General features: G+C 36.3%; 2 protein-coding genes across 2 annotated transcripts in view; both read right to left on the minus strand.

Annotated features, from left to right (window-relative positions):
- Positions 1-27,877: 27,877 nt before the first annotated feature.
- ANKRD7 (ankyrin repeat domain 7) lies at positions 27,878-52,062 on the minus strand. Its single transcript, XM_027102776.1, is given in 8 exon segments — positions 27,878-27,882; positions 41,789-41,834; positions 41,836-41,926; positions 42,605-42,711; positions 43,644-43,817; positions 43,978-44,092; positions 51,830-51,965; positions 52,017-52,062. Coding segments are annotated over 8 exon segments (720 nt in total).
- A 13,150-nt stretch (positions 52,063-65,212) lies between these two features.
- LSM8 (LSM8 homolog, U6 small nuclear RNA associated) overlaps positions 65,213-72,089 on the minus strand; it is an 8,079-nt gene continuing 1,202 nt past the window's right edge. The window contains exons 2-5 of the mRNA XM_027102777.1: positions 71,949-72,089; positions 70,727-70,767; positions 68,102-68,229; positions 65,213-65,973 (exon numbers count right to left, since the gene is read on the minus strand). The exon at positions 71,949-72,089 is cut by the window's right edge and continues 15 nt beyond it. Of these exons, the coding sequence (XP_026958578.1) occupies positions 65,883-65,973; positions 68,102-68,229; positions 70,727-70,767; positions 71,949-72,089 (401 nt within the window). The 3' untranslated portion in view covers positions 65,213-65,882. The remainder of the gene's footprint in view (positions 65,974-68,101; positions 68,230-70,726; positions 70,768-71,948) is intronic.

A 72,089-nucleotide genomic window follows, 5' to 3' on the forward strand; every position in this document is an offset into this window, starting at 1 on the left:
TAACTCAGCTATTATAAGTATGCTTAATGTGACACTTGCTTAATGTACTCATAACAAAAGGAAGTGTAGAAAATCTCAGCAGAAAAATAGAAAATGTAAAAAAAAAACCCTAAATGGATAAAATTGATAAAATAAAATACATAAAATAAGTAATTCATTGGATGGTATTAAGAGTAGAATAGAGATGACAGAGGGAAGAGTCAGTGAACCTGAAGATAGATCAATAAAGATTGTCCAATCTGAATATCAAAGAAGAAAAAGTGAAAAAAAAAGTTAATAGAGTCTCATGTACCTGTGGGAAAAGATCAAAGTCTAGCATACGTGTAATGTGAGCCCCAGAAAAAGAAGACAGAGAATGGGACAGTAAAATATTTGAAAAAATAATGGCTAAAATTCCCCCAAGTTAGTGAGAGACATATATTTATAGATTCAAGAAATTTAAAAGTATAAAAACAAATAAAACTATGACCAGCCACATCTCAGTCAAACTGCTAAAACCAAAGATAAAATGAAAATATTGAAAGCTTCCAGGGATGAACAACACATTACACACAAGGGAACAACAATTAGAATTTTTACTGACTTCTCATCAGAAACTGTGGAGATCAGAATATAGAAGAAAAAAATCTTTAACGTACTAAAAGAAAAATACCATCAATCCAGACGTCTAAGACATCAAAAATATTCTTTAAGAATGAAGGCAAAATAAAGACATTTTTAGATAAAAGAGGACTAGGAAAATTTGCCACCAGCAGACCCTTACTATAAGATATGCTAAAGGAAATTCTTCAAGATGCTGAGAAATGATTCCAGACAGAAAACTGGATGCTCAGGAAAGATTGAAAAGTATCAGAAATGGTAAATATTTGAGTAAATATAAAATAATATTTGATTTGCATTTCCTTAAAGCACATATGATTGGCTTAAGCAAAAATTATAAATTATCTTGTGGACTTTATAATGACCATAGAGGTAAAACATGACAAAAGGACAGGAGGTAGCTAAACAGACATTTAAAGTGTGGCAAATTTTCTCCTCTCCATTTTATGTGAATTGGTATAATATTGACTTTAAGCAAATAGTATTCTGTGGAAAGGGAAGGAAGTTATTATTCAGCATGACACAGTGACAGACACAATACCAGGCACTCCATGTGTAAACTGTATGGTAGAACAATATCTTTGAAAAACTTTTTTTTTCTTCAATTTCCTTATATACGTAGGCTATTCATTCCCTTGTTTACTTAGCCAGTGTCTCAGAGAAGGAATGACACAGAGGAAAGGACAGAAATAAAATAGTATTTTTATTTTAAAATTTTAGGCTTTATAAGACAAGCTTCACACACACACACACACACACACACACACGTACACAATGGAATATTACTCAGCTGTAAAAAAAAAAAAAGAATGAAATTTTGCTATCTGCAACAGCATGGATGGACCTGGAGGGTATTATGGTTAGTGACGTAAGTCAGACAGAGAAAGACAAATACTGTGTGTTTTCACTTACATGTGGAATCTAAAAAATAAACGAATTGAATATAGCAAAACAGAAACAGACTCAGATCGGAGAAAGACCAGTAGTTACCAGCGGGAAGAGGAGTGGAGGAAGGGGCAAGATAAGGAAGGGGATTGGGAGGTACAAACTATTAGGTATAAAATAAATAAGATATAAGAATGTAATGTGAAACACAAGGAATATAGCCAATAACTTTAAATGGAGTATAATCTGTAAAAATACTGAATCACTATGTCGTACACCTGAAACTAATGTAACATTGTAAATCAAATATACTTCAATAAAAAAATTAAGTCTATGCAAACTTCAGTTGGATCCAGCTGCACAAATAAACAATGTATGTGTGTGTCGGTGCTGGGCTATGTTATATTGACTGTATGGTAGAAATATGGTAGCAATTCTAAGATACATATCAGATGATAATGAGATGCTTCATAGAGAAAGTGTCTTTGATCAGGGATCTGAAGATGAGATAAAACATGGAGAGATGGAAGGAAGGGAAGGCCTTCTAGGTGAACTCAACAAGGAGACTAACGCCTCAGAGGCATGAATGGCAGGTTCACAGGACACTAATGCCTTTCTCTGAGTTCCAAATCTTCTGTGTCTTGAAATGAGTGATTTTCAATGGGGTGGGAATGGGAGGCGTTTTGTGGGCTCTCCCTCTGAAAGAGTTTCTCTTAATTTGTGAAGGATGGGTAGTTTGAAGAAACACATCTGCCAAAGACCCCAATTAAAATTTAAAACTATGGGTTCAGGTGATTTATAAGATGGTTCTGTGAATGGAAATATAAAGTTAGAACATTTAGTTTCCAAGGTAAAGAAGGAATGCATCAGTTGTTTAGCAAGAAGGAATGCATCAATTGGTACTACCAGTCCAGGGAAGGAACAGCATCTGCGATTTTCCAAGAAACTACTATGTATGAGACACTCTCCTAGCCTCTTTACACGGTTGTGCGTTTAGTGCTCTGGAACAAATTAGAAAGTAGGTATTTTCACCCTAATTTTACAGATGAGAAAATTGAGTCTCTGTAAGATTGTATAACTGATTCAAAAAGATCTGCCTGATGCTGTTTTAAACAACTAATGATTTTTCCACCAGCCCTTTTTGTCTTAACAGACCTTAATTCAACGTCTTTTCCTTCTGTTTTGCTTTGAAATATATATATGCATATATATATACATGTGTATATATATACATACATATATATGTATAATTGAATGATAGAGATGTGTATTGATAAAGATAAGTAGATAAAAATTAATTTGCAATTCATATTTTTTAAAGTTAAGTGATCTGTAGCCTAAAGTACAGAGGATTGTGGATCACCACTTCCTTCTACCATAACGTCTAGTGGGACATATTTTACTATTCTAAATAATAACTGGAGTTTACAAAGCACTTAGATCCATAACAGCATATAACAGTTGGTTATGAAATCTCATTATCTATTGCTTCCTATTATTTTGTTACTACTACATATTGTTTGTCACACACGAGTTATTTGAAATCACTAATTATAACAGATCCTCAGGGAGAAATGCTATTCTCTTTAGAAGTCTTTGCTTCACTTTGTGGTTTCCAGGAGTATATCAGAGTAAAATCAAACAAACAAAAACAAAAAAGCAGAGAATGAACATAGTTTAATTTCAGAAAACATCTGGAAAAAAATGTGATAACCAGCATTCAATTTCCCCAAAACCGTTCATTCTGTAAGTCATTTTATTTCTATATGCTCAGCTGCTGCTATCCCTGCAGTATATATCTTTGTCCTTAGGTGAGCACTCAGAAATGGAACTGCCATCTCTAGAACACCCACAGCCACAAGCTGCCACTTGTGCATTTTTCTTTTTTACGACCTAGCTGTCCTTTCTTTCCACCTCCTTCATAAATGCCTTCTCATTCACTGTTCTCCCTATAGATCCTTTTATGCTTGTTTTGCAAAGCCTTTAACATCACCTGCCCTTACAAGCTCCAGGTGATTTATGATTTAATTCTGCTCAAATTTCCATTCCATTCTCTGGTCTCCATTAATACGTTCAGCCTTAAGACAACCAGGAAATCACATGCCCCTTCTTCCCACATATTTTGTGAATAATGGCATTTTGGTTTATCACTTCTGTGACCTGGCTTGCCAAATCTAAGCTCTCCAAATGCCAGGGCTCATGCTCAGAAGCTCTCATATTTTAAATATGTGCTACAGCCCTGTAAGTGCAATGACCTCTTTCTTCCCCTGTTAAAATTTTGCACTACGTATCTTATTTGTTTTTCATTTTTTCAAAGATATACATCTACTAAAATCTAGCCTTCCTGCATTTAGGCATCCTTCCAGTCTCCATATTATTTTACATTACTGTTATAGCCACATTGTAATACTCCTATTATTGTTTCATTTCAGAATGAAATGTAATCCTGGCTGGCTTAACAACATTACCATTCAATTTCTCTAACATTGTCTTCCTTATTTCAGGGCAAACCCTTTCTAATATAATTCAAGAGTCATCTTTCTATGTTCTGGATATGATTTTTCAAATATTTTCTCCTAGTCTGTGGCTTGTCCTTCCATTCTCTTACCTGTTCTTTTCATAGCAAACATTTTTAATTCCAACATGTACATGAATGTATATATCAGCATTATTTACAATTTCCCCAAATTGGAAATAACCCAAATATACTTCAATGAGTGATGAATAAACAAACTGTGGTATATCCATACAGAGCAATTCTATTCATCAACAAAAACGGATGAAGTACTACTATACACAACAACTTGAACCTCAAATGATTTGCTAAGTGAAAAAAATAAGTCTCAAAGGTTACATACCATATGATTCCATTAATATGACATTCTGGAAAAAAAATATTGGAATAGGGAACAAATCAGTGGTTACCAGGGGTAAGGGTAGGGGAGAGGGTCTGATTAAAAGAGTCAACAATAGAGAATTATCTAGCATGTTGCTATTGTGCAATAACCAGATGAGACGGTAGTTACAAAAATCTATGCATGAGTTAAAATTTATAGAACTTAATGCCAAAAATAGTGAATACTACAGTATGTAATTTTTTAAAAGAGTAAGATACTAAAAGCTGAAAGGAAATCAGCTTTGACTCTACTCACAGGCATCCATCAGCCATACCTCATAATTTCCTCCAAATGGTAATAAGCCCCCAAGAAAGGGTGTACTGCCCTATACACCAGCTAAACAATTTATGCTGACTATCGCAATTCTGCTTATATTAATTACCTGAAGTCATTCCAACTGAAAAACAAATGCTCAGAATAATTATCATAATACTATAATAATAATCATCATATAATATTCAGATTAGAAACAATACGACTAATTTAGGATGGTGTCCACATGAATCATCCTTTTTTTCCTAAAGTCTTTGGCCCTCCACCTGCAGACTTTCAGCTGTGTATCTTTTACTAACTTCTCTTACTCAGCCTGTCACCTGGATTTATTATTATTTCCCATGTGCATATTGCAAAATTCAATCATTTTTATTTATTTATTTCCACTAAATTGCGAACCCATTCAGAGGATAAATGACATCTTAAATTCCTCTTATATCTACCACATTACCTAATTCAGTGATGGGCACAAAGAAAGAGCTCAGTAAACACTTGCCACTTGATCTTTTATTGTATATTTCTTCTGTCACCAGCTGACCCAGGGCACTTCTGGACCGCACGCATCACCACACTGGATCCTGGTTCTCCTCAAAACATAGGTTACAGGGCTCTTATTTTTTAGCTTTGTTTTGTTTTTGCATTTCCCCATTATGTAAACTCAAATGCATCCCAGATATCTCACATCTTTTAATGTTTTTATTTATTTTTTTCTTGTATGAGAGAAAGAAAGAGCACATCAAGTTAATGAATAGAGTGGAGGTCAGTCCTTATTTATAAACAATGATTTTTGTCAAATGTTTATTGAAACATTTAAGTATCTAGCAACTGATGAACATCTAACAATGGTTAGTAAATTAGTAGATTGTTTTGTATGGCTTATCAGTTTCTAACCTACTTATTCATTTAGCAAAAACTAGTGTCATAATGAAGGGATACTGGAACATAAAAATAGTTGCTGGAACTTGAAAATATCTTGGAAAAGTCAAGAATTAGACAATAGCTATGTATCAGCTGAACTTCGTGACATAGAAAAAGTGGAATTTTCAGCTAGGAACATGAAAGTCTGGAACGGGTGCTAATAGAGTAGCCACTAACAATATGTAATTATTTAAATTTTAATTAATTAAAATTAAACATAATTTTAAAATTCAGTTCCCCATTCACACTATCCACATGGCAAGCACTCAGTAGCTACATGTGGCTAGTGGCTACCATATTGGGGAACACAGATATAGAATATTTCTATCACTGCCGAAAGTTCTATTGGAGCAACAATAGATGGTGGGCATGAGAATGCATAGATGAAGAGAAAAATGTTCTCTGGAGTAAACCTGTAAATTAATAAATTAAGTTTAAAATTATTAAATTTGGAATTCTGTTAAAAAATTTTGGTTAACTGAATAATAATTATACTAAAAATTGTGCAGAATTACTAAAATCAAAATTAACTATTATAGTCCCTAAACGTATATTGAGTACCTTGTGACTAAAATATTTTCAAGGAAAAACATTAAAAACTCAAGTTTCCAAGACTTCTAAAACTTTTTACTAATGTAAAAAAATATAAATCTTTTAAATTATGTAAAAATGCCATTTTTCACCATAAAAAAGGATACTTAAAAGTGACAGGAGGAACCACACATTTTTATTTTGGCTAAAAACAATACTTTCTTACTGTGAAATTATCTTTAACTGTAAGTTAAATTCTTCTTTGTTGATATAGTGAATTTTCCATGTCAAGAATTAAAATATATATATATATATATATATTCATAAGCCCTTAACAAAATCATATATTTGCTGTATTTGAATCTTGAGTAGTGCAGCATAATCTTGGACAGTTAATCATTCAAATGGAGTTGGACTGAAAAGTACCATTGCACTCTCTTATAATGAATGGGTTTGCTAAATAAATTGAATAATTTCCCCAATTGACAAAATATCTCCAAAGTCATTTTTAGCATTAAAATTCTAAAATAAATTTGAGGAAAATAAATTTTTGTGTATTGACCTTTAGAAGACAATACTTAAACCAAAGTAGATGCAACTATCTACAAATGCAGTTCATCAAACTGTTTATTAGAGCAAATCCACTGAGTTTTCTACCTAGAATCATATTAGCAATTCAGAGTTACTGCATGTGCTTAAAACTAAAAATGTTCCTTTTTGTATGATTCCTTAATTTGCATATTTAATTTCATTCTAAAAAGTGAATCTTTCCAGCCACACCCCAAAATAATGAGTTTTTACTGTAGTAGTATCTAAAATTAGGGTAAGTACTAGGGCAGTTGGCCATACCTAGGAGTATCTAATATATCATCTTAACAAAAAATATGAAGTAATTTTGTCCAGATACGGCAAGCCGCAGAGTTCTCAGAAAACTGGTAGCTACTTTTAAAATGATTTTTTTCCCCCAATTCGGGTCTTGACATAACCTATACTTTTCCTGTTGAGAATGATGATTATAGCAAAAGGGAACAAAGTTTTAGGATATGATTTTAAAAGTGAGGGCTGGATGTTAATGTTACAAACTTTAGAAAAAAAAATGAATGTGATTTCAAAGTCAGAAAATGGATGTTGATAATAACTTTATATAATTATTTATCTTCTCTGTATTAGATTATTTCTCAAGTAGCATCATTTGTCTGTTATTTATTTGATATCCATTACTTCTGTCAACTGTAAGGAATTATCTTTATAACAGAAACGTTTAGCATTCATTTTTGGTTCTTTCTTAGGATTTCCATCTCTCTGCTTACATTGCTCATCTGTTCTTGCATGCTGTCTACTTTATTCATTAGAGCCCTTAGCATATTCATCATAGTTATTTTAAATTTCCAGTCTGATAATTCTAACTTCTCTGCCATGTTGTTCTGATGCTTGCTCTGTTTCTTCAAATTGTGTCTTTTGCCTTTTGGTATGCCTTCTAATTTTTTCCTGATGGCTGGACAGGATGTACCAGGTGAAAGGATGTGCTGTATATAGGCCTTCAGTAGTGCGATGGTAAGATGGGGGCCGGGGCGGGAGGGAGTGTTCTATAGTCCTGTGCTTAGATATCAGTCTTTTAGTGAGCCTATGCCCCTGGACTGCAGACTTCACAAGTGTGCCTTAGTTTTCTTCTCCTCCCTTAGGTGGGGCAGGATGATTAGAGTGGGCTGGAGTTGGGTATTTCCCTTCCCCCAGGTCAGTTAGGCTCTGATAATACCCCAGCAGGTTAGGCTCATGTTAATTAGTTTACCCCGAGGCAGGCCTTGTTAAGAACACAGTGCTCTGGCGTATTTCAAAATCGATCCTTTTCCCTTCCCTCTGGCAGAAACAGAAGGGGGTTCTTCTCCACTATTTACTGTGGGAACCTGGTTGAGATCCTGGAGATAAATTTCACAATATTGTGGGTGGTCCCCCATGACTGGGTCCCCATGGAGTTTTTAACTCTCAGACTCAGTCCACCCGCGGAGCCTCCAGCAATTCATCAATTACCGCTCAGATTATCCTACCCTGGCACTGTTTCCTATGGCAGTTTCTGCTTTTGAGTCTCTGCTCTGGTAAGTTGTGACTCCCTGAATTTGCCTGTCTCCGCAGTCTTTTTTACTTGTTAGGACAGTGTGATGACTTCCAAGCTCCTTACATGCCAAACTGGAAACTGGAAGTCAGCAGTTTATTCTTGATACCTGAAAAACTAGAACCTGCTCAGGTGTCAATTGATAGGAAAATGGATAAACAAAATGTGGCATATTCTATAATGGAATACTATTCAGTAAGAAAAGGAAAAAAGTGGTAATACATGCAATAACATTGATGAATCTCTAAACAGCATGCTGAATGAAAGACGCTTAATCCCAAAAAAGTTTTTATATAAAGTTTTAATATAAATGACTCTATAAATTTCTAGAATAAGCAAAACTAATGTATGGTAGAGAAAATCAAAATAATTTTGATATGGAGGAAGGGGGTTTATTGGGAAGAGACATGAGGGACTTTTCTTAAGTAATGTTCTGTATCTTGATAGGCGTTTTGGTTGCACAGATATATGCATTTGTGGATACATATCCCGTTGTATACTTGAGATTTGAGCACTTCATTGTATATAAATGTTATCTTGAAATATAAATAACTGTTGAACTCTGATAATATGCATGCTGAAGTATTTGGGGAGAAGTGTACTGATATCTATGACTTAATTTGAAATGCAGCAATTAAAAAAATGGATTGATGGATGGATAGAGGATTGGATGGACAGATATGTGATAATGCAAGTATAGAACATAAGAATTTAGATAGAGAGTATATATAAATTCTCTCAAATTTTCTCAGTGTTTGAAAATTTCTTTCAAAAGTGTTAGGGTAAGAAAGGGGAATTATATAAATGTGATTAAGCAGACAGAGGTATGGCCTTAAATTAAGAGGAACTGAGGTTTAAAAGCAGGCTCAACTACTTCCATCTGTGAACTCATGAGCAAATTACTTTGCCTTCCTCAGCTAAGATTTTATATTCTACAAAATGAAAATACTGACACTTAGGCAACAGGATTGTAAAAATGTTTAACCAGGAGAGGATACTAGCTTTTAGATGGATTTAAATTCCTCATCATTCCTTGAAGTTTCTCATCAGGTATTATTCCAGGGATCACCATGCTTTTGGAAGAGATTTTTTGCAGTGAGTTAGAATATTTGAACTTGGAGACTTCTGCTGGTCTCTTTAAACTCTAGGATTTCATGTTGGGATGAGTCAGTGATTCCTAATTGAAATTTTTACATTTTTGTCAAAGGCCTCTATGTTTATTTTTCTTTATATATGTGCACAACTTATTCATCAGAACATTACTGAACTTAATGCTGTACCCCTTCTACTCTCTAATAATATAACATGCTACACACTACTTTGAAAATTCACAGCAAAATTGTAGCAGCCCTCAAAAGAACATAGGAAGTATATTTTCTAATCTTATACTTAATTGATAAATTTTCTTCTAAAGGTTATATAAGTTATCATAAGCACTTTGAAGAAGTCACTGATAGAATGAAGGAAACTCAAGCTCTGGAAAATCATCCACTTTGAAAGCTCCAAAACAAGGAAAGAACTTTGAGACTTATGGGCCAGCAAAAAACAACAACAACAAAAAATCCAAAACATTGTAAGGTTCAAAATAGAGAGCTTTTTAAGATAATTTTATTAATTCACTATAAAAACTTAAAAGACTCAGACATGGAAGTGGTTTCAGAAAACTTGAATGAGCTTACATTAGAAATTCCCACTTCATGCTTTGTCATCATCATTGCTGCCATCAGTTGTAGCTCATTACACTGACTGCAGTGAGAAAGAGCCTGCCTTGAAACCCCAGCACAGCTGGGAAACACTGAGGATTTGGCATGCAGAACACAGATTTAATTTTTGCTGCTTTCTATCAGAAGAGATTTTATAGCAAAAAGTACTGTAATAGATGTACTTAACACAGTCATAAAGAAGGTTTAAATTTGAGCTAGCTTATCTTTTGGAATGGAGCCTTTGGGGAAATAACTGAGCATTTTTTTTATAGTATGGCTTTCAGGAACTTCTTAAGAATGAATAGTTTTTATTAGCTAATTAAATGTGTTGAATATAAAGTTTATTGTCTTAAAACACAGGAAAATTCTGTTTGGGTACCTCTTTTAAAATATTACCTTTTGAGGAAATCTGATTTCTCTGTATCTAAAACAGCTAATTCAAAATGTTGTCGTTTTTAATCTTACTACAATTTTTAATCTCATTCCCCCTTTTTGGTGTTGAAAAACTAAAACACCATTTCTCCAATTTTTTTCTTTAAGCTAAGATCCACTATTCATTTGAATTTCTTTTCTCAGATATAATAGAATAATAAATTTATATATGAACCTATTCACATTAAAAAAATATAAGAATAAGCTACATTTGTATGCATTTCTGCTTAATCTAAAGGTTACCCTCATAAAAGATCCTGCCCCCAAGATTTATATTTGTAAAGCTAAGAGAAATTTCAGTAATACAGAGCAGTCAATGCATTTTTTCTAAGCTAAATGACTCTTCATATAAACAAAAGAAAGAAAAAAGGGAACATAAAACTTTCAGTATATGTTGTGCATATTAACAACATATCCAAAAAGAGTATTTAACAATGAGTTATCATACAAGCTTCTTCTAAAACAGCAGTTCTCTACTAAAGGTGGTTTTGCACCTCCATGGGACATTTGGCAATGTCTAGAGACAGTTTTTGTTGTCATGATGTGGGGAGAGGCTTACTGGCATATAGTGGATAGAGGCCCAGGATGCTGTTGGACATCCTACAATGTCCAGGATAGTCTCACAAAACAAAGAATTATCCATCCCAAAGTGTCAACACTGTCACAGTTGAGAAACTCTGTTCTAGCAGAAGACAGTAAGTCGAATTCCAAAACCCATATAATTCATTAAAAATAGAAAATAAAACAGTTGATGAAGGCGGTAATATACATAACAATACAGATTCAAATCGTGTTGATAGAGGGCCGCAATAAACCTCCCCAGTCTCTATTTACAATAGCCAGGACATGGAAGCAACCTAAGCGTCCATTGACAGATGAATGGATAAAGAAGATGTGGCACATATATACAATGGAATATTACTCAGCCATAAAAAGAAACGACATTGAGTTATTTATAGTGAGGTGGATGGACCTAGGGTCTGTCATACAAAGGGAAGTAAGTCAGAAAGAGAAAAACAAATACCATATGCTAACACATATATATGGAATCTAAAAAAAAAGCGTTCTGATGAACCTAGGAGCAGGACAGGAATAAAGACACAGACGTAGAGAATGGACTTGAGGACACGGGGAAGGGGGAGGGGAAGCTGGGACGACGTGAGAGAGTAGCATGGACATATATACACTACCAAATGTAAAATAGATAGCTAGTGGGAAGCAGCCGCATAGCACAGGGAGATCAGCTCGGTGCTTTGTGACCACCTAGAGGGGTGGGATAGGGTGGGAGGGAGGGAGATGTAAGAGGGAGGAGATATGGGGATATATGTATACATATAGCTAATTCACTTTGTTATACAGCAGAAACTAACACAAAATTGTAAAGCAATTATACTCCAATAAAGATGTAAAAAAGAAAAACCTCCCCAGTCTCACTTCGATTTGTAGGTTTCCCTACAAATCAACAAGCAAGGAACTGAGTCATGTTGTTTACAGAAAATATTAGTCCCCCTTCTTTGCCATAAAGACAGAGCATCGTCTTATGAAAACAGGATGCCATAACAAAAAGGACAAACAGGGCTGCTATTGCTCAGTCCCAAATTAGGAATTAACTTTTCTCACCTAAGGATGAGGTAGAGTTTAGTACAAAATCACCTGACTAAGAGTAAGTAGTGACAAAAAAACGCAGCCCAGGCTCCATTTGCAGAGCTGTATCCAGATAGAACAAAGGCCATACTGTGGGGCTCTGTACACCCAGATGGCAAGACTTTTTTGGTTCATCTCCTTAGAGATTCCATATAGGCTACCAGTGGTCATGATGGTTCACCCACTCACTGCATAAACACAGAATGCTAAGTGAAGCAGAGAAGAGGAACATTAGACAACACTCAAAAATAAAAAACTTTCCCTGTGTTCACAAACCTTCTCCGGATTAGGTAAGGGGCTGAGGTACTTGGGGAGAACAAATAGATAATAATGGTATCAAAGTGATCTAAGCTGTGTGACATCAAGTGCTTTGTTATGAAGCCTGGGGTAATTCCCTTTGTATCTTTTCTTCGCCAGCTTTAATCCAGTATAATTGACAAATAGATTGTAATTACTTAAAATGTACAATGTGATATGATGTATATATACATTGTGAAAGGATTCAAGTTAACACATCCATCACCTCACTTAATTACCTTTTTATTGGGGGGTGGGGATGAGAGTGCCTAAGATCTATTCTCTTAGCAAATTTCAATTATACAATACAGTATTATCAACTATAGTTACCACGCTATACATTAGATACTCAGAACTTATTCATCTTACAGAACGTTTGTACCCTTTGACCAACCATTACTCATTTTCCCCACCCACTATTCCCTAGCAACCACCAGTCTACTCTCTGTTTCAATGAGCTAAACTGTCTTTTTCTTTTTAAGATTCCACACATATAAGTGATACCAAGCCGTATTTGTCTTTCTCTGTCTGACTTACTTCACTTAGCAAAATGCCCTCAGATTCATTCATGTTGTTGCAAATGGCAGGATTTCTTTTTTTTATAGGGCTAAATAATATTCCATTGTGTATACAGGCATATCTTATTTTATTGCACTTCACAGATACTGTGTTTTTGCAAATTAAAAGTCTGTGGCAGCCCTGTGTTGTCAGATGATGGTTAGTATTTTTTAGCAATAAAAAATTTTTAATTAAGGTAGGTAAATTACATTTTCAGACATGCTATTGCACATGTAATAGACTACATATAGTATAAACATTTCTTTTATATGCGCTGGGAAACCAAAAACTTAGCGTGACTTGTTTTATTGTGACATTCTCTTTATTGCAGTGGTCTGGAACCAAACCACAATATCTCTGAGGTATGCCTCTATATGTATCACATTTTCTTTATCCATTCATCTGTTGACAGATACTTAGGTTGTTTCCATACATTAGCTATTGTTAATAATGCTGCAATGAACACAAGAATATAGACATCTCTTTGAAACAATGATTTCATCTTTTGGGGATATATATATATATACCCAGAAGTGGGACTCCTGGATCATATGGTGATTCTATTTTTAATTTCTTGAGGAACAGCCATACTGTCTTCCATAGTGGCTTTTCCAGTTTACATTCCCACAAACAGTATACAAGGATTCCCTTTTGGAGAAAGCACCAGCATCTGTTTTCTCTTGTCTTTTTGTTAATAGCCATCCTAACAGATGTGAGGTGATTTTGATCATTATGAATTTGATTTACATTTCCCTGATGATTAGTAATGTTGAGCATCTTTTCATGTACCTGTTGGCCATTTGTATGTCTTCTTTGGAAAAATGTCTATTCCATTCCTTTGCCCATTTTTAAATCGGGTTAGTTGTTTTCTTGCTATTGAGTTGTATGAGTTCCTTATATATTTTGGATTTTAACCCTTTATCAAATATGTGGTTTGCAAATATTTTCTCCCATTCCATAGCTTGCCTTTTCATTTTGTTGATGGTTTCCTTTGCTGTGCTGAACATTTTTAGTCTAATGTAGTCCTGCTTGTTTATTGTTACTTTTGTTGTTTGTGCTTTTGATGCCAAATCCAAAACATCATTGCCAAGACCAATGTCAAGGAGATTATCCCCAATATTTTATTCTAGGAGTTTTATAGTTTCAGCTCTTACATTCAAGTCTTTACTCCATTTTGAGTTGGTTTTGTGTATGCTGCAAGATAGGGGTCCGATTTCATTCTTTTGCATGTGGATATCCAGTTTTCCCAGCACTATTGGTTGAAAGTACTATCATTTTCCCATTGTGTATTGTTGGTGCCCTTGTTGTAAATAACCTTATATACATGGGTTTCTAGGGTCTCTTTTGTTCCATTGATTTTTGTGTCTTATGCCAATACCATACTGTTTTGATTACTATAGTTTTGTATTATAGTTTGAGATCAGGTTCCATTATATCTTGCATCTCAGAAAAACAAGTCTAGAATTGTATTTCCAAATGCAAATAAGTGAATAATGAGAAAATTCAAACAAAATGCAAAGCAAACATAGTTAAGAATCATGGAAAGGATGGGTTAGCAATGGTAGGAGAGGTGTGGAGTACAAGGTGGAATGAGGATTCCCCTGAGCCAAAGAAAATGTGGCTTTAATGACTTTTTACGTGGTTGAGCAGCCACAGGAGGAGACATTTCTTAAGGACTTTCAGATATAGACTGGGATTGGACACCAAGTAAACAAGTAGAGCAGATACCCTGCATTTTTCTAGAGCATACTAAGTAGGCAAGATTTCATAGGAATCACTAGATAAAGGCTTTAATTAGAGATAGCTTTGTGCAGGTGCATATGTAGAAATTGAGAGCAGAGGTCCTAAACAATGACATGAGGCATCCTGTAACCCGAGGCTGAAAGATAAGAGGAATCCAACTTGGACAAGAACAAAGAAGATTGACTCCCCTGGCCACACTGGCTAAAACTTTTAACCAGATTCTAATCCAAAAGATTTGTAGGAAATTGGTAGAAAACCCCCCCTTGTAATAGGAATCATTGGTAAGGTTAAGGAATCTCAGTCCACACACTCAACACTGCAAAAACTATTTCAACATTTTTATGTAAAATATTGACCGTGGTGATAAGAAATTCAACCCAATTATACGTGGTGCTCTTCCTTACCGCAAGGTTGTGCAGAGGTCCAAGTAGGCCCTTTGTCATTTAGTAATCAATCAGTACTGGCCTGCTCCTCTGGCTTCTGCTTCACCACACCACATTTGGGATATGGGAATCTTCAGGGATGATGGGAACCCTGGTCATAAGGGCCTGATGCCTCTCTACAGCGCCCACAGACATCTGTCTCTTACCAATCGCTGGGAAGCATTCCTATCTCTCTGTGTTCAATATCCTTCTCCCTCTAATATTTCCTCTTCAGAAGATTTAGGTTTTTGTCAAAGAAGAGAATAGGCTTTGCATTCGGACCCTCTGCTTTCCAACTTCCCCATTTCCTGAGGCATGATATCACCAAGCTTAGTAACCTACTTACACTGGGAAGAAAGGAAAAACCATAGGGAGAACACATTTTAGTAGATTGTCCTTTTTATACATAGTTTATTTATTTATATCAGTAAGAGCTATAACTTCAGTATGAGAGCTCCACCAGGTGGTAAATGAAGATATAGTCACATCAACATTCAAATCTCATTGTTTCAATTACCCATCTGAGTGGCTATGGGAAGTTCAGTCTTTGTCATGGAACCCCAGTCTTGTGTGTCCCTGTGTTAACAAATCAGAACTAATTTCACTGTCCCACAATAGTGATAACTGAGCTCCAGAGTGGAATCTGGAATTCCACTGTCCTTTTCTTTGCTGCCACACTTCAGAAACTGTTGCCAAGTACAGCTGGAAATCCACTGTATCAAAGTTGACAAGATTAGCACTGCATTTGAGATCACTGGGACTGTAGCTAATAAGTAGGAAATCTGCATTATTGCTCTTTAGAGGTAAGAAGAATGAATCTTACGTGTTACATTCATTAGAGGTAGGGAAGGTGTCCTGTTGTTTGAGATATGAAATATTCTGGTGGCTGGTGATACAGTTTTTCCCTTGGTCACCAAGGCAAACTAAGCTGAGATTTCAAAGCTCAGGATAGGATAATCCTGGGGAGAGGCACTGCCCCTGTATAGCAGACTACTTCCTCTGGATCCAGCACTACCACCAACACAATACTGTGTCGGCAAATATTCCCCAGGTAATGAGGTGAGAAGTGGGAAAATTGACCCAAATAAGCCATATAGTTGTAAGAAGAACCTATACTTCCCTGAGGCTCTACTGCTAGATCACCAGACTCCAGTTTTCCTTTTTCTTTGCAAGCTAGCATTTGTTAGAGCTCCCTAACCATCAGAACATCTGAATCTCATTGATCAAAAGAGGTCAAGACTTTTTCTTCCTGGTCTCTGTGACCTCTAAGTGCATTAGGAGACGCAAATGAATATTTGAAATGGGGTACCACCAGAAGACACTGAGCCACAGCACATTAAGTTCTGATTTAAAGAAACTCTCTGAGTATTGCTAAATTGAGATGCCTTACAGTTAAGGCTGTAATTGAAACCAAAACCGAAAAATGCATATGAAAAGTAGCCATTATAGAAGGTTATTTTAATATTTTTGTCTGTTATTCACCTTTTGTCCACCTACCTTGCCCCAGATTCTTTTTTTTTTTTAATTTAGTTATTTATTATTGGCTGCATTGGGTCTTCATTGCTGCATGGGCTTTCTCTAGTTATGGAGATCTGGGGTTACTCTTTGTTGTGGTGCGCAGGCTTCTCATTGCGATGGCTTCTCTTGTTGCAGAGCAGGGGCTCTAGGTGCACGGGCTTCAGTAGTTGTGGCATGTGGGCTCAGTAGTTGTGGCTTGCGGGTTCTAGAGCACAGGCTCAGTAGTTGTGGCACACGGGCTTAGTTGCTCCGTGCCATGTGGGATCTTCCCGGACCAGGGCTCGAACCTGTGTCCCCTGCATTGGCAGGATTCTTAACCACTGTGCCACCAGGGAAGTCCCCCAGATTCATTCTTAGCCCTTCTTTGTGCCCTGCTATATACTCCAAGATGCTGAACCCTATGGACTGCATCTTGCCAACTGGCTCCCATTTGTATTCAGCCAGTTGGAGACACTGGTAGATAAGAAGGTGCGAGAAGAAAGAGGTGTGTGTATTACCCATTCCCTATCTTCTCTAAGATGTGTTTCTGGCAGTGTTTTGAATTCCTCCACAGCTACAGTTTCTTTCCTGCACTCCTTGTCTACAAACACCAGTTTCATTGGTCTAATAATGCCATCTCTATATTGCTAATCCCTAAATTCCTCAACTTCTTTGCCATAATTCCTTAAATTCTATATTCAGTAAAGTCTCTTACGTAATCTGAGTTTGATCTTTCTAGGACTCTGATTGTAACAATGGATGTTCTACATGTTACACATATTACATGTGTTGTTTTTTAAAATCACTCCAGGGGCTTCCCTGGTGGCGCAGTGGTTGAGAGTCCGCCTGCCGATGCAGGGGACAAGGGTTCGTGCCCCAGTCCGGGAAGATCCCACATGCCGTGAAGTGGCTAGGCCCGTGAGCCATGGCCGCTGAGCCTGCACGTCCGGAGCCTGTGCTCCGCAACGGGAGAGGCCACAACAGTGAGAGGCCCACGTACCGCAAAAAAAAAAGAAAAAATCACTTCTATCATTTCTTTTCAAGCTATGATAGTAAATGAAATCCTATATAAACAGCACTTATCAGAAGAGGACCAATAAGGGAGGTAACTCACTGCCACCTACCTCAAAAACATTGCAGTAGCTACAATTTAGCAGTTAAAGGATTAGCTTCCATATCACTAAGATTAATAGGGAACACGAATAACAAGGTCTCCTTAAAACTTTCTACAATATAGAATGTTCACTAATGCCAGTAAAATTAAACTAATCTTAGCACTAGATCATTTTGTATGAACAGTCATTTCCACTCCCAAAGTGTCTGTCATATCACTGTGTTATTTTCAGTAGATAGCAGGGTCGGAGATTTATTACACAGTTTACTGCACCAGCAGGTTATGCTGATCTCAGCAGTGTTACCAAGCAAAAAGAATTATATAAGGGCAGATTTTGTTCTACACAAAAACATCTTAAGCATATTTCTCACTTATTTAAATTTGCTCATGTAAACCATTTTCCTCAGATAAGTGAACAGTAAATGTGTCTGCAATGTGTTACTGCATTCCTACCCACTGCAGACAAGATGGGAACCATGTTTCCATAAATAAAAAGCGACAAACCATGTCATTGCCCTCCTCTTTAACTCCTCTCCCCATGAGCATATGTATGGTGGAGGAAGGCTCTGCGTCACACAAGGCAGGGGAACTGAATATTGATAGAATTTGCTGTCAGCAAGTTTGTGTATGCACACTTCAGCACAGAACACAAAGGTCATGTTCCCTCTAAATTCAGCAGGTTTAATTTGATTTGGTTAATTATAAATATAGTGCTTGCAAAAGTAAGTCAAGAAAAAAGAACCACATTACAAGGAATCCATATACTATTTAAGTTTCACCCATGTTCTCTCCAGAGTGGAGTTTGTTATAGCCTTTGGGCACCAGAAGAGTTATACAACCCCTTTGGTATGGAATCCAAATTTAAAATAAGTTAATGTAGCTTACTTTTTTAAAAGTCTGCATATGTTATTAAATCATTTGTAAATGTCTTTGATAATATAGACTGCATAAACTTTAGGAATAAAATAAAAATGTTGTTGAGACATGATTCCTTATGGAACCTAAAATTTATCCTCGGTATCTTACATAAGTCAAATTCATAGTAAATTCTGAGAGACTGCTCAAAAAAATGAGTATATTACCTCCACTGCTATAGGATTTTTCTTCACTTATATGCTAATTATATGCAAGATCTTAGGCAAAATATTCACTTCATTATCTAGATCTGGCATCTACAAATATATTTTAAAGATACCAGCCATCTCAAATAGAAAATATAGTTAAGGACCTCCTTCTCTTTCTATTATACTGCACTGAATTTATAGAAAATAAATAACTCGATAAAAGAGATTTCGTGACAATAAAGTCTTGAAGAGCATACAATTAAAAGCTGAAATAAAAAATGACTTCAGAGTTAAATAAAAACCATTTTGTAATCCAGATGCATAGTTTTAGAATTTATTTTTACAGATGGGAAGGCTAATTTAAGTCATTATTTATTTTCTATTATAGAATCAGATTATATATTATAGTGCTAGACACTCTAAGAGACACAAAAATATAAAGCATCACTACTCAAAAAGTTGTCCTTACAGAGATAAGATGTATTCATATAGTCCCACAAAAATGATTAACTAACTGACAGTATATGACTATGAGATGACAGTATATTGCTGTGAGATGATGTCTTAGTTTAAATTTTTAAGCCACGTGTTCACATCCTTGATTCAGTATTGATTACCCCCTCCCCCAACACACTTGCCAGAGTGCCAAAGCCCTTCCAGCGCTGCTCATCTCTCCTGAAGTCTATCCTCACCTTCTCTAGTGTAAATAAGCCCTCTTCATGACAGCTTCTGCTCTTCCCCAACTCCCAGCTCAAAGATATTATGGCAATATTTTGATCAAGCAGGGTGAGGCTGTGGCAATACAGAACATTTTCTACCCTGAGCACTAACTTCTAAAGTGGAAAAAATATTTTTCTCCCACATTTTCGTGTCTTTCCTTTTCTTTTTAAATTTCCTGTAATTGACAACTGCTAGCTAGATATTACTGGAAATTTATATTTAATACTTTTCTAACAATAGCTTGAATTTATAAGTTGAATTCATTTTTTAAAATTTTATTTTCTAATGAACATCAAAAACATGAATAAAGCTCCTGTTGTAAAAGAGCTTACATATATATTATTTGACTTTAATTCTTACAACAGATTTTGTTGTAGATGAAACTGAGTCTTAGGTTTGAAGACCGAATCATGGTTTCAGAGCTCAAAGAGTGGCCCCCGCTCGTCGCAACTAGAGAAAGCCCACACACAGCAACGAAGACCCAACGCAGCCAAAAATAAATAAACAAAATAAATAAATTTATTTTTAAAAAATGGCAGGGCATGGGTTCAAATCCAATCTCTCAGTGGAAAACCTGGGATTGCGTCAGGGTTTAGGCTTTTATCCCGTTAGGCTGAAGGCTGAAGGCCAGGACCCAGATACTCATGGCAAGACTGAAAGGTGACTTTCTCCGTGGCCTCCCATGAAGGGTTATGTGCTAACTGGCACCATGAAAGAATGACAACATAAAATACAAATATATTCAGAACAATATAGGCTGGTGGTTCTTAGGAAAGAATAGTCAACAGCCCTGAATATGTATGTGAGTTTTTGACTAAGAAATAACAGACTCCAGGCTTTTTTTTTTTTAAACTGGGGTATAAGTAGCCCATAAATACGAACACCTGAAGGCTATAGGAAGTGATTAGTCTCACCTACCGGTGGCTCCTCAGGCTTAAAGTAGCCCCCAAATAAGTTTCCAATCCTAAGGGAGGAGAACAAGAAAATATTTGGTGCCTAAGATAAAAAAAGCAGTCAAGGTGCATAGAGTTAGAAGGCTGATATTTCCAAATAATGTAAATTTTATTAGGAAATAAAGTGATGTATTTTCACATACTGAATACTTGCTTTAGATTTTCTACACACCTGAATAACATTAACTAAAATTAGAAAAGAACGTTTGATATGTATTAGAATTTACTAGATTTTAGTTAAAACTTCCAGTATGATTCTGAGAGAAAGAGTGTTCTCATACAGGGTATAAATTATAACATGCTTAAAGGAACATAAAATTGCATTAGGAAATCTACAAGTTATTTTCATATTTTTCCCCAAAGAAGTAGCAAAATTCCCAGTGTCAATTTTAGAAAAATATGTGTACTCTTTCAGTCAGTTAACCAACACTTTTAAATGTATTATAAACTATGAGGAGAACTATGTACTGGCATACCTCTTTTATTGCATTTTGCAGATAATGCACTTTTACAAGTGAAAGGCTTGCAGCAACCTTCAGTAAAATCTATTGGAGCCATTTTTCCAACAGCATTTGCTCACTTCACGTCTCTGCATCACATCATCACATTTGGTAATTCTCACAATATTTTAAGCTCTTTCATTATTATTTTGTTCGTTAGGGTGACCTGTGATCAGTGATCTTTGATGTTACTACTACCACTCACTGAAGGCCCAGATGATGGTTAGCATTTTTTTTAGCAATAAAGTATTTTTTAATTAAGTTAGGTACATTGTTTTTTTAGACATAATGCTATTGCACACTTCATAGACTACAGTATAGTGTAAACATGACTTTTATATGCACTGGGAAACTAAAACAGTTGTGTGATTTGCTTAATTGCAATATCTGCTTTATTGTTGTGGTCTGGAACTGAACCCCCAATATCTCCAAGGTGTGCCTGTGTGTAAATTAAATTAGTTTGAAAAATACAATTACATTTCCTGATACAAGAGTATAATCATCAGTTTTATTTGTGAAACTCATATGCCACCTATTGTTTAGAAAAATAAATAACATCATCTTTGTTAGAATTCTATTTTTATTAACAATTTGCATGTCTGTGGAGAAATATGAACATTGTACACATAGAAAAGGGCCTGACTCTCCAACTGTGTAGAATACTTAGAGGTTTCAAGGACATAAAAACTTTAATGAAGCTCTCTGAAATTTATATGAAGTGGGAAGAAATAAACAGTCCTTAAGTACTCATACCTTCAGAGGAGTGCATTTTGCCCTAGGTATTATTTTTATATGTATATATTTTTAATTAAACTTTTAATGTTCAGATCATTGTCATTTCACATGCAGTTGTAAGAAATAATAGGCCTTATTTATCCTTTCTTTTTTTTTTTTTGAGAGGACTTATTTATTCTTTACCCTGGTTTCCCACATGCAAAACTATACTTCAATAACCAAGATATTGACATTGATAGGGTCAAGATAGAAAACATTTTCATCATCACAGGGATACATTGTGTGGCCTTTTTATAGCCACACCCACTTTCTTCACACCTCCCAGCACCTCCTTAACCCTTTGCAACCACAAATCTGGTCTTCATTTGTATAATTTTGCATTTAAACAATGTTATATAAAGGGAACCATACAGTATGTAAACTTTGAGGACTGGCTTTTACACTCATCATAATTCTCTGGAAATTCACCCAGATTGTGGTATATATCAACAATTCATTCTGTTTTACCGTTGAGTAGTATCCCATGATGTGGATGTATCACAATTTATTTAACCGTTAACCCAGTCCTTGAAGGATACCTAGGTTGTTTCCAGTTTGGAGCTATCACACATAAAGCTGCTATGAACTTTTGTGTGAATATCAGTTTTTGTTTCTCTGGGATAAATGCCCAGGCGTGCTATTGCAGGTTTTATAGTAGTTACATGTTTAGTATTTAAAGAAACAGCTAAATTATTTTCCAGAGTGTCTCTTCCATTCTACATTCCCAGCAGCAATGTATGAGTGATCCCATTTCTCTGTATCCTAACCAGCACTTGACATTGACTCAATTTTATTTTAGCCATTCTGATAGGTGTGTAGTGGTATCCCATTGTAGTTTTAGTTTGCATTTCCCTAATGATGTTGGAAATCTTTTCATGTACTTATTTGCCATCTGTATCTCCTCTTTGGTGATATGTCTTTTCATGTATTTTGTCCTTTTTCTGGCTGAAGTACTTTTTTTTTTTTAACTGTTGAGTTATGAGAGTTCTGAATATATTCTAGATACTAATAGTGTTTTGTCAGATATGTAATTTGCAAATATTTTCTTCCAGATTGTAGCTTACTTTTATCCTTAACAGAGATTAAAGCAGGGTCTTTCACAGAGCAAAAGTTTTAAATTTTTCGAAGTCTAATTTATCAATTTTTCCTTTTATACACCATGCTTTTAGTGTCAGGTCTAAGAACTCTAGCCCTAGAGTACAAAGATTTTCTCCCTTTTTTTTTTCTCCTAAAATTTTTATGTTTTACATCTTACATTTAAGTCCATGATCTATTTTTTAGTTTATTTCCATATAAGGTGTGAAACTTAGGGCAATATTTATTTTTTTGCCTATGGATGTCCAGTTGCTCCAGCACCATTTTTTAAAAAGTTTATCTTTCCTCCATTGAATGATTTTACACCTTTGTCAAAAATCAGGCATATTTATGTGCGTCTATTTCTCTGCTCTCTCTTCTATTACACTGTTCTATGTCTATCTCTCCAGCAGTACCACAGAGTCTTGATTACTGTAGCTATATAAAAGTCTTTAAATCAGGTAGAATGATTCTTCCCACTTTATTCTTTTTGCAAAATTGTTTTAGCTGTTCTAATTCCTTTGCCTTTCCATATAAATTTTAGAATCTTGTCTATATCTATAAGAAATATTGCTGTTATGTTGATGAGATTGCACTAAACCTGTATCTACTTCATGAGAACTGTCATCTTTACTATGTTGAGTCTTTCAATCTACAAACATGTCTCTGCATTTATTGAGATTTTCTTTGATTTCTCTCATCAGCATTTTGTAGTTTTCAATATACGAGTTCTGTAGATGTTTTGTTAAGTATTTTATTTATAAAATAGTATTTTTAGTTTTTAGTGAAGTATAGTAGATGTACAATATTATATGTTATAGGTGCACATATAGTACTTCATAATTTTTTAAGGTTATACTTCATTTATAGATATTATAAAATATTGGCTATATTCCCTGTGTTGTACAATATATCCATGTAGCTTATTTTATACATAATAGTTTATACCTCTTAATCCCCTACCCTTATATTGCCCCTCCCCCTTCCCTCTCCCCACTGGTATCCACTAGTTTGTCCTCTATATGTATGAGTCTGCTTCTTTTGTGTTGTGTTCACTAGTTTGTTGTATTTTTTAGATTCCACATATAAGTAATATCATACAGTATTTGTCTTTCTCTGAATTATTTCACTTAGCATAATACTCTCCACATCCATCCATGTTACTGCAAATAGCAAAATTTCATTCTTTTTTATGGCTGAGGAGTATTCCAGTGTGTGTGTGTTTGTGTGACTTCTTCTTTATCCATTCATCTATTGATGGACACTTAGGTTGCTTCCACATCTTGGCAATTGTAAGTAACACTGCTATGAACATTGTGGTGCATGTATCTTTTCAAATTATTGTTTTTACTTTTTCAGCTATATACCCAGGAGTGAAATTGCTGGGTCATATGGTAGTTCTATTTTCAGTTTTTTGAGAAACCTCCATACTGTTTCCTACAGTGGCTACACCAATTTACATTCCCACCAACAGTGTACAAGGGTTCCCTTTTCTCTACATCCTTGCCAATATTTGTTATTTGTGTTCTTTTTGATGATAGCCATTCAGATGTGAGGTGACTGTTCACTGTGGTTTTGCTTTGCATTGCCATGATGATTAACAATGTTGAGCATCTTTTCATGTGCCTTTTCGCCATCTGCATTTAGTATTTTTAATTTTCATGTCCACATGTTCATTGCTAGTGTATAGACATACTATTGATTTTTGTATGTTATTTTATATCTTGCAAACTTGACAAACTCACTTATTAGTTCTAGTAGTTTTTGTGTACATTTCCTTAGGTTTTGTATGTATGTGATCATATCATCTACAAATAGGGACAATTTTATATTTTCCTTTCTAATTTTTATACATTTTATTTCCTTTTCTTGTCTTATTGCACTGGCTAGAACTTCTAGAGCTACGTTGAATAAGTCATCTGATTCTAGAATTTTCTTTGTGGGCAGGTATTTAGCTATATATCTTTAATAGATAGATATCTATTTATGTTATATATTCTTGAGTGAGCTTTAATGGTTTATGTCTTTTAAGAAGTTTGTATGTTTCATCTATGCCATTAAATTTACTGGCATAAAGTTATTGATAACATTCCCTTTCAATCCATTTAATGTCTGTATGATCTGTAATGATGCCTCCTTGTTTTATTTCTGATATTTACAATTTATGTCTTCCATTTTATCATTCTGGCTATAGATTTAGTAATTTTAGTTTCACTGATTTTTGTTGCTATCTCATTGATAACTGCTTTTCATTTCTTTCTTTCCTTATGCTTTCTTTGTAATTTTTCACCTAGTTTTTAAGGTGCAATCTTAAATCATTTGTTTGAGACAATCCTTCTTCTATTAATATAAGCATGGATAGCTATAACTTTCCCTCTAAATACTGTTTTAACTGTCCTGCTAAAGCTGCTCCAGAAGCATCCCACAAATTTTGATAAGTTCTCACTTCATTTTCTTTTAATTCAATATATTTTCTAATTTACCTTGTGATTTTTTGTCATTTAGTTAATTAGAAGTATGATGTTTCATTTCCAAATACTGAAAGATTTTCTAGATATATTTTTGTTGATTTCAAGTTTCTTTATTGCCATTAGAACATACTTGTGATATTTTAATATTTGTAAATCTCCTGAGATATACATTATGGCCCAGAATATGGCAGTCTAGGTGAATGTTCTATGTGCACTTGAAAAAAAATTGTATTCTACTATTGCAGGTGGAGTGTTCTATAAATGTCAATTATATAAAATTGGGTGATAGTGTTTCTATATCCTTGCTGATGTTTTTGTCTACTTGTTCTATAAATTATTGAAAGAAGAGTATTGAAGTTTAGAACTATAATTGTAGATTTGTCTCTCTTTTTAATTGTATCCGTTTTACTTAATGTATTTTGAATCTCTGTTACTATATACATACACATTTAGGGTTGGAAGTCTTCTTCATTAAATAAACCCTTTATTATGCAAAGTCTTTCTTTATCCCTGATAGTATTTCTTGTTCTGAATCTACCTCATCTAACATTAACAAGGCTGCTCTAGTTTTCTTTTGATTCATTTACATGGCATATTATTTTCTTGTTTTATTTTTAATCCTTCTTTGTCCTTGTTTTAAAGTGGGTGTTTTGTGGAGAGCATAGAATTGGGTCTTGCTTTTTTATTTGATATTGACATTCTCTGCCTTTTTTTTTTTTTTGCGGTATGCCGGCCTCTCACTGTTGTGGCCTCTCCTGTTGTGGAGCACAGGCTCCGGACGCACAGGCTCAGCGGCCATGGCTCACGGGCCCAGCCGTTCCACGGCATGTGGGATCTTCCCGGACCGGGGCACGAACCCGTGTCCCCTGCATCAGCAGGCGGACTCTCAACCATTGCACCACTAGGGAAGCCCTCTCTGCCTTTTAATTGAGGTGTTTAGATCACTTACATTTAACAAATTATTGGTATGTTTAAATTTAAATCTTCCCTATGTTACTTGTTTTCTAATTATCCCCACTTTTTTGGCCTTTTTATCTCTTCCTACCTTATTTTGGAATAACTGAATATATCTTTTAAATGGTTTTATTTCATCTCCACTGTTTACTTTTGGGGTATATCTATTTTTTTTAATTTTGTGGTTGCTCTTGTATTTAATACACACACACACACATTATCACAGTCTATCAATAATATTTCAACATTTCATATGTAATATAAGAACCTTGTATTAGTACACTTTTATATCCTCTCTACTCTGGGTTTCAAATCAAGATATCCATAAGCTGCATTCTTACCTCATGCTTAGGGGTCTCTTCCAAGCTCATATATGGGCTGGAAGAATTCAGTGGTTTGTCTACAAGACTAAGATCTCTTTTTTTCTTGCTGGCTCTTTGTTAGGGGATGCCCTCAGCTCTTAGAGTCCATTCTCATGTTCTTACCACATGGCCCCTTTATCTTCAAAGCCAGCAGAATTTCCCTCTTTTCAAATCTCTCTCATACTTACATCTCTGACTTCTGCTGTGTCTGACCTCTAGATCTAGACTTAATGGACTCGTGTGATTAGATCAGGCCCAGACAGGATAATCTCCCTTTTGTCCTTGAAGGTAGTATAATCACAAGAACAGTATGTCATTATATTCACAGGTTCCATCCACACTCAAGGCATAGATAACTGAGGGTCACCTTATAATTCTGCCTATCACACAAGGCATGCAGACTCATACAAAACATAATTTCTTAAAGAAGAAGGATAAGAGTTTTCAGTCTGTAACCTCTCCAGTTAACTAAAAAATCTTATTGGACTGTAAGATTTTTTTTGTCTTATACTCCCATGTCTAGTACAGGCCTGACATATAATGGGAACTCAATTAAGTATTTGTTGAATGAAACACCTGACTTCTTTTTGTGAATAATAGACTTCTATAGTGTACCTTGATTAACGTTATTCCCCAGCGCCCTCAGTTGCTTAATTGCTCAAAGCAATCAGGAGTCCTACGTTCTACTTGTAATAGTTCACTGCTGGTTGAATACTTCAACAAAATCCCAAATGAAATAATAGTTCCTAGTAAAAGAAGCACAACACCCTTACTGTTTCCCTGCGCTGTGAGAACTCTAAATATGAAAAAGGCAAAAGGAAAAAATCAGTCAACACACGTGCATGTATAATCTAGGTCTGTACATTGATCATAAAAATCAGGAAGTAAGATCTATGGGACACTTTCTTAGAATCTTGTAGACAGAATCAGAGGTGGTGCTTCTAGGTAGCTGACACACATTGCAAGATAAAGCACCATTTCTATTCTCTCAGGTCATTTTTAATCCAATATTTTTTTTCCTCTTGGACACATTTTTTATGCCCTTTCCATTTCAACTTTGTCTAGTTGCCTCTTTGTCGCAGATCCTTTTGTTCTTTCTTAGCTATTTCTCTTTTCTACCTATTCAGGTATTCCCCCATCTCTGTAATGATACCCACCCATCCTTTCTCTCTATGTATCCTTTTCCCCTTTCCCCTTCACTTCTCCATCTCTCATTAGACCCCTTGATCTCCCCACCTATCCTATCTACAGGATCACCTCCTCTCCCCAAGTAGTACTGGTTCTTTTAAAGAATTGTTGCTTACTTTTATATAAATTAGTTTTTAATTCTCAGTTCCTGAACAATTTGCTTTATCTATGATAAAGATAAGTATCTCTAATATCAGCCTACAAGGACAAAACAAAAAAAAAGATTAAGCATTTTAAGCCTACATAATCTGAACTGGTACACACTAATGGAAACATACATTGCCCCAGAATATCTCTGATCAATTTCCATCTCTATCTCTAGATATCTTACATAGAACCCTATTTTATAAAACTGAGCAGTAACTTAGGTTGTCCACTAGATGGCAAACAATTACATTAGGAAACACAACAGAAAACAAAATTTATAGAATTATAGATCTTCTTTAAAGGAAAAGGCAGATTTTTTTTCTTTCTTACAAATGAAGCAAGTACTAAATAAAATATCTTAAAACCACCTTAAATCTTTATCCAGGAAGAAAATCCTTCCAAATTCCTATTCCCTTATAATTATTTATGAATCAGAAACAAAACAAAAATAAATAGAAGAATGGCTATGCAGGGGAAATGTTTCTCAGTTATGGAGACTAAGCAATAGGTCCACAAGTATTAATAATTGAAGTAGGAATAAATAAAATGAAAATGTACCATAAGCAGTCCTGTGAGTAAAGTGGTCTAGATTTTAAAACACTATAATCACTTAGGAGTAAAAACTTTGTCTAGAAGGGAAACGTTAATGATCATAAAAAGAGGAAATATTCAAATAGCATAACAGTTCAGTGAAAGATGAATATATTATTATGGATAGAGTCAATTACTGTAAGGAATCACTGACTTAAGATCTATTGAACCAAAATAAAGTCATCTCTGCATACTCTATCACATGCAATAACATGACGAATAATAGGCCAATAGCCTTGATATTTCAGATGTTCATGTAAATCAATAAACAAGTAGAACTACATCAAACTAAAGGGCTTCTCCACAGCAAAAGAAACAATCAACAAAATGAAAAGGCAATATATGGAATGGGACAATATATTTACAAATCATATGTCTGATAAGGGATTAATAGACAAAGAACTTATACAACTCAAGAACAAAAAAGCTAACAACTTGATTAAAAAATGGGCAGAGGGACTGAATAGACAGTTTTTCAAAGAAGACATACAAATGGCCATCAGTTACATGAAAAGAGGCTTGATATCACTAAGCAGCAGGGAAATGCAAATCAAAATGAGATATCACTTTACACCTGTTAGGATGGCTATCATCAGAAAGTACTTCTCCACAAGATATCTATTATTACACAGGGAAAAAAAGATATGATTATGTTAAGGGTCTTGAGATGGGAGATTATCTTGAATTTTCTAGGTGGACCCAAAGCAAATACAAGAATCCTTATATGTGAATAAGGGAGGCAGTAGAGCCAGAGAAAGAGATGTGAGGCAGAAGCAGAGATCAGAGTAATTCGATATCTGGGAGTCAGGAGCCAAGCAGTGTGGGCAGCATCTTGAAGCTAGAAAAGGCAAGGAAACAGATGCTCCCCTAGAGCCTCCAGAAAGCAACACATTCTGCTGATACCTTGATTTTAGCTTTGTGAGACCCATTTTGGACTTCTGACCTCTAGAACTGTAAGATAAAAAACTTGTGGTGTTTTAAGCCACTGTGCTTGTGGTAGTTTGTTACAGCACCAATTAGAAACTAATGCAACTTCGTAAAGAAGAAATATCAGGTATTTATTTTAAAGCAAGAAGGTAACTACCTAAACCTGAGTAAGATTCACTTACATCTCAGAAAAGACTGCAGGATAAGAGCATCCATCTTATGTTACACATAATGAAAATTTGTTTCCTTGTAGCTGGTAAAATAATTGTGGAGAAAGGCCTGATTTCTTGACAAGGTATTTCAATGAGCACATTGCCAGTGGGATACACACTGTGAAAGTGACAAGTCTCTTCCAAGTTTCACTGGCAAGAGGAAAATAATCCTGCATAATAAAAGAGACCAATTGGGGGTGCAAGACTGAGCTTCTATGAGACAATTAGGGGATGGGGGGATGTGGAAACCAGAATAGGACAAGAGTACTTGTCCTGGGGACTGAGTGAATGAAATGCCAGGAGCTGTATGCGGTGACCCTCTCCCCATGGTTTCTGTATTAGTCAATTTTTGCTGGGACAATAAACGATCCCAAAGTCTCAGTCGCTTAAACAATGAACAGTTATTTCTCACTTATGAGTATTGGCTGTGGCTCTGCTGGGCCTACCTGGGTTCCTGATATCAGTTAGGCTTTAGTTTAGATCTGCACTGAGTCTGCTGCTGAGACCCAGGCTGAAGAAGTAGCTGCTACCTAAGCATGCTGTTCTCATGTAGGATGGTAAGAGTGCAAGAGGGTGATGGACTTCTGCTAGAAAAAGGCAACCTGTCACTCCCACCCCTGGAAGTCACATGGGTAAACCAAGTCAGTGGGAAAGGGAATAGGGTCAGGGAGAAAAAGTGGAGACTGCTGAACAATATTACAATCTACTATAATCTACTATAAAACTACAGTCATACTAGGAAAATAATTTTAAAAAACCTGGTGTCATGTGAAATTTGGTGAAAGCTATAGTGTATGGTGAGTTTTGCATTAAGGTCTGCACAGAACTGAAACAGTAAGCCCAGGAGAAAAAAAAACAAAAGAAAAAACTGGTTACAGTTTTATTTATTCAACCCAAAGTAAAAGGAAAGTAAACTAATATTTTTATAAGTGACATCTCTTTATCAGGTACTGTGCTGAATAATTTCATTCTCATTTACTTTCACAACAAGTTTTTCAGATGAGGAAACAAGTTCAGAAAGGTTGAGATTCTTGCCCAAGTTCCTATAGTTTGTGTTCCATGATGCTAATCCAGGAATATAGCATTAAGGAAAGTTGAAAAACTAAGGAGCAGAGGGGCTCTGAGTGAGATCGGTGGGCATAGAAATTGACTCTTTAGCAATAGAAGACTAGACAAACACAAAAAGATGGCACCCTCCATCAAAACTGGGAAGGACTTGTTTTATATGGAAATGAGGTTAAAACAAGCTGGATCTATAGCCCAGGCAAAGACATGGTCCATGGGTTTCTGGAAGACAGTAGGGTAGCATCAGCACCCAGGAGATGGCTGGTGCCAGCAGAGGCTACAGTTGTAGAGAGATAACGAAGGGAACAAATTCAGCAGAGTTTGTGATGGAGCTAAGACAGGGCCACCCCTAGCCCATTAGAAATACCCTTGAAAATTAGAAATGTGCCCTTTCTTCCTTTGGCACAGACCTGTGTCAGAACACATACTTTGGCCAGTACCACCTGCTCCCTCCAAGAGGGTGGCCTTCACAACCTATGGCATCACCCTAGTTTGGTTGGGATGAGAAGGGGAAGGGTAAAGTTTGAGGATTCAATCATAAAGAACGATATTCCTCCAAGCTGTCCACATGAGTGAGAAAAGTAGTCTATTTATATGGCTGCCTAGAGGAAATTTAAATATTCACCTAAAGTTGGGTATATATTAAATAGGTGTTTTCTGTTGTTAAACTTCTTAAGAGTAAATGTGCTCTATTTTAGACATTACCAGACACACTAAAAAGGAATTCTCAATGTAATAGCATTCTAAGATTTTAAATACTTGAGAGAATTAAAAACAATGAGCTGGCAATTAAACTCAAGTCAAATATTGCTGTACTACACCTGCCCTACAACATACTGTTTTAAAGTATGCATTTTCCCCAGATGGACACAAATTCAATTATAAAATATCAAAGTTCTTTCTCTATCCTGTCTGGTTTTTTTTGAGATGTCCCATGTCAAAATTCCATCCAGCCTTCAGGACCTGATTCAAACCCTCTCTTCTCCACCAAGGTTAACCTTGGGTAAGGTTCCATAAATGATCTCTCCGTCCTCTGATTCTTGGGTCCTTGGCTTCTGTCTCTATTATGAATTAACTTTTATTACGATGGGTACATTTTGTTTGGAACACCCAGAGAAACTTTGCTTATGAAGGCAAGCCCAGCTGAAAGGTTTCTCTTTTATTTTGAATCACCTCTGACCCACCCTAACCTGCTGTAAATATTAATAGTTTATCACTCCCTCTCCCATGCTAATATTGGGTTGACCAAAAAGTTCGTTCGGGTTTTCCCACACCATCTTAAGAAAAACCCAAATGAAATTTTTGGCTAACCCGATAGTAAAGGCCTGATCTTCATTAACTTGGAAGTTGACAAAGATTGGGGTGGGGGCCAGACTAAACATTTGTGAGATCATTGAGGGCAGAGGATATAAGACACCTTTTTCTTCTTTGTACCCCAGTACATAATATAGAATTGAGATCAGAGGTTCTCAGCCTGGGCACTGTTGCCATTTGGGACCCGATAAGGACTTGTAGGGGACTGTCCTGTGCATTATGGGCTATTTAGCAGTATTCCTCCATAGTGCTGACAACCAAAATTCTCTCCAGACATTGCCAAATATCCTCTGGGGGACAAAAAGTTGCCACCAGTTGAGAACCACTGATCTAAACCATAGTGAAAATTAAATGTGTGTTGAGTTGCTGTCAGGAATTGTCAGGTTTTTCCTCCACTTTGGCTCTTCCACACCTCCTAGCACTAGTGGGGTGTTCAACAAATATATTTAAATGAATGAATGCTTTAAATACATTGCAAATAATGCACAAAGCTTTCCTCTGAGCCATTAAAAATCGAGTTTATAAGGATGATACATATTCATTTGTTCATGAGAGAGATGGTATGGTATACTGATTAATGCAGCAAATTCTGGAGTCAGACTGGGTAGGTTCAAATCCAGAGTGCAGGGCTTCATATCCCCGCTCTCAGCTTCCTAGCTCAGGAACTTTGAGCAAGTCATTTAACCTTGTTGCACCTCAATATCCTCATCATAAAATGAGGATACAAATAGTACTTACCTCAACCAGACTGTGAAGACTACATGAGTTAAGATACGTGAAATGCTTGGAATAGTGCCTGACACGCTTGAGTTATTATGTATTCAGCAAATTGAATACTTTACTCCAGGCATTTATAAGTGATGGGGATTTAACTATGAACAAAAAGTTCAAGCTTTCATGGAGTTTGCAATCCAAAAAGGCAAGGAGGAAAGGGACAGAAAATAAAGCACTGTAAGAGATGAACAGCAGGGCAGCCACAGAAGGCTACGCTGAGGTTCCATGTGAGGCGAGGAAGCTGTCCCAGGAGACAGCTAAAGAAGTCTTCCAGGGAATAGTCCTGAAGCCAGACCATGCTGCATGTGTTTAAGGAATGGCAAGCAGCACAGTGAAAACTGTGAACTATATACTGTGTCTTTAAAAAGAAAAATGCAAAATTATAAATTTCCTCTGAGATAAAAAAAAGCTAAGCAAATTTTAAAAGACTACAAAAACATGCCCAAAATTGGACAAATGTTTTGTTTGAGTGATGAGACTATGGGTGATGCATTTTTTTTTCTTTTCTATAATACCCTGGATACATATTAATATAGTATTTCTAAAAAATCAAAAAGGCTTTATCAATGATGGACCTTGTAAATGAAACAGAATTTCCATTTACACAGGATTATTTCTATTTTTTCCTCTATTTTGTAGCTGGAATGTTAATTTTTTACTTTATTTGAATGTTCTAATGCGTGCTTAAGACAGTATGTTGCAAAGTTTACTTTTACTAATATCTCATTTAATATTTTGACTAAAAAGTTTTTTTCTGCCCATATGCTTAACACAAATTTCTTTTTTTCAACTGATGGGTCACAATATAGATGTTTGTCTTTTGAAATTTCTTCACATCTTCTAAGGTGAAAATGGCTCTCCATTTACCAAACTTTTCTTCATTGAGTAGTCAGCAAAGATTCTGTGATAGTTCACTTAACTGCTCTTTCAAAATAGACTTTTCTGATCCAAGCAGCAGCAAAGGATTTGTAGAAATGAGGTTACACGTCTGGAAAATAAGTGATATTTTTAATGTCTTCATTTATGTTCAAATATTTTCACTCCTAAGTATATTTCTTAAATTCTATGTCTCAGCTACAACACAATTATAATTTAGCACTGATACTTCTGCATTTTATAGTCATTTTAAAATAAGTTACCCCCTTTGAATCTGACAGAAATATAACTTTTTAAGTTTGCCATGTTTTGCAGTGTCTTCTGATAATTTTCTTGACCTAATATTTCTATTATGCTTTGATACATTATAGTGAAATTTTAAAATTCACTAGAAACTAGAAACATATATTGCCAGGGTAAAAGGATTCAGGGTGGTTTTGTTTGCCCTCAGGAGATACACAAAATGTAGGAGAGGTGTTTCTATAGGTTCTACTGCTTTATTTCCCTAAAGAAATGAAGTATAAAATCATGGAAGTTCTTTACTTCGTGTAGCTGTGTGGACATTAAAAAAGAGACAAGAAGTTGTAGGAGAGGGAGATATGAAGATGTAGATCAAGAGTCCAAAAAGCCAAAATTTCATGAAAGATTATAAGATTAAGTTTATAAAAGAGAAATTAGGGAAATTCTCTCTTAAATTTACTCACCTAGAATCAATAGGGCCAAGCATTGTTCTAAGTATCATAATTATACATTTGGGGGGATAGAGAGTGTTTGAACAGCTGTGGCATTTAAATGATCTCCTATTCTCATCAGGCTCTCTCTCTCTCTCTTTTTTCTTTTTTACACTATAGGTGAAGGGTAGGGTGGAAGTGTGGTTGCTAGTGAATATAGAGAATAAATGTATGACATTTTAGTTCATCCAACATTTTTTAAATGCCAACATAAGACATATTCACACACATACACAAAAGCTGTGTTTTACAGACCTAAATAACTGTATGTATTTTTTAAAATAAGCACCAAAAATTATTTTAATGCATGGTGTTTTCAAATCTTCCCAAATACTGTTACTTAATTTTAAGTTTTATGTAATGATTAGGTATATATTATATTAACTATTTTCAAATATACTTATGTGAAGTATTTTGAGAATAAAATAAAAAATATACTAATAGTTGTATATCTTGAAAATCTCTAGATACATGCAAAAAAAGTGTTTTTTATAACTATTCAAGAGACTGAATAAAAATGTCTTAATCATTCAGTATATTTTTACATTACATTTTCAATCAACAGTGTTAGAATATTTTAATCACCAATATTCCTAAGAACGATGCTTACAAATATTTACCATTAAAAATAGGAGAAAATTTCAAATCTAGATATTATTGGCAAAAGCCGTGTCCCTTCTTAAAAACCAAACAAATAAAAATCAACAAGGAAAACTACTTGTTCATTTTGTATCTTCTTACCTTCCTCCAGTTCTTCTGTATCAGATATAGAGTCCAAAGTTGTATTTGTAAAGTTAGATATCTGTTTAACATTCTTCTTTCCATAATTAGCAATTAATTCGTGATATCTATCCACAAAGAGAAAATATATATGAATTCCAGCATTCATAAATATTCAGTTCAATTCATGATACCTAATTATCAAGTCAAAACTGTAGACATTAGCTAATGCCTTTCCAAGCATATCACACAGAGCTGACCTCAAGCCTCCTCTCAAGCCAACTCCATCAATAGACGCCATTTTTATTTCACATACTCCCATTTTCTGGCACTTCTTTTTTTTCCTATAACCACAGATAAGCCACTGGCAAGGTAGAAAAAGTGGCTTAAGTTATACTTGGTGTATTAGATTTCTAGGGCTCCCATAACAAAATACCACAGACTGAGTGGCTTAAACAACAGAAATTTATTTACTTGCAGTTCTGGAGGCAGGAAGTCCAAGATCAAGTGTGCCAGTAGGGCTGGTTTCCTATGAGGGCCACAGGAAGGATCTGTCTGTTCCAGGCCTCTCTCCTTGGCTAGTAGATGACTGTCCTCTTGCTGCCTCTTCACATAAATTGTCCCTCTAATCTCCTCTTCTTATAAGGACACCAGTCAAATTGGATGAGGGACCACCCTAATGCACAGTCATTTTTAACATAACAACTCTTTAAAGGCCCTTTCTCCAAATGCAGTTATCCAAAATCTGTGGCACTGTGAGAAAGGACTTTAACATGAATTTGGGGGGAACACAGTTCAGCTCATAACACTTGGGCTTAACAGTAAATTGACAAAGTGAAGACATTTAACTCAGTCTAAGACTGAGCCATATCCAGTAAAGAATAAACCTTTTCTCCATGCCTGAAAAGAGCCCATTCTAGCCACTCATTAATAGACATATGATTTCAGAATTTCAGTGAAAGGAATGAGGCAATGTATAGGGTAAAGCTAACTGTAAAATAAATATCTAAATATAATTCCCTCATTTGAGACAGTTTCACTTATTTTTTAAAAACTATGTATATGAGAAACATATTTATTCTATGTTTCCACTCTGAATAAAGCAGTAGACCTTATGTACCAGGAAAGAGAGCTAACAAATGATACTAAAAATAGAGGCTGTGTACTCACTATGGTAGATAGGCAATAGCTACTTAACCAACAAAAGTCACAATTACAGAAAGCTTAGTTACCATTATAAAAGAAGGGCAAAAACAAAAAAGAGGATGGGGGCATTAGATTGCAGCTTAAAAGTCATTTGCAATTTTTATTATTTGCTGATAGTTTTCACATCCTAAATGTAATTGCTTAGTCATTAGGAAATTACCTCTCTTCCCTTTTACCTCTTTGGAAAAAAGAAAAGTAATATAATGCTCTTAGAATTTTCAACATTGGTGATATTAAAGTAATATTGAGATGATGAAAATTCATTTATTCTTAAATTAATGATGGAGCAAACTACAAAAAGAATGTTCTAAAAACCACTTAGGGGAGATGAAAGAAGATTGTGAAATTTCCTACTTATCTACCTACCCAATAATAGCTTCATAAGACATATAGATGTAAACAAGTTATTTAGATAAATAAGTACTGTTTTCAGACCAATAAATATATTATTGTACAGATATATGTGTCTCCTAGTTTCATATATCCAAAGTTTTTAAGTGATGAATGAACAGTTAGGAACCCCTGTTATAAAGCAAATAATCCTTTTTATACTACAGATATTCACCAGTAATTTATCTCTTTATTTTATTTAAATTTTTAAACATATGGTTTGCTTATACCAAGGTAAAACAAAGTGCACATGTCCAATATTGCAAAGATGGAAATACTGTATTCAATTACAGTTGACATGTTTAATAGATTATGAATTCCTTATTTTCTAAAGTTCAATTAAATTAAGACGTTTAAAATAAACATCTGAATGTATATATGAAAATTATTTTACTTTCCCTCTCCCCCTTCTTTTTCTCTCTCCCCGTGATTTTCATATGAAATTAATGATTAAAAGGTATTGTTAAAATGTAAATAAAGTAGATGGTAGAAGAATAAGAAAACAATAAACTAGAAAAAATATCTATGCATAATTTAAAATTGCCCTTAAAATTATAAAGAACATATTCTATATGTTGTTTAAATTCATTAGCTATAAAATAATTTCTGTTCATTGCATCTTATTTCTCATTGACGATGAAAATCAGAAATTCATGTTCATCATGAAAAGTTTTATCTTTTGGGTATAATGAGAATATACTTAAGAATTCTGAAACCTTAAACTATAGTTAGCTAATAACAAATTAACAATAATATTCACAACAAACAAAATATTTACATTACTAATATGTAAAAACAATGAAAGGGGCTTGTGTGGATTAATCATCTTTTGCCCAACTCTATTGCCCATACATTTATTTTCTTTATTGAGGTGTAGTTGATGTACAATATTATATAAGTTACAGGTGTACAACATAGTGATTCACAATTTTTAAAGGTTATACTCCATTTATAGTTTGTGTAAAATATTGGCTATATTCCCTGTTCTATACAATATATCCTTGTAGCTCATTTATTTTATACACTGTAGTTTGCACCTCTTAATCCCCTACCCGTACCTTGCCTCTGCCCCCTTTCCCCTCCCCACTGGTAACCACTAGTTTTTTCTCTAAGTCTGTGAGTCTGTTTCTTTTTTGTTATGTTCACTAGTTTGTTTATAAATTCCACAAATAAGTGATATCATATAGTATTTGTCTCTCTCTGACTTATTTCACTAAGCATAATACTCTCCAAATCCATCCATGTATTGCAAATGGCAAATTTTCATTCATTTTTATGACTGAGTAGTATTCCATTGTATATATATCACTTTTTCTTCATCCAGGTGATATCTCGCTGTGGTTTTTTTCACTTTCATTTGTCTCCAAGTATTTTTTGATTTCCTCTTTGATTTCTTCAGTGCCATTGGTTGTTTAGTAGCATACTGTTTAGCCTCCATGTGTTTGTGTTTTCTGCAGTTTTTTTCTTGTAGTTGATTTCTAGTCTCATAGCATTATGGTGAGAAAAGATTCTTGATATGATTTCAATTTTCTTAAATTTACTGAGGCTTGCTTTGGCCTAGCATATGATCTATCCTGAAGAATGTTCCACGTGCACTTGAAAGGAACGTGTATTCTGCTGCTTTTGGATGGAATGTTTTTTAGATATCTATTAAGTTGATCTGGTCTAATGTGTCATTTAAGGCTAGTGTTTCCTTATTGATTTTCTGTCTGAATATGATCTGTCCATTGATATAAGTGGGGTGTTAAAGTACCCTACTATTATTGTGTTACGGTCTATTTCTTCCTTTATGTCTGTTAATATTTGCTTTATGTATTTAGGTGCTCCTATGTTGTATGCACATATATTTACTATTATTACATCTTCTTTTTGGATTGATCCCTTGATTTTTATGTAACGTCCTTTTTTGACTCTTGTAACAGTCTTTGTTTTAAAGTCCATTTTGTGTGGTATCAGTATTGCTATGCAGCTTTCTTTTGATGTCCATTTGCTGATCTCTACATTTCAAATGCATTTTAACAACCCTACATTTTTATTCTACTCCCTTCACAATTACTATTTTTGATATCATGTTTTATATTTAATTGTTTTGTGTATCTCTTAACTGCTTATTGTGGATATAGATGATATTACTACTTCTGTCTTTTAACCTTACTAGGTTTGTGCATGGATGATTTCCTACCGTTCCTGTATGTTTGCCTTTACTGATTTGTTGTTTCCTTTTATAATTTTCATGTTTCTAGTTGTGGCCTTTTCTTTTTTGTTTAGACAAGTTCCTTTAACATTTCTTGCAAAACTGGTTTAGTGGTGCTGAACTCTTTTACCTTTTGCTTCTTTGTAAAACTTTTGTTCTCTCCATCAAATCTGAATGAAGGCCTTGTTTTTCCCTTTCATCACTTTAAATATATTGTGCCACTCCCTTCTGGCCTGCAGAGTTTCTGCTGAAAAGTCAGCTGATAGCCTTATGGGAGTTCCCCTGTATGTAACTTGTTGTTTTTCCCTTGCTGCTTTTAATATTCTCTCTTTATCTTTAGTTTTTGCCATGTTGATTACAGTGTGCCTTGGTGTGTTCCTCTTTGGGTTAATCCATATGGGACTCTCTGCCCTTCCGGGACTTGGAAGGTGTTTCCTTTCCACGTTAGGGAAGTTTTCAGCTATTAGGTCTTCAGATATATACTCAGCCCCTTTCTCTCTTCTCCTTCTGGGACCCCTGTAATGTGAATATTAGTGTGGTTGATGTTGTCTCAGAGATCTCTTAAACTCTTTTCATTCTTTTTTCTGTTCAGCATCAGTGATTTCTACTACTCTATCTTCCAGCTCACTGATCCATTCCTCTGTATCATTTAGTCTACTGTTGATACCTTCTACTTGATTGTTCGTTTCAGTCATTGTATTCTTCAACTCTGTTTGGCTGTTCTATATTTTCTAACACCTTGTTAAAAACTTCTAAATTCTCAGTCTGTGCATCCATCTTCTCCTGAGTTCTTTGATCATTGTTACAATCACTACCCTGAACTCTTTCTCGGGTAGATTCCCTATCTACTTCACTTAGTTATTCTGAGATTTTATCTTTTTCGTTCATTTGGAACATGTTCCCTTTTACCTCATTTTGCCTAATTCACTTTTTATTTTTATGTATCTGGTAGGTTGGTTACATTTCCTTGGATAAGTGGCCTTTTTGTAGGCCTGTGCATCCCAGCAGTGCACTCTCCTCTTGTCACCGTAGCTATATGCTCTAGGGGTGCCCCTTATGTGGGCTGTATGTGGCAGGCTGATTTCTATTCTATTGTGGCAGGCTGATTTCTATGGTCAGTCTTGTAGGCTTGGTTGGCCCCTGGTCTGGTTTGTTGCCAGGCCCTGCCCCTCTGGTTGGCAGGGCCAGGTTATGAGGTGGCTGACTATAGAACCCTGGGGGGCCCTGTAGCTAGTGCTGGCTCCCTAGTGGGCAAAGTCAGGGTCCAGAAGACCCTGGTGCTATTGCCTGCCCACTGGTGGATGAAACCAGGTCTTGGGGCTAGTGCAAGCCTACTGCTGGGCAGAGCTGGATCCTGGGGACTGGTTGCAGGTCCCAGGAGTCCCAGAACTGGTGTCAAATTGCTGGTGGGTGGGGCCACTTCCTGACACAGTTGGCTACAGGGTCCAGGGTGTCTTCAAGCTTGTGTTGGCCTAGTAGTAGGTGGGACCAGGGCCCAGCTGGTCACAGGGCAGGATTTGGCCTGCTGGTGGAGGGGCTGGATTTGTAGGTTGCAGTGCTGTGGTTGTCTTGTGGCTGCTGTCTGCCTGCTGGTGGGTGAGGTTGGTCCCAAGGCTAGAACATGCTTGCTGGTGTGTGGGACCAGGTCCCTGGGCAGGGTCTGGCCTGCTAGTGGTGGGCCAGGTCCACAGGCTACAGGGCTGCAGTTGTCTTGTGGCTGGTGTCTACCCACTAGTGGGTGGAGCTGGGTCCTAGGGTCTCTGGCTGGAGGGCCCTGGGGGTCCCAGGTCTAGTGCCTATGCACTGGAGTGTGGGCCTGGGTTCTGGGCCTTCTGGTGAGCAGGACCCTGTCGAGGGGCAGCTGTGGGCTCAAGAGGTCTTAAAGTAGCCTGTCTGCTATGGGCTGGGCTGTGTTCCTGCCCAGTTAATTAATTGCTTGACCTGAGGCATCCAGCACTGTTGCCTACAGACTGTTGGGCCAGGGCAGCACTGCATCCTGAGGCCAATAAGCTAGAGGAATGATTCCAGAACGGTGCTTGCCAGTACCAGTGTCCATGTGATAGAACAAGCTCCCAAAATGGCTGCCCCCAGTGTCTGTGTCCCCAGGGTGAACTCTAGTTGCCTCCTGCCTCTCCTGGAGACTCTCCAAGAACAGCAGCTGGTCTGACCCAGGCTCCTTTCAAATTACTGCTTCTGCCCTGGGTCCTGGAGAGTATGAGACTTTGTGCGCATCCTTTAAGAGAGAAGTCTCTATTCCCCCCAGCCCTCTGGGACTCCAAAAAATAAGCCTGCTGGCCTTTAAAACCAAATGCTCTGGTGGCTTGTCTTCCTGGTGCAGGACCGCCAGGCTGGGAAGCCCAATGTTCGGCTTGGACCCCTCATTCCCTTGGGAGAACCTCTGCAATTGTAATTATTCTCCCACTTGTTGGGCACCCACCTGGGGGTATGGGACTTGACTATATCATGATTCTGCCCCTCCTACCCATCTAGTTGTGGTTCCTTCTTTACATCTTTAGTTGTAGAAGATCTTTTCTGGTAAATTCCAGTCTTTTTCGTCAATGATTGTTTTGTAAATAGTTGTAATTTGGGTATACCCATGAGAGGAGGTGCACTCAGGGTCTTTCTACCCAGCCATCACTGCCAGTCTCCTCTATTGCCCATATGTTTTATTAATGGTATGTCACTAGTTGCTGGAATCCCTGTTCTGGCATACTTCAAATTCCCATGCCACTGGGAATTTATTAATCCGTAGACTCAGCCTACCTGCAGTTCTTATATTGATTAGGTCCTATATTGCCATTCTTATATTGACAGTGAAAATCAAGCATTCCTGGATCCATGGGTCCAGAGTTCTTCATGTGTTTACCCCTATTGTGTGCTTTGTACTTTGGGGTTCGTGTTTCTTTCCTTATGCTCAAATTCCACACAATTGTTAAAAGATATGCAGTATCACTTACATAGTAAAACCATTGAAAGAAGCATATTCCTCAGCTGTGAATCCATAAATATCTTGACAAGATAGGTTCACCTCTTGCTGAAGAAGAAGACTGACTAAACTTGTTGGTTCATCACTGAGAGCAATCATAAGGGCTGTTCTGGAGCAAGAGATATAAATGTGTCCATTTATGAATCTTAACCATGTCTTGTACTTTTTAAAAAATGAGTCTTCTAAATCTACTGTTTAAATGTATGATCAGGAAAAGAGTTGGGGCAAGAATGTAAAATGTGGGGCAGATCTACTCAAAAAGGTGTGCTAATCACAGATCATATCATGAAGTCTAAAGATAAGAGTCTCTAGGAAGCAGCTAGCTCAGTGGTTTTCAACCCCTGCTCCTGGGAACACTAGTATTTTCCGGGAGATGTCTCAAAAATTCTATGGAGGGGAGTGTCTGGGACTCTGGGTACCCTATCCCCATTTAACTACGGCATCTGGGATTTAGAGATTGAGTTTCTGTGTAAGATTCTAATGTTAAAAAATAATAATAGCAATAATTACATACCAATCTGGCCCAACTGTTTGATTTTACAGATAGAGAAATAGATCCTGGGAATCTAGGTAATTTGTCCAAAATCATATGGCCAAATCTTTTCAGTTTCAAAAATATGTCTCATATATACATATATGATATATATATAGGCTTACTTCAAACTGAGGTCAAGAGCAGCCTGGAGTATTTAAGTAATGAGCACCTAGAATTTAACATATGTGTGCATGTGTATATATTCCTGTTAGATACCTATAGTTATATGCTCTTATTTAACATTAATTATACCTTTGATTCTTATCTGAAGCATTCACATCTGCCCCACTCTTCAGAAGAAATTCTACCATTTCTGCATTATTTTCAGTAATGGCAAGTAAAAGTGGAGTATACCCATCCTGGAAAAATTATTTTAAAATGATTATTTAAAATATTGTACCAACATTCCATGCCTTTTAATTTAAGTTCAATTTAAAAAATAAGTATGCTTATAAGAAACCTCTGTAATAACCTCTAATTGAACAGAATCTAAAAAGGAATATATATATGCCTGTCAAAAAATCAAAATAAAATTATAAAAATTATAAAAATAAATAAATAATACTAAAATAAAATATAGTTGGCCAGTCAAAAAATAAAATTGAAGTTTCTGCTTTAGGCTTAATTCAAATTGTGGGCAAGAGCACTCTGGAGTATTTAATTACTGAGCACCTAGAATTTAACGTAAGTATTGCAAACCATCAATTCACATTTCGTAATGTTGTTACAGCTGAGTTTCCTAGGGTTTCATTTAAACTTCCAAGGCTGGCACTTATTTTGGCCTGTCATGCAGATAAAGTATCAGTGAACTAAAGTGTTAGGAAGCTTAAAAACATATATTAATCTGTTATCCATAAAGTCTTAATAGGTGACTTGGATTACTTTTAGTATAACAAGTGATTTTCTAATTTTACTCTATTATAATTATTCACGAGTATACCAATAAAATATAAAAGGACATAGTCTTCATGATTTTTAATCAATGTTCATTTATAAGGAAATCAAGTATTTCTCATGTGATGTACTTCTTTGAACAGTTATAATTGTTAAACCTCATGTTGCTTTGGAGGTCAAGATTATAATCTGAAATGAAATGGAGAAAGGTTTTTTTTAAAAAGGAAAACCTTATCAGTATTTGATAATCTCATTCTCCTTCTCCTTCTCCCTAATTTCATTTTGTAAAATTCATGTTTTATATAACATGTGTCTCAACAGATATAAATTATCTGCAATGAATACCTTCTTTTACTGCTTTCTAAAATATAATGTATTGTTTTTAATAGAAGACTACCTTATTTTGAGCTTCAAGATTAGCTTTGTGTTCAAGCAATTTTGCAACTAATGAGTCACTTTGATGACAAGCAGCATAATGAAGAGCAGTATTGCCATATAAATCCACCAGGTTTGGGTCTGCGCCATGTTCTAGAAGAATAGTAACACAACTCTCCTTGTCACACTGTACTGCCTGTCAGAACAAAAAGAATAGACGGGTAACCAATTTACTATTTAGGATCTGATATATTAAACTAATGTTTAATACTATGTTTTAAAATATGAAATATAACAAAGGTTAACTAGGAGAAGAACTCAAATGTAATTCAATTGAAAAGGAAAAATCAGCACACCTTAGTCAATGGAGATCTGTTTTCACCATCCCAGACATTTACTTTGCACTGTTTCTCAATTAAGAGAGATACAATATTTGAATATCCATTAGCACAGGCCAGGTGCAAAGCTGTTCTGTATCAATATAATGAAACACAAAGTTACAGATAAGTCTTACTTTGAGAAGTTATCTGCTATGCCCAAGAACATGCCAGATCATATATTATTAAGGTATTTGCTTTGTGTACTTATTTATATTTACACAAAATTTAATTAATTATAATTGCTTCTTACTGAATTAAAAGAGCTGTGCAAATGCCTGAAGATCAAATATTTAACTGGTTTCACTTCAAAGAAAATTTAACTATGCATTAAACAATAGGTTTTTTTCAAACACCAAAATGGAGTATGAGCCTTGGAGAATGATAAAATTAGACATCCAATTATGTCTAGAAATGATCTCCAAAACCTAAGATACATGTGCCAGATAACAGGAGGAAAAGACATTGCCTATGTTTGCCTATTGCATGGCATACTACACCTAAGTGTGTGTGTTTCTCTTTGCTCAGCTATTAAAGCTGTCATTTGCATCTAAGAAGTGCACACAAAGGTGAAAGCCTAAGTACTCTTTAAGTTGTAGATCCCAACCTAATTTTCAGTTATTAAAATAATTTCTACTTCTCAAAGAACCATATTCTATGTAGCCTCCCAGAAACCAAGCATATAGTCATGAGGTATGACAGATACTAATGAGCTCCATTTAAACTTTGTAGCTTTTAGCCTGGACTAACCCTCAACAAACTTTTATTTATTTGTGAAGGTGATGTCTTTATATCCTTATTTTAAGAAAATTTCATAATACAAAGTCTATATACAGGTAGCCCAGGTCCCGAACAAAAGATTTTAGATGCCATTTTCCCACTTCATTTTAGGTCCTCAGAAGTACTTTATGGGTACCTAAACAGAACTGTTATTGACACTAAGAGTAGCAAAATGTAGCCCACAAGGACTTGAAAATAAGGTAACTTTCAAAGAACAAGGCTCATAAAATCCAAACATGATGATATAACTTACCATTTATGGGAGTAAACCCAAAAAATATAAAAATAATTTTGAATAGTTTGGAAATACGAAAACTCGAATCAAGTTTACCTGAATATAATCTCTGGAAGGCAAGACTGTAACTATAATTCAAAAAACCAGAAACCTAACCAATTATGTCATTCTCTCTGAAGAAAGACTGTACTCAGAAAGAGGATGGTCAGCTAAGTGATAGACTGAAGCCAGAAGTTATCCATGATTAACATCCTTCATGGTAAAGAATATATGAATTTAAGGAGCCCATACTTCCCAGTCATTGGAAAGGAATACTTTGTTTTTCTGTAGAAGAAAAATGATTCCTCAGACATCATGGTCTGGATGAAATATCCCTCAAAATGATCTACCTTGTTTTGCCACGATTCCATCCTTACCAAACAAACTTCTGATAACTAATTTGGTTTCTCAGAAATCGTGACACAGGAAAAGCACTGATTAGCCTTTTTGTTGACATCCGTAATTTGGCTTAAAGGTAAATTTCCTTATGTAATAGGAAGTTTCTCCAGTCTTCAACCTGAACATATGGGGCCGAAAGGCTTTAAGCTGAACTAAAATAAATCCTTGCAGTAGCACAGCAAATCCTAAAAAACATTTTGATCCATCCCCTTCACCCACTGTTATATATATCTCAAAATTTTAGTCTCAAGGAACGTAGGTGGCTTTTACTCAATCTTTAGATATAATTCTCTTTCCAACTCCAGTTTCCTTTTTTCACTAAAACAAACAAACAAAACCCAAAAAGCAAAAACAAAACCAATCTCTCTTTCTCTGAGAGAAAGTAATTGGCATTTGAGTAATTCCCCGGAGGTGTTCCAGAAGTGGCTGCTGCGTGGCTGCTGCACGCCTGCTGAATATTTCACTCTTCCAATTGAAGTCTAAACCCTATGTGACAGGGGGACCTTCAAGATGGTGAAGGAATAAGATGGGGAGATCACCTTCCTCCCCACAGATACGTCAAAAATACATCTACATGTGGAACAACTCCTACAGAACACCTACTGAATGCTGGCAGAAGGCCTCAGACTTCCCAAAAGGCAAGAAACTCCCCACGTACCTGGGTAGGGCAAAAGAAAAAAGAAAAAACAGAGACAAAAGAATAGGGACGGGACCTGCACCAGTGGGAGGGAGCTGTGAAGGAGGAAAAGTTTCCCCTTCACTGGTGGAGATGGGGAGTGGGTGGGGCAGAAGCTTTGGAGCCATGGAGGAGAGCACAGCAACAGAGGTGCAGAGGGCAAAGCAGAGAGATTCCCATGCAAAGGATTGGTGACAACAAACACTCAACAGCCTGAGAATATTGCCTGCTCACTTTCTGGGGCTGGGAGCTGAGGCTCGGGCTTCAGCAGTCAGATCCCAGGGAGAGGACTGGGGTTGGCTGAGTGAACACAGCCTGAAGGGGGTTAGTGCGCCACAGCTAGCCGGGAGGGAGTCCGGGAAAAACTCTGGACATGCCTAAGAGGCAAGAGATCATTGGTTGTGGTGCACGAGGAGAGGGGATTCAGAGCACCGCCTAAATGAGCTCCAGAGATGGGCATGAGCCGTGGCTATCAACGAGGACAACAGAGATGGGCATGAGACACTAAGGCTGCTACTGCAGCCACCAAGAAGCCTGTATGCAAGCACAGGTCACTATCCACACCTCCCCCGTGAGAGCCTGTGCAGCCTGCCACTGCCAGGGTCCCGGGATCTAGGGACAACTTCCCCAGGAGAACACACGGCGGCCTCAGGCTGTTGCAATATCATGCTGACCTCTGCTGCCACAGGCTCACTCCACATTCCGTACCCCTCCCTCTCCCTGGCCTGAGCCAGAGCCCCCTAATCAACTGCTACCTTAACCCCATCCTGTCTGGGCGGGGAACAGACACCCTCAGGTGACCTACGTGTAGAGGCAGGGCCAAATCCAAAGCTGAACCCGAGGAGCTGTGCAAACAAAAAGAGAAAGGGAAATTTCTCCCAGCAGCCTCAGGAGCAGCGGATTAAATCTCCACAATCAACTTGATGTACCCTGCATCTGTGGAATACCTGAATAGACAACCAATCATCCCAAAATTGAGGTGGTGGACTTTGGGAGCAACTGTAGACTTTGGGTTTGCAATCTGCATCTAATTTGTTTATGGTTTTATGTTTATCTTAGTTTAGTATTTACAGCTTATTATCAGTGGTAGATTTGTTTATTGATTTGGTTGCTCTTCTCCTGTTTTTATATATATATATTTTTTTCCTCTTTCTCTTTTTGAGTGTGTATGTGTATGCTTCTCTGTGTGATTTTCTCTGTATAGCTTTGTTTTGCCATTGTCCTAAGGTTCTGTCTGTTCATTTTTGTTTGTTTTTTTAGTATACTATTTAGTACTTGTTATCATTGGTGGATTTGTTTTTTGGTTTTGTTGCTCTCTTCTTTCTTTCTTTCTTTTCTTATTTTTTTATTTTTAAAAATTTATTTTTGTTATTTTATTTTATTATTTTTTCCTTTTTTTCTTTATTTTTTCTGCCTTTTCTTCTGAGCCGTGTGGCTGACAGTATCTTGGTGCTCCAGCCAGGTATCAGGCCTGAGCCTCTAAGTGGGAGACCTGAGTTCAGGACATTAGTCCACCAGAGACCTGGCTGCACATAACATCAAATGGCAAAAGCTCTCCCAGAGATCTCCATCTCAACACTAAGACCCAGTTTAACTCAACAACAAGCAGGCTACAGTGCTGGACACCCTATGCCAAACAACCAGCAAGACAGGAACACAACCCCACCCATTAGCAGAGAGGCTGCCCAAAATCATAATAAGTTCACAGACACTCGAAAACACACCACCAGACGCGGTCCTGCCCACCAGAAAGGCAAGATCCAGCCTCATCCACCAGAACACAGGCACCAGTCCCCTCCACCAGGAGGCCTACACAACCCACTGAACCAACCTTACCCACTGGGGACAGAAACCAAAACCAACGGAAACTACGAACCTGCAGCCTGTGAAAAAAGGACCCCAAACACAGTAAGTTAAGCAAAATGAGAAGACAGAGAAATACGCAGCAGATGAAGGAACAAGGTAAAAACCCACCAGACCTAACAAATGAAGAGGAAATAGGCAGTCTACCTGAAAAAGAATTCAGAATAGTGATAGTAAAGATGATCCAAAATCTTGGAAACAGAATGGAGAAAATACAAGAAATGTTTAACAAGGACCTAGAAGAGTAGGTCCTTTGAGTAGTATGACTGAAAGTGTTCATTTGGAATTGAGCCTTCACCTACAAGGCAACCTACCGATCTGAGGGACTTTTTAAATAAAAACCATAAAAGTAATTTAATTTTATACCTAGGAGAGATATTAGACATCTTCAATTCACTTTCAAACTCATTAGGCACAGAACTCAAAATAAAAACATAAATATTAGCTAAATAAACAAAGCACATTAACAGGGAGCTCCTCTGGTTTAATAAGAAATAGTCTTCAATGGGGCTTTGCAGATCTTGGTTTAAAAAACATCTATCTAGTAATAGTTCTGATTTGACAAGATGAGGAGATTTAGGGTCAAGGTCATACAAATGCAGGGAAGGCCTCAAATTCAGATTTTTATTCCAAAAACAGTGTTATTCCTACTGGGCCACTATGGCCTTCAAAACAACCTGCTCATTAACTGTCATGGTGTTTCTCCCATTCTATCCTAACCAGAAATTTCCACTTTTATTATCATTATTTTTACTAGAAAACATATTTAGCATATTATTTCAATAAGGCCATTATTTATATGTACATATACTTACATGAGGCATCAGGGACATTTGCACAATGCTTCTAAAATGAGTTTATGCAGCCCTCAATAAAACACTATAATTCACCTTTTAAAATATTCAAATAACACAAAACAGAAGTCTCCCATAACCATTCTCACTCTACCTACTTCCTCTGCCCAAATCTCATCTCCTCTTCAGAAATAGTGTTTTAACTTTAGTATGTATCCTCTCAGATTTTATCCCATTCTCAGTCTTTCTACACACACACACGCAAATATTCAAATAGAATATAGAGTTTGAGACTTTTTTTATTCAGCTTTATTGAGGTATAATTTATAAAAAATTTAAGTGTACAGTTTTATGAGTTTTTTCCAATATATAGTCATATAACTGCCACCATAAACATAATAAAGAACATTTCTATCACTCTAAAAAGTTTCCTCATATCCCTTTACAATCAATCCCCCTTCCTCCAGTCCCCATATGAAACACCTGGTAACTACTAATTTGCTTTCTTTGGCTATAATTTTGCCTTTCTAGAATTTCATATAAAAGGAGTCACTTGATATATAGTCTTTTGTATCTAGTTTCTTTGACTTAGCAGGACACTTTTGAGATTCATCCATGTTGTTGCATGTATCAGTAATTTCATTTCTTTTATTAATAAGAGATATCATTTTATTGCTGAGTAATATCTTTAAATTATCATATTTATCTATGTATGTATATATATGTATGTATTCATTCATCAAAAAATATTAATTCAGCACTTACTATGGCTAGACAAGGTTCTAGGTGATGAAGATACAGCAGCAAATAAAACAAAAATACCTGACCTTATGGATCATACATGGCTAGTGGAAGAGGTCAACGAAAAAAACTTAAAATACAAGGTACAACAGACAGTATTAAGTGCTAAAGAGAAAAATCAGGCAAGGAAGAGGAACAGAAAATGTCAGCATGGAGAGGGGGTGCAATTGTTGGAAGAGTAGCCAGGGAAGCTCTCACTGATAAGATGACAAACACCTGAAGGAAGTGAGACCAAGCCATGTGGATATCTGGGTGGGGAAGCACTCCAGGCAAAGGACCCAGCAAGTCCAAAGGCCCTAACTGCATGTCTGGCATTTCTGTGGACACTAAAAAGACCAGGGTAACTGGAGATGAATGAAAGGGAGAGTTGTAGGAGCTAAGATCAGAGAGATAACAGGGAGGGGGTGAAGGTTGTGTAGGGTTGTATGAGCCTTTGGAAGGACTTTGGCTTTTACCCCTAATGAGATGGAAATCCAGTGGATGTTGTTAAGACAAGGAAGGACATCACTTGACATACATTTTAGAGGATCATTCTGGCTAATGTGTGGAGAATAAATTGGAAAGGTTAAAAGACAGAAAACTACCTGGGAGGCCACTGCAGTAATTCTCATTAAGATATGATGGTGGCTTTGACTACAGTGGTACCTTGGAAGGTGGCAAGAAATGGCTGGATTTTAAACATGTTTTGAAGGTAGAACCAAAAAGATTTACTGTTGAATGAGATGAAGGATGTGAAAGAATGAGAGTAGTCAAGAATGACTCTAGGGGTTCTGGCCTAAACAACTGAAAGAAAGGATTTGGCATTTATAGAAAGAGAAGAGCAGATCTGAGGAGGAATAACAGGAGCGCAGTATGCGGATGTTTGAGATTCCTAAGCAGTGATGGGGTGGAGCTAGCGGCTCTCACAAGCCCATTGTTAAATTTTCAGGAATTATTCAAGCCACTTGACATCACATTGGTAGGTGGAAATCAGGGATTCTCTTCCCTTCTCCCCACCCCCACTCAAGAGCCTGTTATATAACATTTACCAGCACACCACAGCCTGTTAGATATACAAGTGATAGTGTAGGCATTTGTATATATATGAGTCCAGAGTTCAGGGGAGAGGTCTAGCTGGAGATTAAAAGTTGGAAGGCATTGGAATACACTTACAGACGATCTCTCTTCATCAGGCAAGTCAGGATTAAATGAGAGAGACAGAGAGAGAATTATTTTGAGGTCTGAGCCCTCAAATATTTACCAATCAGGAAGATGAAGAGAAAGCAGCAAAGGAGTCTGAAAAGAATTGTCCACAGAAGTAGAAGAAATGCCAGGTGAACCAAGTGTTCTGAAAGACAAGACGATATTTCAAATACTACTGCTAGGAAAGTAAGAGACTTGGCTGAGATGCCTGCCAGGTACGACTGAGAATTGACCACTGAATAAAGTCATGTTGAGGTTATTGATGACCTTGTAAAGAAATTCAGAGGAGTGGTGTAGGATAAAAGTCAGATAAATTATTGAATAGATAACTCTGATTTTATTAAAAGAGGAGGTAAAACTATGAGCAAGTGGACACAGATCCTCTAATCATAGTTTCCAGTTGCCCTATTACAATGAAAGATGACGCTTTATATACCCTATGACCTGAAAACTCCCCACAAGATTTTAAGGTAGGCACATATAGTACATATTTTCTGTTATTAATGCCAAATACATAACCTCTTCATTTCTTAACATATAAAATTAATTTTGTTTTTGCAGTAAGTGGTTGTTGATGAGCTTTTTGAAGATACTCTACAACTGAAAAAAATTTTTCATAGGAGATCCACATTAAAAAGTTAATTGTTTTGCTCTTTCAAAGTCTTAAAATCTTAATAATCACTGTTCTGGGAAGTCGCCTCTACTCTTTTCCTATTAGTACATTAGGAATACGGAAAATCTTAGTGGCTGGGGACAGTATATACCAAAGAAGAAAAACCATAGCATGAGGAAAGGGTGAATTGCCCAGTGGAGGTTAAGGCAGTGGGAGGAGTGGAGGGAATTGGGAAGGACCCAAATGCCCTCAAATATCCAGGTGAACATTTCTAAAACTAAGAAGCTGAAAGTTGGGGGTATGACCCTCTGCCAGTGGTTCCCAGACCTCTCCACTATGGGAAACTCAGAGTGACAACCAGTGGGGTAGTCCAGACAAGTCCTGTTTCTGGTTAGAGGACCCAGTGACCCCAGCTTCCCCTCCATGCTGCCCTTCATCACTCTGGTCACCTGTGTTCTCTGTCCCGCATGTTCACATCATGTTTCTTGAGCTGAAGATACTCCTTCACCTTCTCTAAATCCCCAACCGAGGCAGCTTTGTGAAGTTTCTTTAAATCCTTATCTCTAAGATTGTAGCCTGGCTGGGCTGGAGGACCGATACTGGCTGGCCTGCCTATGGGCAGGTGTGAGCAAGAACTGTGGGGCTCATCCTTCCTTCTCCATAATGTGAAAAGCTTCTTCATGGCGGCACAGGAAGCAGTCCTTCAGTTGGACCAGCTCCCTGGAGCTCCTAACTGCCCCACCTGCCTCTCCACCATGGCCCTCTGGCTCGCGGGCCCCTCTGGCCAGGTAGGTCCCCCCCGCAGTGCTGGAGTCAAAGCCAGCTAGAGACCGGAAGTGGGCCAAAGATCAGAACCTGTGTGGGCGGCTTTTCCCAGTTGCCTAGCAACGCCCAGGGCCTCTGGCACCCGAGGTTGGGACCCAGCCCCCCTGTTGCCCAGATCCAGATTCTTCAGTCAAGATCTTAGATTAACTGCTAACACTCTCAGTCTTCCTATTAGATCCAGCATCTTTGGGTAGAAACCTATCAACTTTCTTACAAATACCCCTTTCCCTTCAAGGATAGACCTAGTAGCTTGAACTCTTACAAACCAAGATTTACCCTCCTCCTGGTAGTTATGAACCTCCTCCAGTGATCTTGCCTCCAGCCTACTCCCTGCCTCTCACCAACATGGTTCACAAGGGGCAACTCGCTTTTAACAATAACTGAGATCCCTTCATAATCTCAATTTCAAACATACTTTTGAATACCATCTCTCATATTTTAGCTCACTCTCTCATCACAAAACTCCAAAAATCCTTCTAACTCATTGCACCTACAGTCCATTAATTCTGCCACATTTCACTGACCTTGACTACCCCACTCTGTGTTCTCACTTCCCTACTTAAGTAGGTTAAGTTCCATGGTTAATCATTATCACTCTCATGCATATGCCTTCAGCATGTTTACCCCCATTCCTTTTCTTACTTGTCCACCTAAACCACAGAGCTGGTTAAATCTAAAACTCCCATCTAAACATGTCTGCCCTAAGCCACTGGTTGTGACTAAAGGAAAAAACAAATCCATGCTGTCTTTTCTCACTTTCAGTTCATGAAAACCCACCTGAAATGGATTGGTATGCTTCCCAGCAATCCTTAGATACTTGCCTTATCCATTCACACTTATACGTTCCTTGAACACTTCATATATTCTCTTTTTGAATTCATTCTCAGCTGATGACCTGGCTTCCTGATCCATTGAGAAAAGTGAGTTAATCAGAAGAGAAATTCTGCAGGCTACCAGGACATCTACCCACCTATCGACACCTTGCCAAAAAATATTTTACCTTCTCTCTTGTTCATGTTGATATCCATGTTCTAGCAAAGGCCAGCACTTCGCTTACATACTAGAAGCCCATCCTCTGTATTGCTTCAGCAACCCCCCTCCCCTGCTTTCTCGCGTGTCTTTAAAATTTCCCTCTCCGATAACATTCTTATTAACATAAATACATGCTAGTGTTTGTCCATCCTAAAACAAACAAACTGACCCACCTCCCCCTGCAACCATTGCCTCATTTCTCTCCTTTACAGCAAAAAGACTTAGAATTGTCTATAATCTTGTCATCTCTGTCTACATTCTTCTTCTGTTCTCCCTTAAGTTCCCATCATTACCCTGTTTTCCCGTTTCTCTCAATCCACACTGCTTTAAGTACGATTGACCATGATCTCCAATTGCCATTTCTCAGTTTTCATGTTAATCATGTTAATCTATTGCTTGCTTCTTGAAACACTTTCTTCACTTGGCTTCCAAGACGTCATGCTTCCCTGGTTTCATTCCTTCCCTCCTAACCATTCCTCTTCAGTCTATTTCGGAGAGCCCCAGGATCAGTCCATGATTAGCTTCATTTTCCCCCCAAATCCTTGGAGTCATCCTTGAATCTTATCTTTTACACCTACATTTAAACTGCCAGCAAATTCTGTCAATTCTAACTACAGAATATATCCAGAATCCATTTGATTTCTTCCCCTATCCATATTCCCTTCTGGGTGATCTCATTCAGTCCCATGGCTTTAATACCATCTATGCAATGTCAACTCCAAATCTGGAAGTTCCAGTCTGGTTCCCTTCCCTGAACTTCGGACTGGCATATCCAGTTGTCTATAGACTCTATAGGCATCTTGTGCTTAACATGTCTCAGTTGACATCCTGACATTCCAATCTGTCACTGTCTATCTTACTTAAGAGCAGGTAACTCCATTCTTCATGTTGCTCAGGTCAAAAGTTTTAGTGTCATCCTTGACTTCTTTCTTTTTCAAAGGCCACATCTAATCAGTTAGCAAAACCTGCATGCAGTACTTCCAAATACATACAGAATTTGACCACTGATATCACTGTAGTCCAGGCCAACATCATCTCTCTCATTTGCATTACTTGACCAAAAAAAATTAGCTGTGTTAGAACTGGGACAAGAACTGATAAGCTTCAGGATTTCAGGACTCCTCCTGTCATATCACGCTACCTCTGGTTAATTTTATGAGCTGCACCGCCTTCAATTCATGATGACCTGAGAATAATTTTTCACTTATATGCTAATATAAAGCTAGTACAGCTCAGAAATTTGAAATGTATAGATAATTATATGCTAATTTTATACAATTATTATTAATAGAATAATGAGCTGCTGTCTCTTCTATTATCAGACACATGAGTATTATGTAATATGGTTAGTACCTTATAAGAGTATTAAAAGAGCAATGTTATTTATCACATTTTTTTCCTAAATAACAATTCCCATGTAATTTCTCAGGAAAAATAATAAAAGAGATCCCAGTATGCTTCATCTCAAACATAGCTATGCAGTTAAAACTTCTCAGTGGATTTTCTGTTGGTGTTCCTGCTAAAGATACAGAAAGTAGGCTTATGAAAGTTTTGATAATGAAAGAACTATTTAAAGATCAATATGTAAATTTCATTGCTAGTTTTTCTTTCTTGAAATTCTAAATTTGTGGTTTTTTAAGAAGGTAATTGTTAAAGTCTAAAATAATAATGTCTGAAGGGAAATTTCTTTAGTTTCAAAAGTTCACTAAGTTCATTAAACCCATATGGTGCCTTTGTACAAATTAGGAAGTAATTATGTATGTCATTTGTTTCTCTATAATTACAAATAAATTGGACTTGTTACAAAATGGGTTTATTATTTTTACAACAAATTATTTCTAATGATTATTAAGTCATAATCATTTATAATAAATGGCATAGTGATTTATTCGTAAGAAAAGCACCTGTTTTTAAACTGGGACTTTAAACAAACAGAAAACAATACAAACTGCAATAAGAAATGTCAGGTTTAGGGCTTCCCTGGTGGCGCAGTGGTTAAGAATCCGCCTGCCAATGCAGGGGACACGGGTTCGAGCCCTGGTCTTGGAAGATCCCACCTGCCACGGAGCAACTAAGCCCGTGCACCACAACTACTGAGCCCGTGTGCCACAACTATTGAAGCCCGTGCGCCTAGAGCCCTGCTCCGCGACAAGAGAAGCCACCGCAATGAGAAGCCTGTGTGCCACAACGAAGAGCAGGCCCTGCTCACCATAACTAGAGAAAGCCCACGCGCAGCAACAAAGACCCAAAGCAGCCAAAAAAAAAAAAAAAAATCGGGTTTAGATGGTGTACACTAATACAAACAAGATATTATATTTTAATTTACTTTTGCGATCAGTATAGAAATTATTAAAGCAATTCTTTATTGAGAATCACAAGTTATATGTGGCTACATTAACAATTATTGACCTTTCTCTTTCATAATTTGAAGAGAATGTTTTGTTCCCCTTAGAACAAAATACTTTTCTACTATTTGTTGGCTAATCATTATGATTTACTTCTTAATTAATTTAGACTGCCATAACAAATTACCATAGACTAGGTAGCTTAAACAACAAACATTTTTTATCACAATTCCAGAGGCTGGAAGTCTGAGATCAGGGTGCCTCATATGGCTGAAAGAGCTAGCTGTCTCTGGCCTTTTCTTATAAAGGCACTAATCCCATTCAGGAGGGCTCCCATGACTCAATTACTTCCCAAAGGCCCCACCTCCAAATATCATCACATTGGAATTAGGGTTTCAACACATGAATTTTGGAGGGGCACAAGCATCCAGTACATAACATTTACTAATTTTGTTAGAACAAGATACTTTACTGCCATCAGCCAGAAGAGTTATGTTTGTATAATAAATGTACAAAGAGCCCATCTCTGGACCTAACTCAAAGTTTTAATAGAAGTACAAAAATATGTCACAAAGACAAAAATGCTGCAATGAAAATGGTGCCTCTTAGAGGTGGTAACTTGTGCAGTGCATGACCTGAACAACTGTATGAAGCCACCATTAGTTTAGTCTCAATTTTGTAGATCTTCTATACATCAGGCATTTTACTAGGTGTCAAAAATACAAGCATGAATTAGATGTAGTTCTGATTGTCATGGTACTCGCTATAGAGTAGAGTTAATTTCTATAGTTTTTCAGAAATCTTTTCTAAGGAAAACATAATTTTCATTCATTCATTTATTCACTCAAATAATTCTTGTGTCTTTTAAGTATACTGGTATTTCTCTAATATTGGAGCATAAAAAAGTCTTTTTCTTACCTCAATATACACTTAAAATTATTTGTGTTGTATTTCCATATGTTTCTACTTTGGGGGTAGTATCTACATTGTCTAAGTTTGATCTTTATATTCAATTTTCAAGGCAGCTAAGTCATGCGACAACATTCTGTAATAGAAAGATCAGTGGGTAGCTTTTTAAATGGTTTTTTAAAATGCCAAGTTAATGGAAAAGGTTTTCTTTGTCCTTTGGCATAGGGCTCATCATAATGCCTGGCAAGCTGACAAAGCATGATGATGGAAAGGATTTAGAAAGTGACATCACACTGCACTGACTCTTTGGCCCATCCTGCTACCTAAGAGTCCAGCCTCTCTAGCACCAAGAAGAGAGAATCTCAAGAGGTCACCACTTAAAAACTAGAATCACAAACTCTTTCATTATCATCTCTTTATTGGAAAGAGAGTCAATATTGACGATAAATACTGTTTCAAATGCTCCTCACTGGTCCTCTTCCCTTGATAGATGAACCTGGATAATCTGTGCCACACAATCTAGTTTCTACAACTAGTTTCTCTAGCCTGAAAAGTACTTTTTTTAAATGACACCTTTTTGGCTTACATGGTGCAAATAAGAATCTCTTCCACTAGGAGGGACACATGGTGCCTTACTCTGGTAGCTTGAATATGTTGATATCAATTGCTATTTGCATATCTGGCAGGTTCCTCTCTGGCAGATTGCCACCACCTCCTCAATGATTCATCTTAAACTTACCTCATTAAGTATAACCTCCAGTGAGAGTTAGTTCAGAGTAGGTAAGTTCTTAACATGGGACATTTTATTTGTTCCTCCAAGAGAGAGAAAACACCAAATAACCAAATTTGCAGAATTCAATTCACAAAGTAGATAAAATGGCTAGGGCTAAATGAGTTTACTAGCATCGTTCTGAGAAGAAAAATAAAAAGTAAATACATTGGTGTCTTTTGCACTCCCCTCCCCTGGCAGCTGGAAAGTTTTTGAAAGGATCATTATCTCTTATCTGTTTTCTGTCACCCGCCATACTGAGAAGTATGGTGACTCTAGGCCTTATGATGGGGGCTTCATGCTACACTGAACAGTCTCTACCTACATTCCCTCCCTAGACTAAAGAATTATAGTGAAGTAAGTGTGCTGTCTTCTTACTGCCCCAGGGCAAAAGTTCCAGAAAAATCATCATGCTGTTTAAATTTGTTATTCTGCAATTGTGATACCAATTCTGTGTCATGATGCCATTTTCTGATTTGACAGGGTTAGGTTAGGATTATGATAACTGTAATTCACTTCTAGGTATCAAATTTTGTTAAATCACATTCTCTGACATATAATGATTGTGATGGTAGGGAGGTGAGAGATTTTAATGCACAAATTGCCTACCAATAGTATAATCAATATTCACTCTGGTATATTCTTCAGGTGTGTTCCAAAGGGATACTTTGTGGCAAAGTGTAAGAGTATTATGTTCTTAATATTATCATGTATTTTTCTGTTGCTGATTCAAATTCATTTTACTTTTTAGTAATGGAAGAGTGTTCTAAAGAAGACATTAAACAGGTAGGACTTTATAGATTGATTCATCACTTTTTTTTTTAACGTCTTTATTGGAGTATAATTGCTTTACCATGGTGTGTTAGTTTCTGCTTTATAACAAAGTGAATCAGCTGTACATATACATATATCCCCACATCTCCTCCCTCTTGCATCTCTCTCCCACTCTCCCTAACCCACCCCTCTAGGTGGTCACAAAGCACCAAGCTGATCTCCCTGTACTATGCAGCTGCTTCCCACCAGCTACCTATTTTACGTTTGGTAGTGTATATATGTCCATGCCACTCTCTCACTTTGTCCCAGCTTACCCTTCCCCCTCCCCAGATCCTCAAGTCCATTCTCTAGTAGGTCTGCGTCTGTATTCCCATCTTGCCCGTAGGTTCTTCACGACCACTTTTTTTTTCTTTTTAGATTCCATATATATGTGTTAGCATACAGTATTTGTTTTTCTCTTTCTGACTTAATTCACTCTGTATGACAGACTCTAGGTCCATCCACCTCACTACAAATAATTCAATTTCGTTTCTTTTTATGGCTGGTAATATTCCATTGCATATATGTGCCACATCTTCTTTATCCATTCATCCGAAGATGGACACTTAGATTGCTTCCATATCCTGGCTATTGCAAACAGAGCTGCAATGAACATTGTGGTACATGACTTTTTGAATTATGGTTTTCTCAGGGTCTATGCCCAGTAGTGGGATTGCTGGGTCGTATGGTAGTTCTATTTTTAGTTTTTTAAGGAACCTCCATACTGTTCTCCATAGTGGCTGTATCAATTTACATTCCCACCAACAGTGCAAGAGGGTTCCCTTTTCTCCACACCCTCTCCAGCATTTATTGTTTGTAGATTTTTTGATGATGGCCATTGTGACCAGTGTGAGATGATATCTCATTGTAGTTTTGATTTGCATTTCTCTAATGATTAATGATGTAGAGCATTGTTTCATGTGTTTGTTGGCAATCTGTATATCTTCTTTGGAGAAATCTCGATTTAGGTCTTCTGCCCATTTTTGGATTGGGTTGTTTTTTTGACATTGAACTGCATGAGCTGCTTGTAAAATTTGGAGATTAATCCTTTGTCAGTTGCTTCATTTGCAAATATTTTCTCCCATTCTGAGGGTTGTCTTTTCGTCTTGTTTATGGTTTCCTTTGATGTGCAAAAGCTTTTAATTTTCACCAGGTACAATTTATTTTTGTTTTTATTTCCATTTCTCTAGGAGGTGGGTCAAAAAGGATCTTGCTGTGGTTTATGTCATAGAGTGTTCTGCCTATGTTTTCCTCTAAGAGTTTGATAGTGTCTGGCCTTACATTTAGGTGTTTAATCCATTTTGAGTTTATTTTTGTGTATGGTGTTAGGGAATGTTCTAATTTCATTATTTTACATGTATTTGTCCAGTTTTCCCAGCACCACTTATTGAAGAGGCTGTCTTTTCTCCATTTTATATTCTTGCCTCCTTTATCAAAGATAAGGTGACCATAGGTGCGTGAGTTTATCATTGGGCTTTCTATCCTGTTCCATTGATCTATATTTCTGTTTCTGTGCCAGTACCATACTCTCTTGATTACTGTAGCTTTGTAGTATAGTCTGAAGTCAGGGAGCCTGATTCCTCCAGCTACATTTCTCTTTCTCAAGATTGCTTTAGATATTCGGGGTCTTTTTTGTTTCCACACAAATTGTGAAATTTTTTGTTCTAGTTCTGTGGAAAATGCCATTGGTAGTTTGATAGGGATTGCATTGAATCTGTAGATTGCTTTGGGTAGTAGAGTCATTTTCACAATGTTGATTCTTCCAATCCAAGAACATGGTATATCTCTCCATCTGTTTGTATCATCTTTAACTTCTTTCATCAGTTTCTTATAATTTTCTGCATACAGATCTTTTGTCTCCTCAGGTAGGTTTATTCCTAGGTATTTTATTCTTTTTGTTGTAATGGTAAATGGGAGTGTTTTCTTCATTTCACTTTCAGATTTTTCATCATTAGTGTATAGAAATGCAAGAGATTTCTGTGCATTAATTTTGTATCCTGCTACTTTACCAAATTCATTGATTAGCTCTAGTAGTTTTCTGGTAGCATCTTTAGGATTCTCTATGTATAATATCATGTCATCTGCAAACAATAACAGCTTTCCTTCTTCTTTTGCAATTTAGATTCCTTTTATTTCTTTTTCTTCTCTGATTGTTGTGGCTAAATCTTCCAAAACTATGTTGAATAATAGTGGTGAGAGTGGGCAACCTTGTCTGTTCCTGATCTTAGTGGAAATAGTTTCAGTTTTTCACCATTGAGGACAATGTTGGCTGTGGGTTTGTCATATATGGCCTTTATTATGTTGAGGTAAGTTCCCTCTATGGCTACTTTCTGGAGGGTTTTTATCATAAATGGGTGTTGAAAGCTTTCTCTGCATCTATTGAGGTGATCATATGGTTTTACTCCTTCAATTCATTACCTTTTAAATAGGGAAATGAAAAGAAATGGAACTAACATTTATTCAGTGTTTTACTCTGGTCTAGATACCATATTATGTGGTTAACTTACACTCTCTGCATAACCATCATATTAGCTTTGCAAGGATGCCATGCTATCATTTTCTTCTTTTTATTAATTACAAAATTGCTGTTCAGGGAGATTGATTAATTGGCCCAAGATCCCATAGTTAAGAAGTGGCTGAACCATAATTTAATTCCAAGCCTGCTAGGCTCCCAAATCCATTCCTCTCCCCATAGTATCTTTGCATTAATAGTATCCAGATACAGGATCAAGTTAAGAGATACTTCGTGAAATCTGATTTAGCTATATGTTTGCTTTTAAAATTCTTTTTCCTGAGAAACCTGATTGGGCCTAGAGTTTGTTCATTCTGTTTCATAGATAAAGTAGTAATCAATACTTTGTTTTCATAAATGACAATGTGTTGTAACCCCTGAGATGTCTCTTACCCCCAACCCCTGCTCCTGGATTCTCTTCCTTTCAACATACTTCAAATATAGTAACAAGTTGGTACCATTTTCATTATATGGTATTTGTAAAGCCAGCATATTGGGAAAAGAAAACTAAAAACAAAATGTTTACAGTATAATTGAAAATCACCCTTATGATAAGACAGAAGAAGCCACATCATAGAGCTGAAGGAGCACCAGAGTAGAAATAGTAAGATGGGATTTTGATCCTAGTTTTACCAATACTTGACCTGTGTCATTTCTGGCAAGTAATACATTTATAAAATAAAAGGATGTTTTAAAAAGAAAGATGTACAAAAAAGATGGAAGTAAAAGGGCATAACAAAAAATCAGTACAAAAATTGGATGCTTTTTTAATGCTAAACCTAAGAAAAGATCTGAAAGATGTCTTAAAGAATAGTCTTCTCCTTCTCCATTCACCAAATGATGATAGTAGGCAGCAGATGGTATACTGTTAACTAATGATAGAAGACTGCTTGTCAAGTCCTAGTTTGCCTTTATCCTTAGTGTTATGCAACCTACAGAGACTCTGCAATCCTAAAACAGAAAAAAATGTTGGGAAAATGATTCATATGAATTATATCCACTTAAAAAGTCAGTTTCTAGTTACTTTAAATGAACTCAAGCCCCATAAGTTATCGTAGAGTTCTGAAAGAATTTGATGAAACAACTCATGACCTTGGACAGTAAATTTCTGAGTCAGGATGGTTTGCTTGAGGTACTACATAGATAGATATAAGCTTCACAAGGACAAGAGACTTGTTAATATTGTTCCCTGGTATATCCACAGCTTTGAGCAATTATCTAGCATGCATTAATAGCTTGACACAAGTCCCTGACAAAATTCCAAAATCTATTTTTTAAAGTCTGTGGACACGTAGAAAAGAAAGCAGTGATCACTAGGAGGCAGCATCAATGCACAAAGACCAACTATGCTCATGTCATGTAGCTTCCCCATTACAGAGAGGAGTGAAGATCACATCAAGCACTTGACCAAATTCACACGAATAATCCCTGTAAACAAGATGGAGGATAAGGACTAAATATCTTGCAATTAAATGAATTTGTAGCTGGTTTAATGAGAGCACTGTGCTGTTTAATGAATCAGTATCAACATGGATGTAGGTAGCTCTGCCTTGTCAACATTCGTTTTTCAATCTTATATGTAAGCAGAAAGTAATTTTTTTAATCAAATTTGCCCGTGACGTAGAAACTGAGAACAGCCCAAGTTTAAAAAAAAAAAAATTAGTAAGATAAAATTTAAACTGAGTAAAAGGAAATTTATAAAATGAAGAGGCCCCAGTTTACATGTGTTTTGAGTTTTCATTTTCATTCTGTCAAGAATGATTGCCATAAAACAAATTAATCTTACTGTATATGTTAAAATAATATAAACTTATTATACATACCTTCTATTTAACCTGAAATCCTCATAATTTATATATTCCAAACTCTTAGAGATATGATAGCAAGTGGGGCTCTGTAAAACTAAAGTGGTAAGACCCATGTTTGTAACCTTTCCACGTTGGTCTTTGAATACCTATAATAGCTGTTTACTGTTGTAGCCCACAAATCATACCGTTTTAAATGCAGTCTACTTTCACTTGCCACACCCTGGAAGATAGGTATTATCCCTGTCTTAAAGGTAAGGATTCTGAGGCATGATTGGGGATTCATCCAGGCATATGACAAGTGCTAGGTCTTTTAGTAATTCCACCACACTTTCATTACTTAGCTTTTTAGTGAGTATTCCTTTCTGATCCATTTCAGATCTACTGAACCACAATCAGTTAGAGTAGGGCCCCAGAGTACTTAAAGCATCTCAGGTTATCAAATGAAAATGGTCCACAACGCAGCTATGGGAACTGCCTTAGATACCTAAGTATTTCCTTCAGGCTTCTGAGAGGTACTTGACAGCAGAGATTTTGAGGTTATACTTGCTGCTGCTAGGCCATATTATATAAGGAGTACAAAAACCTGGTTGATTTAAGAGCCTGATATTCACAAGTATGACCTCCTGTAAGACACTTAACCCTGTTGAGCCTGTTTCCCCATACATAAAATGATCAGTATTGTAAGCACTTGGCATCATGCCTGGCACATCCTATGCCCTTGGTAAATGTTCCCTACTAATTTTGAAGGTGAAGGCCCAGAATACACTATACTGCCGGTTAAGGACTGCTTTTTAACTGTGGCTACTACACAAATAGGTTCACATGCCATTATGAAGGGACTGTATACTTTCTCATCCACATGGTAAATCTTTCATGTTACACATCTGAGAAAAATGTTGACATGGATAGCCTGCATTAGGTTAAAAATTTAGAATGACTTTATAAAGGTATTAAACAGATGTTTAAGTAAAGCAAATATTAATAAAAGATTATCTTTGTTTTAAACAGATAGTATCTTTTCAGTTAAAAAGAAACAAATTAAGTCCTTTTTGCAGTTAATTGCCCTTTACAAAAAACTTTAGTGAAAATATTTTGCCAAAAATAATTTCTTTGATTCAATAAGTTGGGCTTAGTGTCTGAGTCACAAAGCACAGAGGTAATTGCAAGTTAAAATTGATTTTAGCCTTTTTTATAAATAAGAAATTGATTACAGAATAAAGTCTCATTAAAGAATATAAAAGACTTGACACTGCATATTAATCAAGTTGCCACTCATAATTGTGGCTCCCTTACAATGCTCATGAAAAACGAAATCCAACTTGAATGGGTTATGAGCATAAAGAGCCTACCGTGTGCACCCAGGAACGAAGAATTCCATGTACCATTTGGTGTATTTTCATGCATTTCCCCCACCAACCATTAATAAAGACATCCAATTCATATTCTGGAAATGATTTTTCTGGCATCAATAAGGAACATACATCTTGACAAGGCATTTTAGATTTCAGAAGGAGAATACATCATATTAGAAACTCATTACTGTGAGGGAGAGGGACTATGGTTTGTTTACTGGTTCATGTGTAATTTGCGTTAGATCAACTGTTGAGAAAGCATCTGATTCTGGACATCATTTATACTTAGAATACATTTCACTTAGCAATCGAATGATCTATATTCCTTATTTGACTTTTGGAATTAGTTTACCAATTTAAAATACATTATTTAAACAGAACACCTGGTTTACAGTCCCTAATTAAAGTGGCCTGTTTGCTTTACCCACTTTGCATTATTTTCTTTTTATTACTAAATTGATCATAAAACCTTATACTACAAAAGCCAAATATTTATGAATAGCCAGTACTACCTAGCCTTCCTCTAATCCTCCCAGAGACAACCCTAAACATCAGAACATCAGCCAAGTTATTCTGGGTAATGGTGCTTGATGACCAAAACTATCTCAACAGTTCTCTCCTTACACGTCTTGCTTTTGTGAAAATGTGAAGATATTTTCCTCTGGAAAATGTTTTAGTTGTGAACCAAAAAACTGCCATGTTTAATAAGTAGGGTTTTCAATATTAAAAAATATGATGAAACCCACCTCTGAACTCTGAAAGGATCCATTCCAGAAGCCCTTTTCAGAATTTATACAAATTAGCCATCATCTCTTCTTATTGAGCTTGTATTTTTCATTTTGAGCCAAGGGACAGCAACTATGGCCTACTGGCCAAATCCAGCCTGCCACCTGTTACTGTAAATGAAATTTTATTGGAACCCAGCCACGGCTATTCGTCATGTATTATCTATGGCTATTTTCATGCTACAAAACAGATTTGAGTAGCTGTGACAGAGACCATATGGCCCTCAAAGCTTAAAATATTTACTATCTGCATCTTTACGAAAGAAGCTTGCCAACTCCTATTTTAAACACTTTCATTAAAAAAAAGAAGAAGAAACTATTGAAATTTTGTTTGAATTACAAGAATGTAAATATTTTTCTATTGTTATCACAATGTTACACACTTTGGCCTACATATGACTTGATGAGAATTTTTGTGGACTAGCCTGGATATCTAAACACCGCTTATAGCATTGTTTCTATGGATTCTTGAAAAAGTATACACCACCAGTTGTACAAGGGAGTTTTAGAAAATAGCCTGTTTGTAGATGAGGGACATTTATCTACTTAATTGATTCACTACAATAATCAACCAAAGAATAGGCCTGACACGCTTGGAGAAAACAGGTTTACTTCTTTTGAAATCAGGTTTATGGAACTAGGGAGTCATGAAAAGTTGTTGACAATAATAGCAAGCACTGCCTCAATATAAACTTAAGATTTATTTACTCACGTTTATAAATAACAAAAAACTCCTTTAATACTAGAAATTCCCCAATTCTTAAAGGATAAGATGGCTTTTAAAACCACATGGAATCAATTTTTTCAGGTAATATATAACTTTGTTAGCATTTTTCCTTTTCTCAACCAAACACACTTTTACCCACACTTCTAAAGTGCTAGGGAGCCACCAGGGCAGTGTGATAAATGGGGATGGTTCAGATAACTGCACAAGACAAGATTTACCTTCCTGGGACTTTCTTAAAAATCAGGGACAGAAACATATGTATCCTGCACTATTGATGGTATTTGTATGCTTAATTTATATAATACTTGAATTTCTCTTTTCAACTAGTTTTCCATAAATATCAAAATAGCAGAATGTCTTTTCTAAAAGTTCTCAAAATAATCATTAGATTTTTATACTATTTAATAGAAAAATAAAACCAAGCTACCAAATGTATGATTTAGGCCAAAAAGAAAAGTTTTTTCCAAGAAAATGTAGAAATATTTTAATTTACATATCATATTACAATGAATCAATATGGAGTCAAAATCCACAATTACACTTTCATAAAAATTCTGCCCATCATCCTCAGAATAATCAGTTTCTGTACAAAGATTTACAGATGTCCAATATATGTAGTTTATCCTTAGTGTGCTACAGAGTTCAGAGGTTCTGCTCGAATATTCCCCAAATCAAGTGCAGAATCTGTCTCTTCATCAATTTCTCCAATGACTGCACTGTAATTGTTTAAGGGAAAAAAAAATCAGTTAAAACAATCTCATTTCTGATTAAAACTGAGAGAAGACAGTATAAAAGAACTACTACTTAAGGTGAAAAACAAACATTTTCATAAGGTTGTGAATTGTACTTTTAAAGTCACAAAACCCAAATAAACTGAAGGCAACATTGTTACAGGAACGAATATTAAAGAACAGACTGCATATAATGTGACTGGATCACGAGTCTTTATTTGAGTAACTTCAATGAACTAAATCCATCAATGGTACATATAAAATCTATTAGTTTTCCTTTCATGATTTCTCAGTTGACTCAATTTAAATCCAACACCAAAAAGAAGTACAATTCTTCACACATAACGATAATAATAGAACAGATACTTAGGTATCTAACAAATGATTTTTTGTTGTGATTGGCAAGGGTTAAAGCCAACAAATTTTTCCTTGATTCAACACTAACATAACACCTATAACATTATTTTCACTAATACCATGCTAGGTAACCAAGCCATGGCTCTCTAGCTGGATACAGTCATTGTTACATCCAGACCATGGGACATGTATGAAACATTATTACATAAAAAATAGGTTGTTTAAATTTGTTTGGTTTTAATGAAAGTAAATTCTATAGACAAATGTTATACAGAATTTGCCCGATTTTGCTTTAAACTGTATACAGTCTTCAGTTCTCTAATAAATGGGAAGTACCAAACTTTAGGAGAATATATTAAGTTTTCTCAATATGAAACATATCAAGATATTAATTCCATCATTAAGAATTTAGTATCATTTAAAATTCTTATGGAAGACAGTGGAGTGCTGGAAAATGTTTTAAAACTAGCTCTCCAAGGAAAAGGAGGAGGCTGATTTGCAGTGTTGACTGCTATCCATAGTGCAGATACCCCCACTATGGCCAATTTCAAGCTACCAAAAAGACATCAACCAACCAGCTTGCAAAATTCCCCAAAATATAAAAACCTGCTTCCGTGAGCCAGTACAAGCTGGCTCCAGCATACCACTGTGTCTACAGCAATGTTTAAAATTTTTTTTAATTGAAGTTCAAAAAAAAAATTTTTTTTTAAATTAAAGTAGGAGAAATCATCTTAAAATCAATTATTATGCAGAGCCCCAATATAAACAATCAGTGCTGTTCTGTTCAGGAGACCTGGGCCCCACCTGCTTCGCCTTTACAGCTCACTTCACCTAAATGTTATCTCTATAGAATATTTTATAAACCTCTGATTAAAGATCAAATGATTTATACATCTAAAGGTGATTTTCTTAAGACAAACAAATAAAATGAGTAAAGTATTCCTTTATCTTCCATATCCTACTTGTCCAAAAAAATAATCTGAGATGCTAATACATCTTTTGCTGCCTTCCAGCCATGTTTTAATTTTAAACAGTACTCACTAGGAAACTGATTCAACACTCTTCTAGCCTCTATAATTGCACTAATACAGAAGCTGCTAGCCACATGTGACTATTAAAATTAATTACAATTAAATAAAATCTAAAATTCAGTTGTTCAGTCACACCAGCTACTTTTCAAGTACTCAATGGCCACACACACAGCTAGTACCTACCATAGTGGACAATGCAGATATCCAACATTTCCATCATCCCCAAAAGTTGTATTGGACAGTACTGTTCTACACTGTTGCACTTTTCTTAAATTGCTACCACTAAAATATATCTTCTCAAACTGCCATATCAATGTCACAAGTTAACTGAGGCTACAACATAAACATGGGACATCTTAAGTAAGCCAATTATACTAAAAAATTAGAAGAAAAAAGTAAGTAATGGATAAATACAGCTATGTTATAAAGCATTATTTAAAACTGTTCACACAAGAGATTTCAAAGACATTTTCAAACCCTAGCCCTGGGCCCTGGAGGTATATTTATGTTCCTCTGGAATTAGGGGTATTTTGGAAGAACATTTTAAGAAGCCTCTCCAATGAAGTATTCAGTGTAAGGCAGGGCTCTTTCTGGACCCTATCCGGGCTACTTAACTATTAGAAATATGGACAAATCTCAGTAGATAGAAACCTCTTCTCCATATAGCAAGGCAGTACACCTATAGTATATTTAACTTGCCTTTAAAAAAGACATATTCTACTCACACATTATCACCTCTCACGATGTATAAACCTAGTACCACTTGTTCTACTCCCTGTGAAGAGCTGAACACTCGTTCGTGGCTTTCATCCAAAATCAAATTAATGGTCTGGTCAAAACCTTTCAGTGTTCCCTGTAAAGAAAACATTCAAGAGAAAAAGACAAATATTCTGGTTTACCTGAATGTGTTAATTCAATGACACCATTTTAGTTGTGAGGTACTCCAAGAGAAGTACCTATTTTAAATATATATAAGTTCTCTATAAAATACAATACCTCTTTATGATCAACAGGCACCAAACTTACCTCTTGGTTTTTTAAGAGGGGCGGTGGGGAACCCACCACACTTCTGACTAGTGCGCAGAGTTGTTGAGAATTACAAAGGACACCTATGTACTAGTTTATTTCCAAGGAAGTAGCATAAAAGCCCAGGTAGTCCAGGAGCTAATATTCTAAAGATACAAACTAAAACAAGGGAAACTTAAGGGAAATAGTCCACTACACAGCAGCTATAGCAATGTAACAGTATCACTTCATGTTACATGCTAGTAAACATGCTGCACATATTATCTCAATTAATCTCTACCCTTTGTGGTAGATACTACAAACATTCCCACTTCAGACAAGAAAATCTGAGGCACAGAGAAGTAATCCCTCAAGGTTTCATGGGCAGAAATTAGCAGAGCTAGAATTCGAACCATGAAAGGCTTGCTTCAAAGCCAGACCACTAAACTTCTATATTATACTACTGTGAACAAGCAAATATAATCTACCACTTTTCAGAGATTCAGATTAGTACACAAACTTCAACTGGTAGTTATAGCTAAGGCTTAATGAGTACTTAGTATCTGCCAAAGTGTTTGATGGGCCTCAAACACTTGAAGGATATATTCAGAGAAAATTTTATGAAGAATCATGGTTCTTAAAAAAGGAAGACATGGGCCTATTACAACATGGTAACTCAGATGCTATTCAAGTTTCTGAAAAACATCAATTTACATTGGTTTTGGTTGGTTAAATTTCTCATTAAAGTTTCATGTTTTAAAATTCAAAATATATAAAATTAGAGTGAAATAAAATGTTAGCTAGGAAGAGAAACATTAGTTAATGTTAGGAAGAGAAACAAAATATGGAGTATTTACTATACTGAACTAGCAAAAAGTTGTTACCACATCCATACATAGCCTCTTGGCTTCATTTTACATGCAACTATTCTATAAAGTGAACCATGTGTCAAAGAAATACACAACTACTGAACTTTAGTACTCAAAAATGCTCTTTTAGTACTTAAAAATGCTCTTTTTAAATGGCTTTCCTTCTTCTATAAAATTAATTTTCCAATTTATCATCTATCCTGTTAACAAAAACAAGAAAATTTAAACTTGAGGTTTTTACAAAATAAAAAACTATTTACAGATATTTGTTAATAGCAGTAGGCTTCTAAGATGAGATTAAAATATTTCAAACTGTCCTTATTTTTTGACTCAATACAATGTGAAGTACCTTAAAAACAAAACCAAAAACATGATTGTTCTCTTGATTAAGAGGAAAGCAAGGCAACTGGCCTTAGCTTTTGGAGTCAAATTCAATTTAAATCCCAGTTTGGTTCTGCCACTTATATCCACGTGACTCTGGGAAAGTAACTCACTTTTTCTGAGCTAGGTTCCTAACCTAGAATGCAGGGTTAATTCTTTTTCGCAGAGCTGTACCGAGATTAAGTGAGATAACACACGTAACATGCCTGGTACATGACATATGTTTAATAAATGGCAAAGTCTGACACTTTGGTAATCGTCACTTAGGGATCCACTGAGAAAAAAATCACAAGGATTAAAAACAAAACAAACAAAAACAACTGCAGAATGGGAAAATAAAAGACTAAACTATAGGAATTAGATAGACAATAGAGAAAGTTTAGCAGCCTTAAAACTTTTTGGAAACTTTTTGGAACAATCATATGAATTATAAACGAAGAAATTAAGTAGCCCAAAATCATGGGATAAATTCCTCAGATCAAGGAACAGGTCAAGGAGAGAATCCAAGATTTTTCTGGAATTAAAATGGGATACTGTGATAAAAGGACAAATGAGATGAAATAAATTTATTCATTCATCATAATTCATTCTACAAAAAAACAAGAGATCATACAACCTAAGAATATCTGAAGAATATCAACACCATACAAGTCTTAAATGTTCATTATTTTATAGATGTAGTATCTAAATCTTAAAAAAGTTTCTAAGAACCATACACAAAATTTCAAAAAAATTATATGATTCTGGTAGTGGTTGTCAGAACACTGAATGGGGGAGGAAATAAAAGATGGAGGAGGAAGATAAATATTATAAAATACAGGCAGGTATCTGCAGACTAGACTAGAAGTTCTCTGAGGGCAGAATCTATTACCCATCCTAGCTTCTAGAAGCCTTGTATGTAACTTACAATGTTTATTAATGAAAAAAAAATATGGATTGGCAGCTATTTATCAAAGAGATAAAGACCTGAGTCATAAGAAAACTGCAATGCAGGTGTACTGTGATGCCTAGTCATTAGAGATTAGAGGTTGTACATAAAAATTAACAACTAATAAGCCTACAAGAAAGCAGAGAATGAATATGCCAAATACTTACCACAATCATTCTCCCATCAGAAGTAATGACAGCAACAGTTCCTGATAACTGAATCAAGGAAAGCGTATCTCAGCGCATGTAAACTGAAAACTTAAAATCTGGTAAGGAAACGGTTTAAATTACTGGGAAAAAGGTAACAGAATTAAGATATAACTATTCAACACAACCACATTTACAACATAAAAACTTTATGTTCTTTAATTTGGTGTGACATTTACACAATTTAAAAAAGGGAAAAAACAGAAAAAGCATCCCTTTCTGTGTGTGGTCAGTGTATTCTATCTTAAAACAGCTGGGGTATTTGGTACTCTTTTCTTATTGGGGAATACTGCCAATTTGACAGTTGAGCAAGATATTTCTCCCTTTCTTATACCTATTTCTTTATCTCTAAAACGAAAATTGGATCGTTGCTAAACTAATCAATGTTGAATGATTTCAAGCACGTTAAGACCCTGTCTTCCAGGACCTGGCTTCTGGAATTCAAAAGAAAAGAAGCTATATTCAATGTCACAGGTACCAATATGCTTGCATCATTAAAAGCCTTTGGCATTTCACTTTTGTCCCAAATTTGTACATGAGAGCACAATGCAGTGTTCCGTTCCTAGACTTTAAAACAGTAACAGCTGTATAGGGTAATTCACATGGGCTTTTTAAAGTTATTTGTCCCTCAAAACGATCCATTACAATAGCAAGCATTATTTTAATTCCATCAACAAAGAAGTTGAGATTTCAAGTGGTAAAGGGGCAGATATTCAATTTTTGCACCATCTGTAAAGTTTTTGCTATCCTCGAACAACGAGCAAAGCCTATGAATAAAACACATAGATTTACACGACCATCGTTGCCGCTAGTTAAACCGTTCCTCTTATTCCCAAACCTGAACGTATAGGCCCTAGGGAAACAGGAAGGATGAATCAATACCTGATTTCTATAGAGACACGGAAAAGTTTGGAATAACCACGTTGGTGGGGTTTTTTTTTTTCAGATTAAAAATAAAAGACACCTCGGGCCCGTACAAGCGGCAGGTTCCAGCCCCAGGGGCGGGATTGGTGGGTCCCAGATCCTTAACCCCTGCACCCGCATACCGGGCCCCGCAGCTGCCGGGTATCGCAACCACCCGCCGATCCCGACCCCCTGCCTCTCCAGCACCGGTCCTCTCCGGTGCAGGCGCGGGACTCGCCACAGCACCAGCAAATGCCTGTGGTGGCCGGCTCGAGGATACGGTTGATGTAGTTCTCCAAGGCAGACGTCATGATGCTCGGCCCGGCAGCTGGCAACAGAGCACGACCGGCGACAAGACGAGCTAAAACAGCCCGCCAGGAACTAGCGGCGGCTCCCGCCGACTGGCGGCAGCAAATACCGC

This window comes from Aethalodelphis obliquidens, unplaced genomic scaffold (assembly GCF_003676395.1).
Source record: "Aethalodelphis obliquidens isolate GAN/ISIS:26980383/991018 unplaced genomic scaffold, ASM367639v1 scaffold5, whole genome shotgun sequence".
Taxonomy (NCBI): Eukaryota; Metazoa; Chordata; class Mammalia; order Artiodactyla; family Delphinidae; genus Aethalodelphis; species Aethalodelphis obliquidens.